At 38.5% G+C, this 72089-nt stretch overlaps 2 protein-coding genes and 1 non-coding gene across 3 annotated transcripts; 2 read left to right on the forward strand and 1 right to left on the reverse strand.

Annotated features, from left to right (window-relative positions):
* Nucleotides 1-338: 338 nt before the first annotated feature.
* DENND2C (DENN domain containing 2C) lies at nucleotides 339-34181 on the forward strand. Its single transcript, XM_069478944.1, has 17 exons — nucleotides 339-1160; nucleotides 2673-2809; nucleotides 3228-3340; nucleotides 7407-7506; nucleotides 13228-13272; nucleotides 15172-15359; nucleotides 19339-19448; nucleotides 21070-21139; nucleotides 21693-21770; nucleotides 22321-22461; nucleotides 22971-23119; nucleotides 23607-23784; nucleotides 26186-26227; nucleotides 27170-27275; nucleotides 31695-31931; nucleotides 32175-32261; nucleotides 33666-34181. Exons 1-17 carry the CDS (start codon nucleotides 352-354, stop codon nucleotides 33695-33697), a joined length of 2622 nt encoding a protein of 873 aa, XP_069335045.1. The 5' UTR covers nucleotides 339-351; the 3' UTR covers nucleotides 33698-34181.
* Nucleotides 9485-9625, reverse strand: LOC138390971 (U4 spliceosomal RNA). Its single transcript, XR_011234623.1, has one exon. It is a non-coding gene; the product is annotated as a U4 spliceosomal RNA (small nuclear RNA).
* Nucleotides 34182-36610: 2429 nt separating the features above from the next.
* Nucleotides 36611-46639, forward strand: LOC138390110 (pre-mRNA-splicing factor SPF27). Its single transcript, XM_069478946.1, has 7 exons — nucleotides 36611-36743; nucleotides 36851-36943; nucleotides 40697-40767; nucleotides 41387-41548; nucleotides 44311-44361; nucleotides 45190-45270; nucleotides 46324-46639. The coding sequence occupies exons 1-7, from the start codon at nucleotides 36651-36653 to the stop codon at nucleotides 46448-46450; spliced, it is 678 nt and encodes a 225-aa protein (XP_069335047.1). The 5' UTR covers nucleotides 36611-36650; the 3' UTR covers nucleotides 46451-46639.
* The last annotated feature ends 25450 nt before the right edge of the window (nucleotides 46640-72089 follow it).

The raw sequence follows: 72089 nt of genomic DNA on the forward strand, positions 1-72089 counted from the left end.
AGTTGAATTACTTAGTAGATGACAGGTACATTTTTATATATGCAGTGTGTATGAATTATTTAGGGATAAGTGGGCAATGTTTTAGTGGAGTTTTAAATTAAGAAATTATAAAACTGTGTTAACCTATTTTTGTCTCATTCTAATAGGATTATTCAAGGCAGAATTGTAGCCATTTTCAACAAGGATCAACGATCAAAATTGTTCTTTTTCAAAAGGGGTTTCCAAGTTAAACATGAAAGGAAAATACTGGAATCATGTGGATTCTGACAGGATAAAGAATACAGCATCTCACAGTTACTTGTAATGGAACCTTTGTAAGATTCATCACTTGTCATGCACCCAACTGGGAACATGGATGTTGGTTTTTCTCGTTCTGCTGCTCAGACACTGTCAAGAAGCCACTGCAAAAACATCAAACAAAAAATTTCTCAGTGGGAAGGAAGGGCTAATGGTGTATCTAATCCAGAAAAGTGGCATCCAAAGGACTTTGGAGTGAGATATAACAACTGTCACCAAGAGATTCTTCCTAAGAAAAATCCTCTTGCTGAGGGAAAGAGCAAAAAGTTGGATGTAACCAGCTCTCAAAATGTGAGTCTAGGTATAAATGAAAATGCCAAAAGCTGTGATCAAAATGAGGATGAGAGTGAGAAACATAAATATGATGATACATGCTTCTTTAAAAATGAATCAGAATCCAGTTGGGTGTGTTCTCAGGTCAAACAAATTGAAAGTTGTAAAGAAGTTATTTTAGATCCAGAGACTTCATTACCTCCAGGAAACTTCTATACCTCACAAATATTGTGGAAGAAAATAGAAGCACTTCCCCCAGATAAAGTCTTAAATTTGGCTTTAGAACATTGTGACTCTTCAGAAAAAGAACTGAATTTCAGAGTTCTGGATAGTTCATGTGGAATTACTAAGAGCTTAGAAAATATTTACTCTGAACCTGAGGGGCACGAATGTGGACTTTCTATAAATCCTTTGCCAAAACCTCGTAGGACGTTCAGATATTTATCTGAATCTGGTGTTATGCCATATAAAGAAAGAAACTGTGACAAAAGATACTGTGAAAATAATTTTTGTGCAGAATCTTCTTTGGCTTCTTCCCAGGAACCTGAACCAAAGAAATATGGTGGAAAAATTAGAGGAAGATCTAAGAGGTATGTTTTAGCTTTTAGATAATGATTTATAAGTATTTTCCTTACAAGATTATTGAGCTTCTGTTTCCTTTTCAAATCAACTTCCATTCCCCAGCTTAGGTTATGGCCCTAATTTGAACATACAGATATTGATTAATGTGGAAGGAAAATAAAAAGAGGAAAAAGTAGAAGTGTAGGTAATACCTAACACAATCTACTGACAAGAGCATCAGAAAATCTTCCATTTTATATCTTTAAGAACCTGTAGGGAAGCAAGTACATTCTTGCACTTCAATTAGGGCATGCTGGCATTAGCCCCACTTTTTTTTTTTTTTTTTTTTTTTTTTATAACCTGTAGGAGTCATGTATAAAAATTGCTTTTAAACAGTCCACTCACCTTGTTTATCAAGGAAACAAGGTGATATTCTTTTTTTTTTTTTTTTATTTCATCTTGTTATGGGGGATACAGAATTGCAGGTTACATACGTTGTTCCTGTACCGCCTTTCCCCCCAAGTCAGAGCTCCAGGCGTGTCTGTTCCCCAGGTCATGGGTTTTGCACCCATCATGTAGGTATATATGCCTCCCTTCCCCACCCCCCCCCTTCCCGAGTCAGCACCTTCAAGTGTTACCATTCCCCAAACGGTGCTCAATGCACTCATTGTGTAGGCATACCCCCATCCCCTCCCCCACCCCCCACCTCAGTCTGATATCCAATTGGTGTCGTTCCCAGATTTGTATTTAGGTGATGATCAGGGAAACCAATTTTCTGGTGAGTACATGTGATGCTTGTTTTTCCATTCTTGGGATACTTCACTTAATATAATGGGTTCCAACTCTCTCCAGGAGAACCATAGAGATGTCGTATCTTCATTATTCCTTATAGCTGAGTAATATTCCATGGTATACATATACCACAGCTTACTAATTAGCCCCACTTTTCATTAGGGAGTGCACTTAATAAAGGAACCCAGTGAAGAACATGAATGTGATTGGCTAAAAGTCTTGAATTTTCTCATGGTGTACACAGGGCATCAACCTAGTTTATTATTCTTTTTTTTTTTTTTTTTTTTTGACAGAGTCTCGCTCTGTTGCCCAGGCTAGAGTGAGTGCGGTGGCGTCAGCCTAACTCACAGCAACCTCAAACTCTTCAGCTTAAGCGATCCTACTGTCTCAGCTTCCCGAGTAGCTGGGACTACAGGCATGCACCACCATGCCCGGCTAATTTTTTCTATATATATTTTTAGTTGTCCAGCTGATTTCTTTCTATTTTTAGTAGAGACGGGGTCTCACTCTTGCTCAGGCTGGTCTAGAACTCCTGACCTTGAGCGATCCACCCGCCTCGGCCTCCCAGAGTGCTAGGATTACAGGCGTGAGCCACCGCACCCGGCCTAGTTTATTATTCTTACATCTCTGATAAAACACCTTTGTAATTTGCACACAAGTCCCTAACTTAGATTTCTGTCTGCCATACCAATTTAAAGAAGATTAGAATTTATAAAGATATAACTTTAAAGTATATCTCCTTTCTTAAGGAAATCCTTTGAGTTTGAGGATATTCAGCACTTTCGAAGTCGGAACTCACAGAAGATTCATGAAGAACTTGGAAGAAATTCTGGTTCAGCACTTTATTACACACAATCTGAGGACAACATCTATGAGGATATCATATGTAGGTGCCCACAACTTTGCAATTAAATTTAATGATTATGTATTGCTGAAGCCCTTAATTGTAGAATGACATTTTCTTTTACAATCAAGCATATCTTGCTGTTTTTTTCTTTTTAATTATGGAAACCTTTAGTATGTAAATTATTTTATTCTCTAAGGATTTTGCAACTAGTGTAATATCCGGCTCAGTTCAGAAGTAGATGTTTATAGTATAGTATTTTGCGAATTCATTTAGCTCAGTTAGATACCTAACTGAGTGGTTTAATAGCTTGAAGTGCTGTTGATCTTGAGACCCACATCCTTACAGTATTGTAGAATAAGAAAGGTGAACGCAATCAGTTTTTTATTTCTTTTGCTAGCTGTGGTTACTTTTCCATTTAATTATATTTCTCTAAACATTTTTAAAATTATTTTTCAAGATCCCACCAAAGAAAATCCATATGAAGATATTCCAGTGCAGCCTTTACCCATGTGGAGATCTCCTTCAGCATGGAAGTTACCACCCACTAAAAGTGCTTTCAAGGCACCCAAGGTATAACCAGAGAATCATTATAACTGAGGAAAACATTAGAATCTTGTTTATGATCTTTACAAAAAGGTTAAGATGGTTTAACTGACACCTAAACGTAGGAGGCACTGAAATGTAAGTTTTATTGTTGGTGGTGGGTTTTTTTTGGGAGCAGCACACAGCTTTTTGTTTTGTTTTATTTTGTTTTTGTTGTTTTAGCACTTCAAAAAATTTGAATATGAGTGCCTTTAGACAGCCATGAACTTTTCAGTTCACTATAGTTCCCACTAGTCCCTATTAGTTTCACATCAACCTATGACTTACATTACCTGCCTGGTTCCTGAAAGCATTCGAGACCCCTCAGAGCAAAGGCTTGATTAATGAAGACTCAGTGAGCTGTTGTTTCGGGGGAAATTGATTACATTGTAGTAGGAGAACTTTGGATTAGAAACCTGAGAAATTTCTTTAAAATTGGTGAGAAAGAAATTTTGGTCTCCTCATTTGAGACAACTTTAAAAGAAAGATAAATATTTTTCTGGGATAGCTTTGACTTTGTAGGCGAACACAGGCAGTAACTAGATAATCTTACCCTTACCAGTACATCTTCTCTTGTTTTAGCTTCCTCCCAAACCTCAGTTCCCTCACCGGAAGACTATGGAAGTGAAACACTCACAGGCTTATTTATGGTCAAAGCTCACGAAGGATACCACTTTGCCTGTCACTCTAACTGAATGGAAGCTTTTCCGAGCTGACGAAGTTGCAAACAGGAAAAGGAAAAATCTTCCTAGGGTAAGGATTCCAGTACACTTAAATGACTAATAAGTTAGAGGGACCTACTGGAATTAGAAGACATGGAGGGCAGCCTTAAGTTTTAAATTTTTACTTATGCAAGAAAAGCACCTGAATGGCTTTTGCCAGAGTTTCTTTATGGATTTGGAAAATTGATGTTATGTGGAGGACTTTGTTTCGGTTACCTTGGCTCTCATTAAAATCAGCTGCATGTTTCAAGGAAGCACCAGAATCTTTTATATAAAAAAGCATTCTATCAAGCTGGCTTCACTGTTGTTCTTATTCATTCATTTATGTAAAATTGCCAAAGTGAGTTCAGTTTTGTTCCTGAGTTAACAGATTTTCAGTAATGACAAAGTATGTCATTAATTTGGGGCAAAAATTTACATTCAGTTAAAGAAAAAGTGAAATCTGTTACTTGGGTATAGAAATTATCAGCAACCATACTACATAAATAACTTCTCCCTTAAGGGAGAAAAGGCAGTAAGTCTGTAAATCATCTCTACTAGAACCATTGTAACCAAAATGAAGAAACTGAGATTACTTGTAGACAGACATATTTTCTTTTAGGAGAGGCACTTAAGAAATTACATTAAAATATTTTTAAACTCTGTACGTTACTTTGTTCTTCTGTTAATGCAGGATGTTTTTAGCATTGGCAAAATAATGTGCCAATACTATGTAGTAATAAAGAAATCAGATCATTTAAATATTATTCCTTTCCTTAATCCCATCTGAATTAGCTATATATATTCATTTAACACACAATTTTTATACCTGATTTGAACATTAAACAAAAGTCACAGCTATTTCTTGGTTTAGTAACTGTTGATTGGTTCCTTGGGAAATACTCTGATCCACATTTACTTTAATTCTTATGATTTGTTTCCTGCCCACTTCCTCTTTAATATGTGAAAAGTTAAAGACACAGGTTTTAAAAAGCGCTAAGCTAAAAAAAAAAAAAAAAAAAAAAAAAAGATGAAATAAATAAATAAATAAATAGCACTAAGCTGATCTCTCTCGGTGAAAAATAATCTTTAACTGTTTATTCTCCTGTATATGGTGAGGAATATATAAAAAACAGAAGCTTAAAGAACTGCAGGCATCCTGCAGTAGCTCTCTCCTTGCGGGAGAGATCATGTTAGCACAACAAAGCAGCCTCCCACATGGCCCAGAAGCAACAAATCATGTGCTCATAGGGAGACGAATGCAGACACCTAAGGGACTGCATTTAAAATGTGGTTCTTGGAATAGCATTAACAAATATTTAGGAATTATGGATCGTAGAGTTTAATGAGACTGGAAGAAGTTTTACAGTGCTTTTGATTTCACACGTCAGTATTTCATGTACTGTGGATCTTGAGTACTCAAAGCTTGTTCTCTTTCTGATTATAGGTGATAGGATCCAGCTTTTCCTTTTCTAATATTTTCCTAAAGGTTTTTGGAGAATTGGGGAGAAAAAAATGATGATGAACTCTTGATTGTCAGGCAGGAGCAGGCTGTTAGTACTTCTACCTGTGATCCTCCTTGGATTAAATCTTTTTATGATATCCCATATGCAGTACAAATTTTGGCTTTAAACTATCTTCAGGAACAACATTCCATAAGAAAAGCAGTTTTCATTTCTTTTCCTTTTGATGGCTCCAGTTATCCCTGGAAGGGAAACTGCTTCAGTTCATAGTTTGAAAATCACTGATCTAGTCCATATGCCTCTTCTCCACCCTTCTTTTCCATCGTTGCTATGGAAGCTTGTTCGGCATTGTTTGCTAGAGTACATTTCCTAATATCTTTACTGTTTGTGTCAGGTGTATACAGCAGTATGGTTTCTATCATTTCTTTGTATGAATATCCTACAATATTTCCTGCAACTAGAAAATAAATATAGCTAGCTCATAACTGAAATTTAAATGTATCACTTTGCCTCATATTTTTAGAACCGTTCCCTCTCCTTTGTAATACATTTGATTATGCTTTTCAAATGCACATTAATAATTATGCTATTTTTGGTCATTATATACCCCAAATATATATTTATTCCCATACGTCTTTCCTATAACCGCTAACAATACCTTTTCATTTTGGATTCTCTTATTTGTTTTTTATAATGGTAATATTTAAGAACATTTGCAATTTTTCTCTTGAATGGCAGCTTCAAAAATCTTTAAGAGAACAAACTCATCCAAAAATATGGGAATAATCTGCATATTGGAAACACATGTTTCTCACTTTTTTTTTTTTTTTTTTTTTTGTACTGTACTGATTCACTGCCTATTGATTGCCAGGATTGCTGGAGAAACTGGGACAAAAAAGAAAACAAGAACATTTTTCTTAAGCTACTTCGTTGGTTGTTATCTTGTATAATGTTTTTAACATTTGTAATTCTAGTCATTAAGTATGTTAAATCAGGATTAATACTTACGAAAAACTTGGAATTTTAAGATAAAAAGAAAAGTATACATGGAAAAATTAATCAATTCCTTCTTTTAAACGTGTTGATCAGCTCTAATTCTTTCTTCTTTTTTACCCCAGTCTGTGTCTGTCTGTCTGTCTGTTAGTCTCCTTCTCTCTCTCTCTCACACACGCGCGCACACACACACACCCTGTCCCAGCAGGAAAGAAAAATTTCTAATGAGTAATGCTTATGAGATGGAGAGAAGCAATTGTGTAATAAGTTAAAAGCATATGGTCTGGATTTTACTTACTCAAGACATAGATTGATGATTGGTAGGAAAAAAAAAAACAGTTTTTGTATTTGAACATATTTGAGTATTCTATTTTTATGACATATTTCTAAAATAAATTGTAATGTTAGTACTCCCAGTAGCAAAGACAGTATTCCCTTTGACAAAAGCTAAGTGTGATTATCCTCCCTTTGGGAAAAATTCCTGGAAGCAAAAATAACTGAATCTCACCCTGTCTTCCAACTGAATGAGTGTTCTACTTCCTACTCTGGACAAATCAAAACTTGAGCTTAATAGTAAAGGCTTGGTCACTATATGAAGTAGTCACATTTTCTGCAGGTTGTGACACGGAGTGACAAGGAATCTAAGAACTTGTGCTGGGTTTATCTGGAAAGGAAATATCCTCTCCTACTTCCCTATGCTTATTAATATGGACTTTGTATTAGAACAACATATCATCTAACTAAAGATAAAAATTTTAGATTCAAAATTGAAAAATGTAAAGGTTTCTATTTATACAATGGATGTTTTCTCTGAATGAGAGTCACTAGTAAATGTCGTCAAGCTGTGAAACTTGTAGGTGTTGGTTTTAACTTGTATTTTTCTGGTCTTTTTTTCAGCTTGTATTGAAAATAGATGACATATTTGAATCTAAGAGAGGGAAGAAGAGGGTAAAGTTACACCCTTACACTGGAAAAGAAGTAGTACCTCCTGCAAAAGGTAAGACTTGCATTTTTTTTTTTTTTTTGAGACAGAGTCTTTTTTTGAGACAGAGTTTTTTGTTTTTTTTTTTTTTTTGAGACAGAGATTTTTAGTATCGATGGGGTTTCACTTTTGCTCAGGCTGGTTTCGAACTGCTGACCTCAAGCGATCCTCCCACCTTGATCTCCCAGAGTGCTAAGATTACAGGTGTGAGCCACCGCACCTGGCCTGTGTATTTTTTTTTTATTTCAAAATATTAAGGGGATACAAATGTTTTTGTTACATAGATACCTGGTATAATGCTTAAGTCAGGGCTTTTAGTGTACCCGTCACCAGAATAGTGTTTATTGTACCCCATAGGTAAGTTTTTATCCCTTACTCTCCTCCCACCCTCCCACCTTCTTGGTTCCCAATGTCCTTTACATCTCTTTGTGCCCATGTATGCCCATCATTTAACTCCCAATCATTAGTGAGAACATGTGGTGTTTGTTTTTCCAAAGAATTTGTATTCTGTTCCATCTATTTTTAGCTGTCAGTGTATGAGGGGAGAATCATTATATAACTTAATATTTGATGTGTATTATAATTTTTGGTTTACTTTCCTGTCTATCCCACTTAAGTATAAACTTCTTTAGGTTAAGGGACAATTTCTCAAATCCCTTTTATTTAATTCCATGCCAAGTAATAACTATTAGATGAATAAATAAATGAAAAAATAATTATAAACTAATGAGACTAATTTTCATAGGCAGATTGAATCATTATTTTGTAGTCCTGCTTTGACTTATAGTTACTTATCAGTATAGACTTTTTCAGTGGAGAAATAAAAACATTAGATATGTATAGACTGAACATATGTGGTACTCAACTTGTCGTCATTTAATAAGTTTAATAATTTTATCCTTCAGATGCCTAGATAAAGCATATTGTATTAAGTAAGAAACTTTCAACATTCATAATGAATTATTAGAATTTTCTTACAAATGCATGCAAGATTCTTAAGTTGGTTGTCTGACAAAGAATATGTAGAATTTAGCAATTTTATTTATAAGATTCATAACAACAGCCAAGTCATACCAAAGGAGAATATTTCTTCTTCTTACGGACTTCCAAAGACAGAAATGTCTTAATTTCCTTTAAAAATCTATTCAACATTGTGACAACTTACTACCTGAAAATAAAATCCTTTGTGTTACAACTTAAGACTCTTTTTTCTTACTCTGTGAGGATTAAAATCAACTGGTCACCATTTTTAATGTAAGTTTTCATATTTTCAAAGGCAATTATTAAAACATGTTTTAGTCTCTGGGGAAGAAATACTTTTGGTTATTGTTATTAATAATAGCTACTACTTATTGAGTGTAGTAATAGTTTCTTTACATATTACATCCCATATGTAACATATGATAATTAGGATAGGCAGGGACTATCCTAAGTTTACAAACAAAGAAGCTGAGCTAGAGGAGGAAACATAGATTTGAATCAAGGAGCATGGCTCTACAATGTCTTAATCTTTTCTATCATCAGCAGTCACTTTTTCTCATATACTTTGATTTTTAGTGGTCTATCTCTTGTCCATGTATTTCCTTATCCACAATAAGAGTATTGTCAAAGGTTTTTTATCTGTATAATTCAGAACTAGATACAGAAAATGAAAATGAAGACTGATGCCAGGTATTATGCTGGATCCTTTCCAATGCATTATTATTAATTCCCTAAATAACCCTGTGTCAGATATTATTGTCACTGTTTTATAGGTAAGGAAATAAATTATAAATTGCAAATTATGTAAAATAGTAAGACACTAGGGCCAGGACAAGTGCCTAGCATTTTCCCAGATTAACAGCAGTCTTTTGGTAACTACTGTCCAGGTATTTCACTCTAAGTAGGTTATTACTGATCCCTTATTTTATTTGTATGCTTTATGCCCTCTGGATCAAGGCCATTTTAATATATTTAGCTCTAAGACAAGTTTTTTTCCTTTTTTTTTTTTCAGTCTCAATAGAGGCTGTCAAAAATTGCCGATGCTGACTATATTTCAAGTCATCATGGTGGAGTATTGGGAAAAGTTTTCAATTAGCAATAATTATGCCTTGGATAAGCCTCATTGGCTATAATACTACCACTGTGCAAAGCTAAGACAAGTTTTTGAAGACCCAAATCCTTTTTATATACTATATCAATGTTGAAAAGAAAAAAATTCTTTAATAGCCTGAATTGCCAACTTCTAGTGCGCACACACACACAAAAAGGAGCATTCTCTACATTGTAATCCTTCTCTAAAAGTTTATTTTTCTAGGAGAAATAAGTTCTAGTGTTCTCTACCACTGGAAGATGACTATACTTAACAATAATATATAGTTTCAGATAGCTAGAAGGATATGAACGTTTTCAACACAAAGAAATCATAAGTGTTTGAGATGATGAATTTGCTAATTACCCTGATCTGATACTGTTCATTATACATATCAAAATATCACTATGTACCCCATGAATATGCAGTTATTATTTATCAACTAAAATATGGGAAAAAGGTTTTCTTTGCATGGCTCAAAGAAAACAACATTTACCCAGCTTCTGTGACCACTTCCTCCTGTGTATCAGAGAAGTTTCTCTCACATCTGAGGATCTCTTGGCTCCATCATTGCAGATTTTCATTTTTTTCCATAAGTTTTTGTCTGTATATCAACAATGCCTCATAAAACTAGATAATTATATTTACCTACTCTGTCAGTACATGCTAGGGTTTACTAATGTATTCTAACCTGAACATTTCTTAACTTTCAGTTTTCAGGTGTTATAAAATGACTTACCGCTTTTCTTCAATTCTGTCATTATAATTTTGTGTGTTGAACTCACATATTTAAAAAAGACAACCTGGTACTTTTTTGATCCCTACAGATTCTCAATAGATTTCCCTATTGGCTCATAATCCACTGAACCTTCATTCAGTGTCTTGGAATGTAGGTCATCAAAACCCATAGATGTGAATATACTAAAGCCACTTAAATGATCTTTTATAAGATCTTTTCCAGTTATATTGTCTTTTCTCCCTTTCCTCTTTCTTTTCTTTCTTTCCAGACACTTCATAAGCTCCTAAGAGGTGCCTGGTGCTAAGGATACAAATCGGACTCAGGAGCTATCAATGTTTGTTTCTTCCTCCTGAACAATATTTTATAGCCCCACTATAATTTCTGAATGGTGGCTAATTTGGAGTTATAAAGCATATAGTATGCAACAAATAAATAGGTAACTTCTTTTGTAACATCTCTTATGTACCTTTCCCATCTATCTTATAAAGAGGTACCATTTCTTTTAATGTTCTCTTAGTTCTTATTATAAAATGAAAAGCCAGAGTTTACCAAACCTCCTTCCACCACTCCTAAAAATTGTATGCATATGCACATACTTTTTCTACACAAATAATGTTATACTATTCATATTTTGCCTACCTTACTTTTTTAAAAAGCTTAACTAATGTATTTCAGAGCTCTTTCGGTATCAACACATAGAGATCCACATAGCTGAACTGTATTTCATTGTATAGACATAAAATAATTTTATTAAGTTGGTAGACATTTTGGTTGTTTCTACCATTTTATTTAACCTGTGGATATTTAAGGGGAGTATGTGTGTGTGTGTATACATATATATCTTTAAACAATGCTACAATATGCATCCTTTTACTTATATTTCTGTATATTTGTAAGACTATATCTATAGAGTAAGTTTCTAGCAGTGGATGGAATTACTTGATCAAAGAATTTGATTTAAAATTTTTTTTTTTTTTTTTTTTTTTTTTTGTTGAGACAGAGTCTCACTTTGTTGCCCAGGCTAGAGTGAGTGCCGTGGCGTCAGCTTAGCTCACAGCAACCTCAGACTCCTCGGCTTAAGCAATCCTACTGCCTCAGCCTCCCGAGTAGCTGGGACTACAGGCATGCGCCACTATGCCCGGCTAATTTTTTCTATATAGATTTTTAGTTGTCCATATAATGTCTTTCTATTTTTAGTAGAGACGGGGTCTCGCTCAGGCTGGTCTCGAACTCCTGACCTTGAGCAATCCACCCGCCTCGGCCTCCCAGAGTGCTAGGATTACAGGCGTGAGCCACCGCGCCCGGCCTTGATTTAAAATTTTTATAGCTGTGGCCAAATTGTCTCACAAAGAGATTGTAACAGCTTATGTCTCTACAAACAGCGTTTGAAAATGCCTCTTTCCCCATAATCTTCACCAATATTATGTTTTATTAAAGCTTTTTATTTTTTTGCCAATATCATGGTTGAAAACTTATATCTTATTTGTTTTAATATGCATTTCTTTCATTTTTAACTTGGGCAATTTTCATGCTTATCAATAATTTATAAATCTTTTTCTATGAATTGCCTATTCCTACCCTTCATTCCTTTTTCTGTTGTGCTGTATTTTCTTCTTGATTTATAACAGTTATTTGAATATTAAGAAACTTAGCCTTGTATCTGCAATGTGTTTAAAAATATTTTCCCAGTTTATTGTTCACTTTTGAATTTACTAATGACTTTTTATTAGATACAATTTTATATAATCAAACTTACATATATTTTGATTTATGACTTCTAGGCTTTTGTTTTTCCTGATACATTTAAAGATTTTCCCTTTCTTTGTACTTTTCTTATTTTGCTTTAACTTTTCAGACAATCTAGATATCTTTCATTCATTTATTCAGGAAGCTTTTTTTTTTAATTTTATAAATTGTGTGCCCAAAACTGTAGTACAAAAACTCCCTTGTGAAAACAACATAGCCCCTTATCCTCAAGATACTTAAAATGTGATTGGGGAAAATAAGAACAATTCAAAGCAGTATGAATACTATATGAATTCAGAGTAAAAGAAAGATCAATATGGGCCGGGGTGCAGTGGCTCATGCCTGTAATCTTAGCACTCTGGGAGGCCAAGGTGGGTGGATCGCTCAAGGTCCAGCCTGAGCAAGAGTGAGACCCCCGTCTCTACTAAAAAATAGAAACAAATTATCTGGCCAACTAAAAACACATATAGAAAAAACTAGCTGGGCATGGTGGCGCATGCCTGTAGTCCCAGCTACTCGGAAGGCTGAGGCAGTAGGATCGCTTAAGCCCAGGAGTTTGAGGTTGCTGTGAGCTAGGCTGACGTCACGGCACTCACTCTAGCCCAGGCAACAAAGTGAGATTCTGTCTCAAAAAAAAAAAACAAAAAAAAAAAACACAAGATCAATATGGGTTTAGAGGTAGCTTAGAGGCATTATAGACAAGGTAGACTTAATTACTTGGTAATTTCTCCTAGCTCCCACATTTTCTTGTTATTCTAAATTCATAGTCTGCCCGGTGTTTGATTTTTGTTTAGCCTGCTTAGTGTTCTACCTTTGATACTTTATTTGGGAATATAAATGCAGACAAGGATGCAGATGTAGAAATAGAATCCACTCTGAATCAGACTTCTTAAAACTAGTCCAAAATTCTGTTAACTCTAGAATCAGGGATGAAAGAGGAGCTGAGGAGTGAGGTAAGTTTTAGGAAGAAGATGTAATAGAGTAGTTTCTTTGTTGCGCCTTTTATTCTCTTTCAGTAATTGTCCTAACTTGATATAACTAACTGGTTTGGAGAAAGGCTCAGCATCTTCATTATTCCTTACTCCAAGTACCCAGGTCCGTGGAGGTTTTACATTGTTCTCATCCTCGTATACTTCCTACTGTTGGACAATACAGATGGAAACTCTTCCTCTCTTTTCAGGTGAAACCAGTGGGAACGAAAGTGATGCCGAGTATCTGCCAAAGAGTGAGTGAGTCATTGGGGCTGCTCCCGTTCTTGTGATGATCATGGTTATAGGTGGAGTGGCACCTACCTTTGTGATTAAGCATGTTTTTTCTCACATGATGTTTCATTTTGTAGGTGATTTCTTTATTTTCAGAACCTGAGAGATTTGGGGAACTAAAAAGTACACTGTCAGATCTTTGACAGCATTAAAAATTTCCCATAGTAGAGTGAGACAAACCAGTATGGTTCTTAGAATGGAATGTTTTTAGGGGAGCGGCGCAGAGCTACGTGTCCAGACGTATATGCGGTAGTTTCCCAGCAGCCAAAATAGTGTGTGAATCATCCTCTGAGACAAATACTTAGCATTAAATATCTGATTTTTCACCGTCACTCAAGTGTAATTTAAGTTACTTAAATAAGTAACTTTGATATCTCCGATATTGAAAAAGGAAACATTTATCTGTTTCTCCTTCATGGGCATTTATATTCCAAATTATTGTGCTGTTTACTTTCTACTAGAATATATTACAGAATGCACCATGTATTTCTGGCTATATTTGTCCAAGCACTTCACGGTGCCCTGTATCCTTTATTTAATGAATTGTGAAAGCAAGTTATCTAGTTCCTGTTTAACTGACTAACATACTAAGTCATGGAAAAAAGTAGGAGACATGAATTTTCAAAGCTGAGTACAGGGCAATTCCAAGTCTGATACTCTAATCTTATGATTAAGAGTCTTGTGCTCCCTCCACTGGCCTGAATTGCTTCAAGTCGGATGTTTGATTCTGTAGCCTGACTGAAGGTGAAACTTAAATCATCATCAGGTTCAGCCTAGATATGTAAAGATGACTAATTTAGTGCTATTGCTACTGAGACACAGGACCTAAAATTTTTTGGACTTAAACTCAGCCCTTTGAGTAAGTAAAGCTTTGTCTAGAGCACTAAATGTAATTCTGGGGAGCCACTCCTACATGTATTTTCTTAAGTGCTCTTAATATTTTGATCAATAGTATAACTTCTTTGGGGCCAGAATGCTTCGTATCTCACAAAGAAGAGAAAAATAATCAGAGGATGAGTCTTTCTATTCAGTGGCTCAGAATGACACATAAACAAATCTCTGGGACACTTAGACTCATTTTTTCTGCAAGTACACCATTTCCTCTAGTGGAGACTCCCGCCCACCCTGCCACATTTTCACATTTTCAGAATTTAGAGATAAATGGGAATAGAGGATAGATGCTATCCAGTCTTGAGTGGCATTGTTATGACTGTTTAAATAGTATGCTTCCATAATTTTATTCTTTTGAAGAATAGTCTGCAAATAGATACCTTCTTCCGCTTCATTTTTTTCCTCACGTGTTAGTACTATTTATTGATATAAGCATATATTCATTATTAGTAATATATATCAAGGAGAGAAGGAAAAAGGACAGTTTCTTTACTGTGAGAATAATTTTTGTTTTAATTTTTCAGATTCATCCCTTTCTGTACTTACTCTCTGTAGGATGCAATTCTTTTATTAGATCCTGCCCACCCCACCCCTTTGATTTCATGGCATTCCAGGCAGTGGCATCTATTATCTGTCAATCCAGTGCTTTTTCCTGACATTTTCCATGTGTCCTGGTATGATGCCGTGAAAGATGTGTTGGGACACACATAGAGTGTTGGTTGGGACATGAAATGTTAGTCTCACTGCTGCCCAGAGGTAGAGTGGGGACCCTGGGCACTTGTGACGGTCTGTACTTATCCCGTAGCTATGTCATAGCCCTAACAGGTATGTCTGCGTGGCAGATATTGGTTAGTCAATATTCATTCAGCAATGACTATGTGAACATTAGTCCTATATGGGTCATGACCTCAAGATGCTAGAGGGAAGATAGGGCTACAGAGAGAAAACATAGCTTCCTGATTCCATTCCAGATCGCCACAAGCGCTTAGCACAGCTGCAGCTGTCTTCCAAGAGGAATCCTCACTACCAGACCTTGGAGCGGGATCTTATTGAATTACAAGAGCAGCAGCTGTTTGAACTCTTTGTGGTGGTATCTCTACAGAAGAAACCATCAGGAATAAGCTATATTCCCCAAATCATACAACAATTCCCTGGCAAGGTAAGTATACGGAGGCCAAGGGCATTCAGGAATGTTCCTGTGTCTCTATTTATTTCCTATCTTTCTGTTTATTGTTATCTCAACCAGATTTTACCAATACTGTACTTGTGATAGGATCTGATAAGTGACTTTAATGACATCTTATGTTAGGCATGAGCTACAGCCATAGGAAAAAACAAAACAAGCTCATTCTCCAAGTCAGTTTTTTATTTTTGGCTCTACCATTTAATAATCTTTAACAAGTTACAAAGCTACAATTTTCTCATCCTTGAGGAGGAGAGTAATAAATGTGGCAGACCAGACATGGTGGCTCATGCCTGTAATCCCAGCACATTGAGAGGCCAAGGTGGGAGGATCACTTGAGGACAGGAATTTGAGACCAGCCTGGGCAATATAGCAAGACCCCTCTAAAATATATATATTTTTTCTCTCAAAAAATAATAAATAAATAAATAAAATTAACTGGGCATAGTGGCGCATGCCTGTAGTCCTAGCTACTCAGGAGGCTGAGACAGGAGGCTCACTGGAGCCCAGGAGCTCAAGGCTGCAGTGAGCTATGCTCACACCACTGCATTCCAGCCTGCATGACAAAGCAAGAGCCTGTCTCAAGAAAAAGAAAAAAGAAAGAAATGTATTAATTCTGGCTTCAGGACTAGGTCTAAAAAAGTAAAAAATAAATGTGGCAGAATAGGGTGGTAATGGTTTAGAACATAGACTCTGAGCCAGCATGCTGCATTTACTACTTACTAGCTCTGTGACTTTGAGCAGTTACTTAACCTCTTGGTGCCTCAATTTCTCCATTTGTAAAATGGGGTTAATCACAATAGTATCTACCCCTTTGAGTTGTAGTGAGGATTAAATGAGCTAATTTGTATAAAGCACTTAGAACAGTGTCTGGCATATATAGTAAGCACCATATAATGTTACCCATTGTTAGTAATAATTTAATAAGATTATGTAAATTACTTAATGCAGTTTCTGGCATAGTATACACTTGATAAATGGTAGCTGTTATAATTAACAATATTATTTCGTTTGTTCTACCTTTTTAAAAAATCATTCATTCATTCAATCAAATATTTTAAAAATACCCACTGTTTTCCAGGATTAGATGATGATAGTACAACTGAAAAAGGTCTTCTTAGTCCCTGTTCTCATAAAGCTTATTGAGCCTATGAGCAAACTGAGCCCACAGGCATTTGTTTGGGTTGTTTTTTTTTTTTTTTTTTTGCATTGCATTCATATTTTTATAAAAGTAACAACAAGTTTTGTTGCTAACTTTTAAAAATCAAATTTCACTTACAAATCTGTATAGCTGCCTTTTCCTGAGGAACTGGAAAGACTTCCAACACTTAGCCTACATTCCTAAGGGTCAGGAATTGGCTGAAGCTGAGCAAGGAACAGGACTTCTTGGCAAGTGACCAGTGCAGTTGCACAAGGCCCCTTCCCTCCACTGCTCAGAGGGACCCTATGCTTAGGGTTTAATGCTTTGCAGTCACCATCTTGAAAATGCTTAATAATTTTATCTTTGAATTTGTGTCCTACAAGAGAAATTCAAAGGGAAAATTGATGGGAAAATTGGACGTGTGCCAAGGTCTTAAAGCCACAGTTCATGCATCGAGTCACCTCCTGCCGCCTACCTGGGATGGATTCTCTAGTTATCCTGTTCCCTACAGCCTGGTTCCAGGGCCCTATCTGGCTTCCTTTATACTCTCACTCAGTGACTGCTGCCACCTTCTCTCCCTTGCTGGGGCTTGGGCACGGGCACAGGCTAGGGAGAGTTGGACCAAGCAGGCATTGCCCTGCAGCATATGGGAGCAGCCCACCCTGCCCTGGGCCAGTAGTACCACTCATGTCCAGTGGGTGACTTGGTAGGGACAAACCTTTCCACCATCCCAATCTCAGTACCCCTCTGTGTGGAGGCTGCAAATCCTTCAGGGCTACCCAACTGCTATGGGTTAGAATGTTATGTTACACACATAGGAAGGGAAATTGATGCCTGGCTCAATTTCCTTACCCCCATTCAGGACAGAGACTCAGTTCTGCAGCTGCCTGGCAAGGAAACCCAGCAGCTGGTGGGCTACTTGTGTACCAGATTGCAGGCCGGGGCCCCTAGGCACTTGTAAGGGTTTGCACTCGTCCCCCAGGATCCTCATGCCTGCGGGAATGTGACACTAAATAGCAAATAAAAACTCCATTGCAGGTTGGGAGACCACAGAAAAAAGGAAAGTTTTATATTTTATTTTATATTTAATTTTTCTTGCTTTTTGAACCAGGGGACCCACATTTTCATTTTATGCTGTGCCCTGCAAATTTTGTACCTTATTCTAGTAAGGAGCGATCCCTTTAAATAGGGACATTCACTCAGTCACTTTCAAACTTATTACTTGGGCCACTTCTCTAATTTAAGTCGTTTGCTCTGCCACTTTAGGATTTTGGGTTTATAATGCTTAGGTATATGTTTCACTAAAAAAGCTAGTAAAGCACAATTGTACTAGAATCTAAGAATCACTTCTTGCATGGATTCTCATTTTTTAAAAAAGTCCCCAATAACATCCCTACAGTAAACAAATCAATAAGTTTAATTTCTCATAAAATTCCTCAGTGTAGCCTAAGAGCACAACATCACAGCACTTACATTATTTTAGACTATAATATTAAATCTAAGTAGTCATGAGTAATCAAATTTCTCAAGAGGAGCTGAATATTTTCCTGGTTTTGATCAGTCTTACAATTGTAGAGGAATATCTAAGCCTGAATTAATGGTCTCAGAACCAGATAAGGACGCAGTTGACTCTGGCAGCGATTTAGGGATGTCTGTAAGTAAAAAAGCATCTTTGTGCCTAAAGCACCCATAAGTTAGAGAGGAAAAGAGCTGATTGAGCCCTTTTTTGATTCTGTTGTGGAAACCTTGAATGGAGATGATTGTGCCTCACTTAACAATATAAAAATAATAGACTATATTACAACTAAAAATTTGCTAGGATGCTTTTCCATTTTTTAAGAGGTTAATATCCAAGTGACCCAGAATGGCTGTTTTGGTTTTTTTTTTAAGAAAATAAAGGAGGCAGGGTACAGTGGTCCATGCCTGTAGTCCTAGCTAGCTACTCTAAGAGTCTGAGGTAGGAGGATCACTTGTGTCCAGAAGTTCAAAGCCAGCCTGGGCAACATAACAACACTCCTTCTCAAAAAAAAAAAAAAAAAAGAAAAGAAAAGAAAAGAAAAGAAAAGAAAGAAAGAAATTAAAAGGTCATTTTTATTATTTGTCTCAAATCAATATGGTAATTAGGCTTATGTGCTTGTTTTTATAGACAGGTGATACTAATTTCTAAATGTCTGGTTTCATTAAATTTAGACTGTCTTTTAAAGTATAATATCAGACTTATGAAAGAGGGTCTTCCATGCCAAAATTTTATAGGAAGTTGCAAACTAGTAATTAGGTAGCAGAGATTATATGCTTAGGGAAATGATTATATATAAGTTAGATTCTAAAAATAGTATCTTTTCTAAATAACATCCATCTGCCATTTTAAAGCATCTTTGATTATTGATCAGAGAGTGCCTTGAGCTGACTAGGTTTTTGCTCCCAGTATATTGTAGAATGGAGTTTTATTTATCTTATATCCCATGATTCATTAAAAAAATACTGGGTTTTCCACTAGTATGTGAATCCTGACTTAAGATTTTACCTCTAGATAAGAAACTATTTTCAATCATCTCTCTTAGACTGTATTATAATGGATACCCACAGGTGCCATTTCTATGTAAAAATAGGATTCTTTATTCTTAGGAACTCTTTTCAGTGCATCTTCAGTGATTTCCAGTCTTGGCCTTCCTGTTTTGATAGACAGTACAAAATCATGCTGAGACAACTGCTCAGGCTTATCAGAGACTTCTTTTCCTGAGACCAAGCTGAGTTTTTTATTTCTCTTCTCCACTTACATAGAATAATAATCACCTATGGTGTTATCTTTTTCAGGGTGATCATGGCTATAAGCAATCCAAAGACACTGAAGAGAGGCTCAAAGTTATCCCAAAATTTTGTTTTCCTGACTCAAAGGACTGGGTGCCAACCTCAGAACTCAAGAGGTAAATGGGTACTTTATCTGATTTCTACTTGTTAGAACTGCAAAAATTAAATCAGAGTTTTTGAGAAATGGCTAGAGCCAGGAGTGAAGCTGCGTGAACACTGGCAGGTCAAGGATGCAGTGGGAGGAAAGGAAGAAGCAGAACTAGAACATTTCCTATATGGGGCTTGTAAAAAAAGAAAAGAAAATACGGAATAATTTCTGTGTCAGAGAGAAAACAACTTTGAGAGTCTCTTCAGTTTGCCAATTCTGCAGAAAAAATAGTTCCACTTTCATAAAATTAGAAATGTCCCCAAGTGGACAGAAAAGGAAAAAGGACTTGGATTTTGGGATGCAATCTAGAAACAGGGATAAAACAAGCAATGTCTTCATCTTGTTTCTTTTTCAAGTTGATATAACAAGCCACAGCCCAGATTATATGTTCCCCTGTGGAACTTGTACAAAGGAAGACATCAGTTTGGGAACTATGGGTATAATGAGAAGGGAATTATTAAAGAATTTATGCCAGGTGTCTAGAGGAAATTACTGTTTTTAATTAATAAACCATTATCACCTGAATCCTGCTTGTAAATCAATAACTGCTTTGTTCAACACTATAATTATTGATGATGCTGTTGAGGTTGAAAAGCTTGATTTAGTTGAACCATATCACATGCCAATGACCTGCTGGGTGACAGCCTCAGCTGTTGCTTAAGTAGCTCTGCATGACTTCAAAGGGAAGTCGAAGGGGAAAAAAAATAGCTCTGCATTTCCACCTCACATTGCCTCCAGGCTAAGCTGCCATCTCTCATAACCAGTTTAGCCTGATCAACACTCTCAGCCATCAGCATTGAAGCTCTTGTGTTGTCAGTTGTACTGCTAACCACGTAGGCAGCTTCTTTCATGTTGGCTTGGTAGCTCCATGGTTGGCTTTTTCCCCCAAGTTATGTATGTTTATTCTAGAATATTTGGAAAATATAGAAGAGTAAATAAAAAGCGAAATTAAACTCACTGGCAATCTGGGTTACTCAAAGAGAGTCACTGTAAATATTTTAACATTCTCTCCCAATCTATATTTTTGGCCACATATGGACATATATATTTATTATTCAAATTTGGATTTCTTTGATTCTTAATGAGTTTCTTTCTTGGGCATCTTTAGGTCTTCTTTTTGTAAATTATCTATGCATATCTTTTGCCCATGTTGATGTTTTCCCTATTGATTTTTATAAATTGGTGATATAATCCTTTGCCTATCACTGTTCCATATGACTTCTCATAACTAAATAGAATTTGGGAATTTGGAATGGGGAAATGGCATATCAAAATCTTTCATAGCTTACCTATATGTTTGACCATATTAGGCATTCAACAAAAGGAAAATGGGCTTGATTAATAGCTAGAGTGTATAAATAAGAAAGTAAAAGGAGGCAACAGCATCAATAGCGTATCCAATACCTTATTCCCTCACTCTAGTACAAGGCAAGATATTCTTAAGGCAAAAGGCAATAAATGTAATTTTAGTATCTCCTCTTAGATCACAAAATGACTGCTGTTGGACCCTAATTTTCAATTGTTTGTTCCATGAGGAATGCTATAAGCAGTTGTTTGGCTCTCAGAAAAACTACTGGCTATTTTTACAGTGAAACGTTCTCCTTTGTCTTGACTGGTGAAGATGGAAGCCGGTGGTTTGGTTACTGTAAGAAGCTCTTGGTAAGTACCACACCTGTGCTATAGACTGGGTTGCTCAAGGAACAATAGAGTCAAGCTAGGGACTTCAGAAATACTGTCTCTAGATGAGTTTGAGGGCTACTTAATGATCTGTGTATTAAAGAAGCTTTGTTAGCTTTAAACAGCAAGAGCAACATGGGGGTTAGCCACAGAGTGTTCCAAACCATGGAGTGTTCCAAAATAAAAGGGGTATGTATTTATTTTATTTATTTGTTTGTTTATAATAGAAGAAATAACCACTGATGTACTGGCTGAATATCAGTCTGGGTATATTTGAGGAATGAAGAACAATGAACCAGTCAAAGGAGCTCTGAGTTACTTACTAACCATACTAGGGCTTTCGTCTTACTTAGAATACCTTCACTAAATCTAGACTAAATTGTGCTATCACTTTTAGCACTTTTCCCATCTTTCAGTGTTCATTGAGAGAGAGAGCCCTGGTTCCTGCTCTGTACTGAAGAGTATTAATAGTCCAAATTAGTAAAAACTTGTGCTGGTTAGTTGTTTTGTTGTTTTGTTTTGTTTTTTCTTTTAGCCAGAAGGCAAAGGAAAGCGACTCCCTGAGGTATACTGCATGGTTAGTCGCCTAGGCTGCTTCAATCTTTTTTCAAAGGTGAGTGGAGAATGGGCTCTATGAAAAGTGGTATTCTTTCTGAATTCTCAATGTCAAGTGATATAGACTTTAACATCTTACTGTAGAAACGTTCCCTATTAGTAAATTAGAAACCACAAGGCTTGAAGGTTTAAATTCATATGCCTAACCCAGCTGCTGGTGTTACATCATCCTCATTTTGGTTTGCTGAAACTCCAGCTTAAGGGAGAACATAACCTAAAGCTTATCTTGTCTCATGTCTCTCCTAGATGCCAAATTGCAGGATATCATTGTCAGTGTCACCTTCTTTGCCCCTCTCTTAGTAAAATGAAAAGGGGCTCCTTGTCTAAAAATAAGTTGATTTATGTTAGTAACTTTTTTTGGAAGGTATAAAGATACCCCCTAAGAGATCTGATGCTTATGGAACTATTATTGGCTACAGAAGCTTATCTGTCTTAAATTCTATTGGTGTTATTTTCAAGTTTGTACACCAAGTTTGGCAGTTCCTGTAATAGGATTCTTTTATGTATTTTAACTGAGTCCATAATAAAGTAACATTTTGTGTGTATAGATTCTGGATGAAGTAGAGAAGAGAAGAGAAATGTCTCCAGCTCTTGTTTACCCATTCATGCAAAGTGTCATGGAAGCTCCCTTCCCAGCTCCTGGACGCACCATCACAGTTAAGAGCTACCTTCCTGGGGCTGGAGATGGGGTAAGTTAGCTTGTTTTGGAAAGGTTTGATTGCAAGCAAAAAGCAGGCCTTATACTAACGGGCAGAGTTTCCAGAAGCCCAAGGGCATAGTTTTCTCTTTTTCATAAACTGTGAAGAGTATGTTTTAGCCTCATAAAACACTGGAGAAATATCCAATTGATCTGTGACATAGTTGTTCCTAGACTCAGGACCCAGAGATTTCCTATCATACATAGATTGAACCCCTTCATAATGACAATTTCAGTGTGATAAATGAAGATTATACATACTGTTCTCAGATGGAATAAACGATTTTACCATCAGTTTACAGCACAAAATAAACTGTGGGCTTTGGGATGGCACAACCTGGAACTCCTGGGCTCAAGCACCACATCCAGCTAATTTGCTATTCACAAACTGTAGAGCAAACCCTCTTTCTTGCACTTGCATAAGAATGGCAGGATCCATAGTGTCATCATTGAGATTGTTTTCCAACATCAGCTTCCCTGATTCAAATTCTTGCATTTCAGTCAATTGAACTCTGCCGACCACTAGATTCCCGATTGGAACATGTTGATTTTGAATGTCTCTTTAAGTGCCTGAGTGTGTGTCACCTCATCCGAGTCTGTGCTTCTCTCCTCTTAGAGCGGAGGGTAATCTTTGTTGCCAACAGCTTAAGGTAAGAAATAAATGAAATATGTCACTTCATACTGGTGTTTTACTTATTCTTACTATTTTAAAATTTGGGCATGTTAAAAAAATGTAAGATCAGTCTCTCATTTAACTAAAGGTATAGTGACATGGATAATTCCAAATAATCAAAAAGCCATTTGCATTAGGCTATACCAGTGACTTTTTTTTTTGAGTTGTAATGAATTAACCTTTTAAATGCACCTTAAACTGCTGTTAAAAATCAGTAATGCATTTCTAAGTATACACTAATTTTTAGCATGATAAATTATGGGGAAGAGCTAGATTGAGATTAAACATTGTCAATAATTAAGTTTAAGTTTTAAGTAAAATGTTAAAAATTACTGAGTATTCACAGAATTGTTAATCTATGATCATTAACCAGCATCAGTTTTGTAATTCTTTAACATAGTATCTGAAATGCCCTCTACATTGCTGCTCTATTTGTGACACTGTTTGCTTTCTCCTCTGGCTAGTACTCTGTCAAAGTGTGGCCATGCCGTGGTAGCCACACTGTATCCATTCACCTGGCAGCATACCTACATCCCAGTCCTGCCAGCATCTATGATCGACATTGTGTGCTCACCTACTCCATTCCTTATTGGAATCCTATCTTGCTCCTTACCACAGCTCCAGGACCTGCCCATTGAAGAGGTGAGATGGAAGAAATAGTACCTATGGAAAATATTGGAACCTTGACAAATGAAAATAAGTGATCTTTAAGAGCAGTAGAATTGTTATTTATTAATATTAAAATAATAATATGTTATGCTATCATATTTTGGTATCTTTTATTAAAGTAAGAAAAATTCTATAGTACACATGAATCCAAAGTTGTATCTTACTTCCAGTAGTAAACCATGAGCTCATTCTTGTGTTATTCTGAAAGGTAGGTCTTTTAGTTTTAAAGTCAAACACAAAAACTACTCTAGCTTAACTTAAGAAATCATTTTCAAGCCAGGTGTGGTGTCTCACTCATGTAATCCTAGCACTTTGGGAGGCCAAGGCAGGAGGATTGCTTAAGGCCAGGAGTTCGAGACCAGCATAAGCAAGAGCAAGACCGCATCTCTACAAAAAATAGAAAAATTAGCTGGGCATGGTGCTTGAGCCCAGGAGTTCGAGGTTGTAGTGAGCTATGATAATGCCACTGTACTCTAGCCTGGGCAACAGAGTGAGACCCTGTCTCAAAAAAAAAAAATTTTGTTTCAATTATAACACATATATAGATAAGTGCCCAAAACAAAATATACAGTGCAGCAAATTATCAGAAATTGAACACTTACGTAGCCAGCATCGGAATGAAATGGAAACATTACTGCAATGGAATCAGTACCAGCATCCTAGAAGTCCCCATCATGCCGCCTCCTGATCTCTGCTCCCTTCCCCATCTCCTACAAAAGGCATTCATTATCTTGACTTTTATGATATTCATTTACTTGTTTTTCTTTATAGTTTTACCCCCTAGGCATGTATCCCTAAATGATGTACTTCAGCTTTCCCTGGTTTTCAACTTGATATAAATGGACTCATACAGTATATATATTTTTTCCTGGATTCTTTTGCTTAACATTATGTGTGTAAGATTCATCCGTGTTGATGAGTTTAATAGGAGTTTGATCATTCTAATTGTATGTAAGATTCCACTGTGTGAACATACCACAATTTTTTTATCCATTCTATATTTGATGAACATCTGAGTTGTTTCCAGCCTGGGATTATCATGAATAATGTTGCTATAAATATTCTTGTACTTGACCCTTGGTACATACATGCATGCAGTTCTATGCATATATACTTAGAAATTGAAGTGCCTGGGTCATAGGGTAAGCATATCTCCAACTTTAATAAATAAAGTCAAACTTTTTAAAAGCATTTGAACCAATTTAAACTTCCTCCAACAGTGTATGAGAATTCTTATTGTTTCATATCATCGTCAACACTTACTATCATCAGTTTGTGTAATTTAGCCTATCTGGTGGGTGGGTAGTGGTATTCTAGTTGCGGTTTAATTTGCATTCCTTCATTACCGTTGAAGTTGGGCACCCTTCTATGTGTTTATTGGCCATGTGAATATTATCTTTTGTAAAATCCATTGTCTTTTTTTAAAAAACTTTATTATGGAAAATTTCAAACATATATAAAAGTAAACAGAAGGTAAAATTAATTCTCATGTGCCAGTCACTGTATTTCAGTACTTATCAAGTCATGTCCAGTCTTTACCCTGACACATTCCTCTCTCCCATTTTTTTTTTTTTTTTAAAGACTGGGGTCTGTCTCTGTTGCTCAAGTTGGAGTGCATGATCATAGCTTACTAATTCCTTGAACTGCTGGGCTCAAGCAATTCTGCTGTCTTAGCCTCCTGAGAAGCTGGAACTATAGGCACACACCACCCCAGCTGACTAATATTTCTTACTTTTTTAGAGATGGAGTCTTGCTATATTGCCCAGGCTTGTCTCAAACTGCTGACCTTAAGCAATACTCCTGCCTCAGCCTCCTGAGTCGCTGGGATTACAGAAATGAGCCACATTGCCTGGCTTGTCCCATAATATTTTGAATTGTATCCTGGCATAATTTCATCTGTAATATTATAGTATGCATCTCTGTAACATAAAGGCATTTTTAAACATAACCTCAATACCATTATAACTGAAGTATTTAACAGTTCCTTATTATCAACAAAATCCAGTATTCAGATCTCCAGTTGTCTCATAAATTTTTAATAATTTGTTTGAATCAGGTTTCAAATAAAATCCATACGTTGTATTTGATTGGTATGTTTTTTTAAGTCTCTTTTAATTTATAGGTATGCACATCAATGTGTTTTTTACTTGCAATTTATTTGTTGTGTTCATAGGTTAACTTTTTTTTTCATTAGATTTTTGCAGTCATTTGGAAATGGGTTAACTTTTAAACGTGCTACAACTTGGAGTTAATTTTGTTTAAAACTATTCCCATTGCCTGAAATAATCAAAACACCATTCCTGATCTGGCAGTGCCTAATGTATTTGTCTATGAATGTCTCTGGTTGAACTCGCCTGGCTCCTTTATTTCATAGGTGCTGATAGTTGATCTCTGTGCAGACAAGTTCTTACAGGAGGTGAGTGCCAAAGGAGGTGATTACATAATGTTTTAGGATAAAGGTCTATCTTAGATAATTGGACAGACAATATGTGAAAGTACTTAGAGACGATGACTCAGGCAAGACTTTTAGTTTCTACACATACTTGAATTGACATTATGGGCCAATCGTACAAGATTGACCTGAAAAATTTGGCTTGGATTTATAGCTGTTTATCACAAAGAAGGAAAGAGGAAACAGAATTAATGTCATTCTCAAAAGAGGTAACCCTCCCTTCTACTCCAGATGGGTTGACATATAAGCCTCTAATTTAATCAAATTTAAAAAGCGTTTATTAAACACCAGTATTTTCTAGATACTCTGTCAGGCAGTTGTGATCTAAAGATGAGTAAGACACAGTTTGATCCCTGAGGGGAAGTAGACGTATACATAAAATTTTAGAAATGATATAACAGAAATTTGTACCAGGTACAGTAGGGAGAAAAAAGAAGTGGTCATTTATTCTGGATATTAAAGTAGAAAGGAAGAGTTAGGAAAGCCTTCTCAGAGTAGCCCTTTGGATGTAACTTGTACGTAGGTTTGTATGCACTAAAACACAGGGGGAAAAGAATAAGAATGTTTCCTAGGACTTTGTCTTTTTTCAAAATCAATTAGCTCCTCACATTTGAAACACCATTTATTTGGGGATAATCTTTGTAATATAGCATAAGACTTATAGATAAGAGATATTTGGTGGAAAAGTACCAGAAATTTTTATAAAGTATATTATTTATTTTTTAATAGTTAAATGTAGTTAAAATATATACACCATAAGCATCATAGAGTCTATTTCATGTACAGAAGGAAACTTTAGGCTACTTAACCAAAATACATACAAAGTCACCCATGGCTAGTCACGTCACTAGTGCGTGTTTGAGACTTTCTCAAAGCTCATACAAAATCTCAATTTTTTTTCTTAAGGTATCTGATGAGGATGAAATTTTACCACCTAAACTACAAGCCGCCCTAGTGCAGATTTTGGAAGAACGAAATGAAATCTTGGCTCAGGAGCAGAATTTTTCACAAGGTATGAGACAAGTGGGCCAAAGACTTAAGGTTAAGGCAGTAAAGACTTACTGAATGCCCAGCACTCTGTTAAAGGATATACAAAAGTAGTATTAGGCTGCCTGTACCTTGAAAATCTTCTAATCAGCTTCCTTGCTGATCCTCAATATGTCAGGTGCTCTTCTATTTCAGGACCTTTGCACTTGCTCAGTTACATCTACAGAATGGTATTCCCCCAGATACCACGTGACTCCTACCCTTTCTTCCTGTAGGTCCATGCTCAAATGTTGCTTTCTTGCTGAGGCCTTTCCTGATGTCCTGTTTAAAACTGTACCTATTCCTCAAGCACTCCCTATCTGTCCTCTTTCCATTGACTTATTTTTCTCCATGGCTTTTATCCCCATCTCATGTGCTAGAATGTAAGTTCCATAAGAGCAGTGACTTTGTTTTGTTCTCTATCTCTAATAGTTTAAACAGTATTCAATAAGTAGGTACTCAATAAGTATTGTTGCATAAATGGTAGAATATTTATTGGTTGCTTACACTGTATCAAGCATTATGTTAAGCCTTAGCATATATTAATATTTTATTTCATCCTTGTAATATCCTTATGAAGTAGGTGTTATAATTTAATTACCATTTTACATATGAGAAAACTAAAGCTATTTACTAATGGGGAACTTTAGCGAAGGAGCAGATTTAAAGGAGTAATAAAAAGTTGAGTTTTAGGTATTAAGTTTGAGATACCTTTTGGACGTCTAATACCTAGCAGATATACAACTAGAGATGGGTTTTGTTTGTGGGTTTGTTTCTTTGTTTGTTTGTTTGAGACAGAGGCTCACTCTGTCACCCAGGTAGAGTACAGTGGCATCATCATAGCTCACTGCAACCTTAAACTTCTGGGCTCAAGCAATCCTCCTGCCTCAGCCTCCCCAGTAACTAGGCCTACAGGTGCACACCACCACACCTGGATGATTTTTTCTATTTTTAGTAGAGATGGGTCTGACGCTTGCTCAGGCTGTCCTTGAACTTCTGAGCTCAAGCAATCCTCCTGCCTTGGCCTCCCAAAGTTCTAGGATTACAGGCATGAGCCACCGAGCCCCAGCTAGAGATGTTAAGTAGGCATTTTTATATATCAGTTTGGGATTCAGGGGACAGATTTGGGCTAAAGACATACATTTAGAAATTGCCATTTTAAAGTTGTGGGACCAGATGAGATGACCCTATAGGGTGAGTATAGTTAGAAAGTAACAAAGGCTTAAGAATTGAGCCCTTGGGAATGGTGTGGTTAGATTTCCAACATTTGGTGGTTGGGAAGAAAAGAAGGATCCTGAAAAAGAGACTAAACGGAGCAGCTAGTAAAGTAAGAAAAAAACTAGGAAAGTATATGTGTAAAAAACCAGGAATATGACATTTCAGAAGCTGAGTGAAGAAGTATTTCACAAAGGAAAGAGTAAACAGTTACGCTTAAGGCTGCAAAGAGATCAAGTAAGATGAGGACTAAGAATTGACTGGTGGATGTGACAATAGGAAAGGCTCTGGAGACCTTGATACTAGTAGATTCACTGGCATGGTGGGAAGAAAGTGAGATTGGAGAGGGTTCAAGAGGGATCTGGAATGCCATTAAGCTGATCATAAAATTTAATTGGATGTACAAAGGGCCAAGAATAGCCAAGACACACTTGAAAAAGAACAAGATTGGAGGGCTTGCATTACTAGACATCAAGATCTATTGTAATGTCATAGTAATTAAGATAGTTTGGTTTTGGTGCAGAAATAAAGCAATGGAAAGAATAGAGAGTGCACATGTGTAAGGAAACTTCATTTGTGTCAGCGCCAGCATTTGCATATCAGTGGAGAAAGAATGAACCATTCAATAAATGATACTAGGACAATTGGCCTTCCATATGAAAAGAAATGAATATGGATATATACCTCACACTATACACAAAATTAATTCCAGTGAATATAAATACTTAAATGTTAAAAGCAAAGCTTTTAAAAATGTTTTTAAAAGAATAGAAGAAAATATTTTTATGTCCTTAAAACAATGATAGAGTTCTTTAAAATATGGCACAAAGACCAGAGACCATAAAGAAAAAGATCAATTGACGATGTTAAGTCTTTAAAATTTCTTTTCACCGAGGGACACCATGGAAAAGAAAAAAACAAGCTGCAAACTAGGTGAAGACATTTTCAACAAATAACAAAGAAATATTGTCTAGAATTTGTTTTTTAAAAAAACTCCTACAAATCAATAAGAAAAGGATAATCCAATAGAAAAATGGGGAAACAATAGGAACAAACATTCATAGAAAAAACATGAAAGGTGCCTAAACATATGAAGAAATGTGCAATCTCCCAAAATCAAGGAAATGTGATCCCATTTTTTATACTCACCATATTGGCAAAAATTTAAAACTCTGACAATATCAAGTATTGGTGAGAATGTGTAAATTAGTAAACTACTTTGGAAAAACAGGTTGGCAGTATCTAATAAAGTAAAAGGTATACCTATGCTACAGCCCAGCAATTCAGTTTTTAGATATATACCCTAGACTGAATCTCTTGCACATGACCACTAGGAAACAAGTACAATAATTTTCATAGTGGCATTGTAGATGCTAGCCAAAACTAAAAACAACCAAAATATCCATTGATAGAATAAGGCATTAAAAATGAATGTTAAAAACACATATTGAACAAAAAAACTGGAAGGGATGGGAGAACAAGGCAAAAGTGTTAAAGATAAATGCAGTGATGGACCATGGATTCTCAACTGCAGAAGGAAAGAGATGAGCAGGAAATCTGTTATACAAAATATAACAAAAACCTAGATTAGAATCAAAATGTAATATAGGAAGACACCTTGGAAATCTCTTTATCAGCTCCCCTCACTACATGGTTACGGATAGGCCAAGAGAGGTAAAGTGAGCTACCCACTATTATATAGCTGCTCTATGGTAGAACTCCAATTAAACCTAGGTCCCTGATTCCCAGTCCTGAGTGGAGCCCATGGAAAAGAGCAAGATACATTGTTCAAGGGGAAAAAAAGACTATTTGGATACGAAAGAAGAAGGAGTCTAAGTTGAATCTGAGGTTTAAGCCTGGGACCTGGAAGACAGTATAGTAGTATATTATAGGAACTAAGAATCACCTGACTTGGGAGTCTAGCATCTCCACTTACTAGATGGGATGACCCTGGAGAATTTCTTTAATAATTTGGAGCCGCAGTTTCCTCTGTAAAAGAGTAATAATAATACCTACCTCATTGGATTATTATGTTTGTTAAAGCACTTAATATGCTACCTGACATATCTTAAGCACTCAATAAACTATTATTTTTTATAGAGTAATCAGGTACAATATGAAATGGGAAAGTTGGTTGGGCACAGTGGATCATGCCTGAAATCCCAGGACTTTGGGAGACTGAGGCAGGAGAATTGCTTGAGGCCAGGAGTTCGAGACTAGCCCGGGCAATATAGCGAGACCCACGTCTCTACAAAAAATAAAATTAGCCAGCTGTGGTGATACATGCCTGTAGTCCTAGCTACTTGGGAGGCTGAGGTGGGAGGATCACTTGAGCCCAGGAGTTTGAGCCTGCAGTGAGCTATGATTGCACCACTGCTCTCCAGCCTGAGTGACAGAGTGAGACCTTGTCTCTAAAGAAAAATAAGTTGAGAGGGAAACTGATTTGATGGGGAAATATAATGAATTTGATTTTAGGCATGTATTACTTAATTTATTCATAGTCTTCAAAGTTCCAAAAAGGACCTGATAAAATGACTTTTAGACAAGTGGAATTTATGTGCTGACGGAGTGCCAGATGATGGTCTCCCATAGGTAGGCTGAAAATTTAGAAGGTGAAATATCAAGACTGCAGACCTAAGGTTGGGAATTATCATCTTAGCCAGCTCTATCTCTATGCCAATTAGCTCTTAAAAGAAGGGAATGTTGAAGTTACCTGTGGTCCATGCTCAGAAAAAGGAAGACAAGGCAAGAAAAAAACAAATGCTTGGTCATAAAGGCAAGAAAGGAATCAGTAGAGCATTAAGTTGTGGGGAACAAGAGAAGTGAGAAGGCAGTCAGCACAAATGCAGCATAGAGTTTAAAGAGGAATAAAAATAGAAGAGCAGATTAAATTTAGCTGGTTCTCACCAGTGGCTTTGAAAGAGCAATTACAGTGAAATCACAGATGTGCAAGCCAGGCTACAAGATATACTAAGAGCATGTGTGGGAAGAAAGGTAAGGATATAAGCCATTAACTTTTTGCAGGTCATGGAAAAAGAAAGCTAAGAATGAGCATTCCTGGGTTTATTCTCAGCCCTTTAATCTATGATTTCTTAGGTATGACTTCTATAACCAGAGCCAGTGTTCCCAGATACACAAAACTTAGGGGATTTTTTTCTTTTCTTTCTCTTTTTTTTTCATTTTGCAGCAGATGTGACACTCAACTCTCTGGTGTCTGAAGCATTTGTCAGGTTTTTTGTAGAGCTCGTGGGACATTATTCTTTAAATATGACTGTCACTGAGCGTGGGGAGCGTGTATTCCAAAGAGAGCCATTCCGTAAGTCCCACACCTCCCGAAGTGTACGCCATTTCCTAAATCTCTTCATGGAGACTCAGATGTTTGCAGGATTCATCCAGGACCGAGAGCTTCGGAAAAGTGGGGTTAAAGGTCAGTTTCCATCATAAAGTTCTCCCTCTCTATTTAGTGAGTACTTGAAAAGTTTGAATATAATATAAACAAAAAATAGTGCAAAGCTAAAGGGTTCAAAAGCTAAGTTGTATGTTATTAGAATTATTTATTTTGTAATATTGTTTTATCCATGGAATAAGGTAGTAATGACCACAGAGTTTTATTTAGTTAATTTCTAGTCTTAAGTATTGGACAGTTTCACCAACATGAGTTTCCTCATAGGTTTGTTTGAGGTCCGGGCCCTCCAATATTTGGAAACAATTCCTGAGTCTGAGCCCAGTGGGGTGAATAGAATTTTGCGGAGTCTTGGTGAGTTGCTCTGTTTTCCTTTTAGATAAATGTGGCTGAGAAAGGTTTGCAGTAGTGGGCCTCATCACAAAGGCTTTATAATCAGATCAGCAATAGAACATCACATCAAGTAGACTGATCAGAAACCATGACCCTAGTTCCAAAGTGTTCTAAAGAAAGGTTTTGGTTTTGTTTTGTTTTGTTTTGTTTTGTTTTTTTGAGACTGAGTCTTACTCTGTCATCCCAAGCAGACTATAGTGGCGTCATTGTAACTCACTGCGACCTCAAACTCCTGCGCTCAAGCGGTCTCCTGCCTCAGCCTCCTGGGTAGCTGGGACTACAGGCTCACACCATGATGCCTGGCTAATATTTCTATTTTTAGTAGAGACGGGGTCTTGCTCTTGCTCAGGCTGGTCTTGAACTCCTGAGCTCAAGCGATCCTCCCACCTTGGCCTCCCAGAGTGCTAGAATTACAGGTGTGAGTCACTGCGCCCAGCCAGAAAGGTCTTTTTCTCAAAGGTGGGGATTCTCCATCAAAGTGATCTATGGGGCTGTTTCCCTCAGATGAAGCTCCCTGAACTGCCCTTCATGATATGTTTGCATATCGTGATTATCAGTATTTTCTAGGTCAGGTCACATTCCTTGGACACATTCCTTATAAATTCTTATAAAAACTGTTGTCCTTTTTCCCAGAAAAATGTACTTAGAGCATACAAATAAATTTTGCATATAATTTTAGGGTGTTCATGAACCCCATGAAACCTATCCCTAGAACTCCAGATTAAAAACACCTGGTTTAGAGGGAGTCTGAGGCAAAAGAGGATTTCCTACAAGTCTCTAATTTTGCACTTCATACAGAAACACAGTTGTTTATGATTTTTCAATTGTAGTTAATTATCCATATGATATAAGGGAACAGTGGTGTGGTTAGCCTAAAACAATAAAGAACCTATATTCTATGGTATTTATATTGGTCTTTGAAATATATGCCCGCTAATTAGGCCCTGTCCTTCACTAGCTGAGAGACCATGGACAAATTATACCTTAGGCTGTTATTTCATCTTTATAACACAGGATTAGATCAGTGGTTCTCAGCTGTGACTACATATTGTAATCTCTGGGGAGCTTAAAAAAATTTTTTCCCTGGGCTTCAGGAAATCGCTGAGGGGCAAGCCAGGTGATTTTAACCTACATTCAGGGTTGAAACCCACTAGATTACATGATGTCTGAGTTCTTTTCTACCTCTACAATTAGACACTTGGGGCAGGGTGGGGTAGGGGAGGTGATCAAACACATCAACTCATAGCTTGAGATGTCAGCTTAACTTTTGGGCTGTTCTGAATAACTAGGTTGTTGATCACTTGACTCAAATCTACAGTAAATAAAAATGAATTGAGAGTTCACTCTACCTTTTTCTCCCTTTAGGAAGTAAAATGAAATTTCTGCAGAAGAAATGAAATCTTTGATTGACTGTCCTCATCCTAATTAGAAAAGAAAGTGCCAAAGAAAATATTTTTCTGAGGGTCAGGATACCCTGAAGTATTCTACAAAGTTCTTGAAATTTTAAAAGGTCAAAGATCGAGTCAGGCTGTTGGAGGAGGATTCTCCTGTTGCTGCTGTAGTAATCACTGGAGAATTGTTGGGAGTAGTCTGGAACCAATGCTCTCTTTACTCTGCCTCCAATTTTTTATAGTGGTCTTTTCTCTTTGATTCTTTAGCTCATTCTTTGTGTTTTGTGCTTAGTCTGTGATGGAAGTTGTCTTTTACAAGAGAAATGATTGTTGGTGTTAACATTGAAGAAACAGCTCAAAGAGGAGATGAGAGAAATGCTGAGTTTAAGGTACTGGAGAGGCACTATATACAAGTGGAGAACACTAGCCTTACCCACATAATTCTCATCACTGAAATATAATGGCAGCTTTAAACTCATGGGCTGCTTGACCTGGGCTAAGGAATATACTCATCAATATATCTCCATTTTTTTGTCTAATATTCTATCTAGGGGAATCTCACTTGTGGAAGTCCTACTTGTTAACACTGTTATTGAGTACCTTATGCAAGTAGGCATCTTGCAGCTTCTTCTCCACATCGTGTGGCACTCAGGTAGCTTGTCCCTCACATGTCAACATTAAACTTTGTGGAATTATAGCTAATAGGATAATGTCCTTTCAAGGGCATGGGAACTACCTTTTTTTTTTTTTTTTTTAGTATCCACCATGTGCCATACCTCTGGTACATGTATGTGTATCATCTTATTCAATCCTTAAGTCAACTTTATGAGGCAGACATTTGCATCTCCATTTTACTAATGAAGAAACTGGAATTCAAAGAGGCTAAATAACTTGCCCGTAGTTGTACAACAGACATAGAACTGAAGCTAGGACTTCTCTTTTATGAACACAGATAAAGTTCGTTAGTCCCACAGATGGAAATTTGATCTCTGTAGAATTACAGCTATTTAAAATTTTTTCTATTAAGTGTACCAGAGCCCTTTTCAGCTCTGAGGATAAGGGACTTTAAACTATAGGTGCCTAGATAAGACTTTTTATTCCCCTAGAATTGTTGGACTTTTTGCTCTAATTAAATTGAACTCAGAATATGAACATTTCTGAGCATACACAGCGTAAGAACCCAGATCCTTAATATCTAAAGTAGTAGTAGTGATTGGAAAGAGGAATTTGTCAGTGATGGTGTAATTTTCATTGATAAATGTTGTAGTAAATAGCAGTTTGTTTTCTTCATCTTCTGCTGCTGGTTTTAACTGGCATAAAAAATATTTATTCGAACTTACAAAACATTGTAAATTGTATTGTGATACAATTTATTGACGTACAGTATTGCATTACAACCCATTAAGGTATGCATGAATCTGAAGCAGACACCATTTAACACTGGTGCTGTGTAATATAATTCCTACAGATGTGGGTCCAGGTAATAGAACTGAGCCTATGTCTTTTTTTAAATGTTGATTAAGCAGCTTACCCCAGTGAGACTCCTATCAGACATTTCCCAATTTGGTCTCGTCTTACCCTGGAACCCTGAGGGAACAATTAATAATTAGGTGTTTATTAAATGGGGGTAGGAGGGTTTACTGTGGTGGATCCTGGCCATCCCCATGTGAAGAGACCTTTGCTTTAGGGATGGGAGTCTTACTTTACCTACAATCCGAAGCTGTATCCTTTCCTTGGGTCTATTGTGTTTTGTTTTTGTAAAGTATTATTAATTCTGGACATGTTTGTAAAAGAATTGCTCAAGATTTGTATAAAATGTTGTTTACAGAGCTTTTAATGAATAAACACATAAAAATCCACAAATCTTTTGGAGAATTCTTAAAATGTAAAGATCTTTTACCCCACTTAAATCGAGCCAGCACATTTACCTAATGTTAAATCGGTCTTTGCCTGCTTAATCAAAGAGAGGCTGTTTTGTCCAGGAGCCACGTAGCAGAGGTGCCCTGGCAGCAGTTTGAGTGGTTGGGAGGTGGTGAGGAACGCTATTACCCTAAGTCCTAAAGGAAAAATGACTGAATTTTATACATGCCATAAAGGCAAAATAACAGGATTTTTAAATGTTGGGGGTGGTGGACAGTTATCAACCTCGCCCTGGAGGGAGGTTAAGGTTAGTTGGGGGGGCTGGGGGAGGGGATGGGTGTATACCTACATTATGAGTGCGATGCGCACTGTCTGGGGAATGGACACTCTTGAAGCTCTGACTCGGGGGGATGGGGGGGCATGGGCAATATACATAACCTAAACTTTTGTACCCCCATAATAAGCTGAAATTAAAAAAAAAAAAAAAAAAGGTTACTTTTGTTACGCAGGCCCTAAAGATTCACAATTTTACTTGGAGACTGGCGCCCACTCTTAGGGTCTGTGAAAAAAACTGTACCGATCCAATGCAAAGATTTTCAGGGCGCCGAGAGCGAAGGACAGTGAGGCTACGGCAAGAACAGCCTGGCACAAAGGGAGAGAAGTTTAAGGGGAGAAAGTGGAAGGGGAATAACCCGGGAAACCAGTTTCTCTTTCCCCGCCAAGTTCTGCAACCAGTTCCCTGCAAAAGTTCTAAAGAGTTTCCCTTCCAGATACCAACATTCTGGAGGAAACGAAAAGTTCCAAATCCACCAAATCGCCACCACTCGCAGGCAAAAAAACCGGACAAACCGAGGACAGAAAGTTGAGGTCCTCAGCAGACGCTGGAAATACAGGTTGTGACGTCACGGCACGGCCGCCCAAAACAAAATAGCCCCGCAATTTCTAGCTGCCGGGCACATACGCCTTCAGAATTAGCAACTGGGCATGCGCCTACGTCAGTGCGCAGGCGACGTGGATTACGACAGTGTTGAACGCGGGCGTAATTAAATAGGACTGAGCCTGCGCAAACAGAGAACGCAAGCGAACCTAAGCTGTTGTGATGGCGGGCACGGGCTTGGTGGCTGGAGAAGTTGTGGTGGATGCGCTGCCGTATTTTGATCAAGGTTATGAAGCGCCTGGTGTGAGGGAAGCGGTGAGTGCGGGGTGTCGATGTGGGTGACTCAGCGCTCGCTGGCCTAGTACTGAAAGAAGCACTTGACGATTCGCCGCTTCTCCCCTGACCCTGGTTCTCGTTCTTAGGCTGCCGCGCTCGTGGAGGAGGAAACCCGCAGATACCGACCAACTAAAAACTACCTGAGCTACCTGACAGCCCCGGATTATTCTGCTTTTGAAGTAAGTGTGATGTCTATGAGCCCGAGGATTCCCGTGAACTTTTATTTTGGATTGAGAGCTTTAGTTACGTAAAAGTGAATTTTAAATTCCAGCTGTAACTGGTGTTTGTTTAGATGTTACTTACCTGTAACAGATAAGATAGGTAAGCTTTCTCTGGGGTTCTTATTCTGAAACACGTAAAAAGACTTTCTGAGGCTCCGCGAATTCTCTATCTTAATGCAAAAATTTATGTGTATACTTTTTTGAGATCGAGTCCATGCGTAAATTCTCACAGGAATTCTCTGCTCCCTAAGGTTTGCCTTACAGTAAGTGATGTAGGGTTTTATGATATGCATAAGCCCAATTACCTCAGGTCTTTTAGAACCACTGGAGAGAGCAGCCCTTGTATCAAAGCCTGAGTATTTACCAAATGCGTGTAAAGACTGAATGGACAAACCTATCTAAGTATATACTATTTTAAATGTTTAACCTAGAACTGCACCCAAGATACTAGTTAGGTCTAATTAGCTCAATGAAATTTAAAATGTCATTTCTAAATTATTGGATTCAGGCTGGATGTTGTGGCTCACACCTGTAATCCTAGCACTTTGGGAGGCCAAGGTGCTAGGAACACTTGAGGTCAGGAGTTCAAGACCAGCCTGTGCAATGCAGGGAGACCACCTTCTATACAAAAAATTAAAAAATTAACCAGGCCTGTAGTCCCAGCTACTTTGGGGTGAGGGTGCTGAGGCAGGAGGATCACTTGAGCCCAGCCTGGGCAATACAGCAAGATCCTGTCTCTTGAAAATATGTGTATTATTTGGCTGGATGTGATGGCTCACACCTGTAATCCTACCACTCTGGGAGGCCAAGGCAGGAGGATTGTGGTGGCACACACCTGTAGCCCCAGCTTCTCAGGAGGCTGAGGCAGGAAAGATCACTTGAGCCCAGGAGTTTGAGGTTGCAGTGAGCTATCATGACACCACTGCACTCTAGCCTGAGCAACAGAGCAAGACCCTATCTCAAAATAAATAAATAAATTACTGGATTCAGGCATTTCAGGATGTACATATTTGGGATTTCCCCCCATTTTATGTAATCATTTATTTATGAAAGGATTGTTATTAAAAGACAGTGTTTATGTTGAAGTAACATGAAAAAATGTTGGCAAAGTTTTAAGTAGAAGAAAGTTGTTTTCTTATACTTTTTCTAAATGTTGTTACTTAATTGTAGATGTTAACCACATTAAGAACTAAGTACAGGCAGGCATGGTGGCTCATCCCTATTATCCCAGCACTTTGGGAGGCCAAGGTGGAGGATCGCTTGAGGCGAGGAGTTCGAGACCACTCTGAGCAACATATGGAGAGTCCTGTGTCCACAAAAAAAGTTTAAAAATTAGTCAAGCATAGTGTTGCAAACCTATAGTCCCAGCTACTTGGGAGGCTGAGGTAGAAGGATCCCCAGAGCCTAGGAGTTTGAGGCTACGGTGAGCTATTTTCGTGCCACTGCATTCCAGCAAGTAGCAGAGCAAGACCACATCTCTAATTAATTAGTTAAACTATATAACAACATATGTTTATTATCCCCATTTTTTTTAGGTGGGAAACTTGTGGCTTAGAGAGGGTAATTGATTAAGACTTTAACCACTCTTCACATTGCCTTTGAAACTGTTCCATTAATTCATTTAACAACTATTTGCTGGATATTAGAGATAGGCAAGGTCCATACTTTCATGTTCATTCTAGAGTGTTGAGACAGACAAATCAGAAAATATCAGATTATTGTTAAATGCTATAGAGAGGAAGTAGTGATATGATGCAGTGACTAGGACTACTATGGATGGTCGAGGAAGACCTGTCTAAGCTGAGATAACGCTGCTTCATGAGCAGGGAAATTTTTTGTCTTCTTCATTGCCTAGAACAGTGCTTGGCACACAACAGGCACCCGAATACTTAATGAACACTTAATATGTGCCCAACATACCTGGAGCTTTTTCCTGACTTGGCTCCATGAACACTGGCTTGGCCTATGTTACATACTCAAGACAACTTACACTGCTTTGTGGGTTTGGTTTTGTTTGGTTTTGTTTTGTTTTTTTGAGATAAGGTCTTACTTTGATGCCTAAGCTGGAGTGCAGTGGCATGATCATAGCTCACTGCAACCTCAAACTCCTGGGCTTAAGCAATCTCCCCACCTCAGCCTCCTGAGTAGCCGGGACTATAGGTACACACCACCATTCCCAGCTAGGTTTTTTTTTGTATGGATGAGGTCTTGATATTGCCCAGGCTTATACTTCATTTTTGTAGTTTCTCTTACCTAATTCTTAGTTATTACTCCTTGTCTGTTACTGTGCAGAACCTTCTAGTTAGAATGCCTTGGTTTTCTTGTAGGTAACTAGATAACCACATTTTCTTAGAATTGTGTGTAATTCAGCAATAGCTCCCCAAAACAGACTTTCTCCAATAAGAAATGCTTAATGCAAAACTTTTAAATGTGAATGGGGCTTCTGGATGGCCTTTTTTTTTTTTTTTTTGCAAACTCTTTAGTGTAATTGTTAGGATAGTTAAAGCCCTCAGAAAATTGAAAATTACATGGGATAACTGAAGTATTACTATGAATGAATATTTTACTCAAGCAGTTCTTTATATTAATACTTAGGGTAGGAAATATGCAGAACAGAAATGGGATAAGATATTGACCAAAATTGCTAAAGCAGATAGCAGAACTGGTTACTTTTGCCCTTTCCCCTCTTCTCCATTCCTTGCAAAGAGCAAAGTGTGAAAACAGCCACCAGGACCAAAAAGAAAGTGTAAATTTAGGCTCATAGCCCTAAAGCAGATTATTTTGTTAAAGTCCTCTTCTTCCCTCATAACCATTGAGTACTTAGATCCATGGTTCCCAACACTGACTTCACTTTATAATCAACTGGTGGGTTAAAAACAAAAATTATAATCCCAGGATCTGCTTCAGGACCAATTAAATAGGAATGTTGGAGAAGAGTGAGATGTGGCTGGGATTAGAATTGTTTTTCAAGCTCTCTGTCTTAGTTTGGTTTTTTGTTGTTGTTGTTGTTGTTGTTGTTGATATAACTGGATACCTGAGTCTGGGTAATTTATAAAGAAAAGAAATTTATTTATTAAACAGTTCTGGAGACTGGGCAGTGCAAGGTCATGGGGCCACATCTTGTGAGGGCCTTCTTGCTGGGGAGGACTCTCTGTAAGAGAGTCCCCAGTCAGCACAAGGCATCACATGGAGAGGTGGAAGCACACGAGAGAGAGCCAAACTGGGTTTTATAACAGACCCTTTCCCATGATAACCCATTAATCCATTCATGATGGTTCTGCCTCATTGCCTCTTAAAGGCCCCACCTCTTAATACTGTTATGTTGGGGAATAAGTTCCAACGTGAGTTTCAGAGGGCACAAATATTCAAACCATAGCGCTCATCAACTGATCTCTTACGTGTTGCTGGGATTGAAAACCACTGATTTAAGATTAATCCTTCTCTCTGTGGGCTTTATATATACTGCCTTTTCTGCCCGAGTATGGAATATGGAATTAAAATGGGGGGCGGTGGTGGGGAGGGGAGTTCTTCTCCAGATCCCAGCGAGCATTTTTAACCCAGAAAAGAATTAAGGGAAGGGAAATGATCCATTATAATGGGTACTACAAAGAATAAATAACCTACATAGGTTAAATCCATTATTCAGTGATTGTTAATTTCAGTTTGTCAGTATGATCTTGGAAATAATTCTTCCTTTTATTTATATATCAGACGGACATAATGAGAAATGAGTTTGAAAGACTGGCTGCTCGACAACCAATTGAATTGCTCAGTATGAAGCGGTAAGAGAATTGAAATTAAAATTTAGTTTGTAGTAACTCAATGAGCTGAAATTTATAAAGAATGTATTTGCTGGCTGTGTTGGCAGTACTGAAAGACTGGGTAGTATGGAGAGAGAGAATGGAGTGTGGGGTCTAAATGTGAAGAACTATTATATCCCTTCCCATTTTTTTCTCTACAGGGGGCATGGCTGCATTGGTGGATAGGTGGGTGCGGGTGTTTTACAAAAATGGTAGCCAAATTTTTTATATCCTACTTCTTTCCTTTAATATTTGTTAATATTATTAGATATTCTTTACATGATGTAAAGATGATATTCTTAACATCATGTAATAGCTAACATAACTATCCTTTATGTGAATGTAATATAGCTTATTTAACCAGTTCACACTAAAGTGAACAATTCTTTGATTCTATATATAATAGTGCTAAATCTTGTTTGTAAATTGATTCTTAGGATATATAGGGTTTTTTTTTTTTTTTTTATTGCAAGGTTTGTATCACATCTTCCGTCTTCTGTGGTTTTTACAATGTGCATAGACCTATGGGGCATTCTGTTGGGAGGAGGTATAAAGATTTGGCAGTATATATTGTTTTATTTATTTTGTTGTTTAATTTCAGATATGAGCTTCCAGCCCCTTCCTCAGGTCAGAAGAATGACATTACTGCATGGCAAGAATGTGTAAACAATTCTATGGCCCAGTTAGAGCATCAAGCAGTTCGAATTGAGAATCTGGAACTAATGTCACAGCATGGATGTAATGCCTGGAAAGTGTATAATGAGTAAGAAGCTTTTTTTCTTTTGGTAAAACCCATCCCATTCAAAGTTTTAGTATTTTTTAAAAGTTCGGGAGGTAGGGTAGGGGAAGTGGGATAAAAATAACATAACTAGACTTTGATTTGGGATCATGTCCTAGCACTACAACTCATATGAAAAGGCCACTACTTTGAGACCCACCTCAAAGCTCAGAGCACTAAGAGGACCTAAACCTAACTGCCACAATTTTTATATAATACTTAACGTTCAAAAGGGTAAAGCAACTTACTTGAGACTACCCCACTAACCAATGCCAGACTTGGAACTTGAACTCCATCCTCTGGTTATTTCTGTTTGAGAGCTGAAGCAAGAATGCAAAGCATCTCCTTGTTCAACTTCAGCTGGGGATGTGCATGCCACGCAACCCAGAGTTTTCACTGCTGTGCACATGCCCAATAATGACTGCAAAATACTGCAGGTAGTGATTTTAGGACTACAAATAAATTCTAGTAGGCAGATTCATAAATACAGAATCTGTGAATAGTGAGACTCAAAACTGTAAGAAAAGAATTAACACTGGATTTTGCTGCCAAAATAAGCCACTGATAACGCTGTTTCTGTTTCATGTAACTAGTTTTAGCTTTAGTATTTATTGTCTATCCAGAGTTCATTTTCCTTGTTTGTAAAATTCAGTGCTTAGATTATCTCTAGCCCCTTTGAGCCCTAAACTTTCCTGAGTGTCTATTAACAATTTAAGTGGAAAAGGCCACTGAACCTCATGACTGTATGGAAAACTTTTGTTAATTATGTTTTTCTGAAACATAACTATATAAAGCAAAACCACAAAATGATAAATACATTTTCTGAGATCTTCAGAATGTTTTAAATTTCTGTAGCCACATGAGAATCCAGTAGGCAAAATCCAGAATTTGGGAAACTGTACAAAACGGGCAACTCACTTGCTTTTGTGAATTTATTGCAAGGGGTAAAAAAAAAAGAATGGGATTAGGGTGATTAAGGAGTTTAAGAGATCAATTGAAAATGTATTTCACAAGGTGGCAAAAATGTCTTCCTTGTCCTCCAGAAGCTTTATCTAGTGGAGAAAACAAGTTCTATGCCAGGTAACCAGTAGTCCATTTTTGGCAGTACAGGGGCAAGTACTACATTAGTACTGACTCCCTCTTCTGAGTGAGTATTCTCATTACTGTGCACATCTCTTGTTTTCCGTTTACTGACACGGTACTCTATAGTGTTAATCACTCCCCTGAGCATATTTTGTCTCCTCCAAATCCAATGGGTACTTCTGCAGAGGAGAGGTATGCTGTATTGTTTATCAAAGTAAATTTAAGAGGGAGGACGGGAGAAGGGAGAGGACAACAAATAAACATTCAGGGAGCAGTAATTTAAAGGAAAGCTTGTCAATGGTCAGAGGTCAGGAATAGAGCACTAAAAGTAATAGTCCTCAGCATGGAGTAATTGTTGAAGCCAAGGAAACTAGGATGAGCTGAGGGAAAGCTTAGAAAGGCACAGCTGTTTGAAGACTGAATTGTGAGAGAACAGCAGATAGTGCAAAGAGACCAGTCAGTAGAGATAGGAAAGTAACTCAGGTGAGCAGCAGACAATTTGAGTCACAAAAGCCAGGAAACATTAGATCTAGAGCAAGAACACAGTAGGGCCAAGTGTGGTTGAAATAGATTCTAAAGATAATTCATCCATTGCCTTAAGAGGAAATTGATAGGATATGGAATTATATCTCAATAAAACTTATTTAAATTTTAAAGAGAGAGATTGAAATCTACTGTTGAATTACTTCTCTAATGATAATAAACACATAGTGCTATGTGTTATTGAACTTTTTGCCTGTGCTATTTAGAGCTGACTTGGACTCCAGCCTTCTACAATGGTTTTCTTTTCTTCTCCTCTCTCTAGTTAGCAGTAGACAGGAGGAGATAATGACAAGATAAATGTAGATACAGAAATAAAGAAATGAAAAGGAGTTGAGAAATACAAAGAAAGCGAGTGTACTCAGATATATTCTATCTTTTCTGTGAAAGGAAGTCATGACTATTTAAGAAGTGGCGGCCGGGCGCGGTGGCTCACGCCTGTAATCCTAGCACTCTGGGAGGCCAAGGTGGGCGGATCGTTTGAGCTCAGGAGTTCGAGACCAGCCTGAGCAAGAGCGAGACCCCACCTCTACTAAAAATAGAAAGAAATTATATGGACAGCTAAAAATATATATAGAAAAAAAATTAGCCGGGCGTGGTGGCGCATGCCTGTAGTCCCAGCTACTCGGGAGGCTGAGACAGGAGGATCGCTTGAGCTCAGGAGTTTGAAGTTGCTGTGAGCTAGGCTGACGCCACGGCACTCACTCTAGCCTGGGCAACAGAGTGAGACTCTGTCTCAAAAAAAAAAAAAAAAAAAAAAAGAAGTGACATAAGTACTCAAAATCAAAATATCAGTAAACAGCTTGGCTCTAGAGTTTAAAAGACCTGAAATAGAGCCTAGCTCAGATGCTTGACCTCTCTTAGCTCGAACAAGTTATTTCATCTTTCTGTTAGTTTCCCCACATGTGAAATTGGGATAATAAATTATACGTATCTCAGAGAATTCCTGTGAGAATTGAATTAGCTAGTATATATGAAGTGCCTAACATAGTAGTTGGCACATATAGCTCAATATTTACTATTTTAGCAGAAGAACTTGACTTTGTATGAACTAGATAGTTCACTTTTACTTGATACTCTTAGATTTGAATGTACGTCAATGTACTTTTTCTCTTTTCGTTTAGAAATCTAGTCCATATGATTGAACATGCACAGAAAGAGCTTCAGAAGTTAAGGTAAATTGAAATTGTTTTTTCTATTATTTTAGAATTAAATTTTTCGTGTTGTGGTTTTTTGTTTTGAGAAAGGATCTTACTCTGGTGCCTAGGTTAGAGAACAGTGGCACCATCATAGCTCACTGCAACCTCAAACTCCTGGGTTAAAGTATCCGCCTGCCTGCCTTAGCCTCCCATATAGCTGAGACTACTGGCACATGCCACTGCGCCCAGATTTTTTTTTTTTTTTTTTGTAGAAATGGGGTCTGGCTGTGTTGCTCAGGCTGATCTTGAACTCCCGGCCTCAAGTAGTCCTCCCAAAGTGCTGGGATTAGAGGCATGAGCCACTGCACCCAGCCAAAGTTTAAGTGAACCCTTAATAAATAGAAAGTGGGAGGAAGAAGAAACCATTGAGACTATGGTCATATGAAAGTAAACAATTGATCTACTCTCTCTGTCCACTGTCTGGCACTGGATTTGCACTACCTGAGTGGAGGAGAAATAGGGGATTGAGATCCAAAAACCATCTCTGTCAGGCCCTTTGCACTTGTTAAGTCTACAGACATAAAAAAGTCATTCTTAGAAGGAGAAGAAGTTGAAGCATAACACACATAATCTGATTTTATAAACTGATTTCTACACATACATGTAGGAAAGGATCTGGAATGACCCACAGAAACGCAGCAGCAGTTAGCAGGAAGGAGGACACATGCATGGGAGGAGGCACTTGATTTGTAATCTGTATTTGTGTGTGTTTTTGATTTTTCATAATGAGCATGTTTTATGAAATTTGTGATTAAAATATAATTCAATAAAATGTATTTGAGTAACATAAATAATTTTTTACAGAAAACATATTCAAGATTTAAACTGGCAGCGAAAGAACATGCAACTCACAGCTGGATCAAAATTGAGGGAAATGGAGTCAAAGTGAGTATTGCTAATTCCATCAGCTTTCACATTGCTATTCAAACACTATTCGAATGGGATGCCGCAGGTGTCAAAGAAATGCCACTTTCTGAATCTACCCTTCACTGTCTCTGCCCCTTTCTAGGTGTAGGCTTGGAAAGCAATGAGAGAGTTACAAACAAGAATTGAACCAACGCCAGGTGATCATGGTCTCAGAGTGCCATTTTTAGTCCTGTATTTCTGGCTCCGAAAATTTTGTAGGAAGGGAGATTCCATACTACTTTTTTTTTCTTTTTTCTTTTTTTCCTGACTACAAAGACCCAGAAGAATACTTTGTTTGATAATTTGTCCCTCAGTTTTTTCCCTTTTGTTTATACTTCTTAAAAATATTCTTCATATATATACATTTATACAAATCCCTAAATATACCCATGAATTTTGTGTCAGTTCTCTTTTCTTTTTTGCTTTGCTCTTCCCTACTCTTCCTCCCTTCATCACCCACATCATTCTTGTTCCACCCTCCCCTACGTAAACCCTGTGTTATCAATCTCTTATGCATCCCTTCACATTTTTCTTCAGGTTACTATAATCTTATGAATACAGATGTGTATTTCCTTTTATTTTTCCTAGAGTTTTTTTTAGGGGAAAGGGAAGCCTCTTTGAATCATGTTTGTCAGTTCTAGACTTTTCGCCACTATTTTTCTATGACTATTGCCTCTGCCCTATTTTCCCTTTTTTTGTTAATCCAATTAAATATTATCTTCCATCTCTCTTTCCTGTCTCTTCTATCTCACTAATTCTCTCTCTGGGTATTCCTGATTTACTCTTTTATAAATTAAACTTTTTATTTTGAGATTATTGTGGATTCAAATGCAGTTTGTAAGAAATAATACAGAGATCGCCTGTGTCCCCTTTACCTACTTTCCCACAATTGTGCCTCAGTTTTTAATATGGAAAGTTGAAAGTGAAGATTAGTGTTACAGCCCTGGTGAACAGTATATGTACATTTAAAATAAAATCTTTTAAGATAGATTTCATATTGAGTAATTTTTCCTCTTTTTTTTTCTTTTCTAGTTGGGTATCCTTGGTCAGTAAGAATTATGAGATTGAACGGACTATTGTGCAACTAGAAAATGAAATCTATCAAATCAAGCAGCAACATGGAGAGGCAAACAAAGAAAACATCCGTCAAGACTTCTGAAAAGACAAATTAATTTTGAGAGTAGAAAGGAAGAAAAGTTGGGCTTTCACAGAAGGCATCTGAACTGTCTCTGAACTATGAAGGACAACAACAGCATTTCACAGGGACAGTTGATGGCTAAATGTTTAGAAATTATAGAATATGTGAACTGTTGTGTTAATTCTATTTGCATATCTTAGGAAAAATAAAAATTTCTAACTTGGTGGTATTTTTATAGCCATAAAGAAAACTTTAGGCTTTTAAGATAAATATAACTTTAGAATAAAATTATGTCATAGAATTAATTTTTGAGCTACTTGGACCATATTTATATCCAAGGACTTTATTTAAAGCTTTCAGACTGAGCATGGTGGCTTCCACCTGTAATCTCAGCACTTTGGGAGGCTGAGGCAGAAGGATTATTTGAGTCTGGAGTTCGAGACCAGCCTGGGCAACAAAGCCAGACCCCATCCCTACCAAAAATAGAAAAACTAGCCAGTTGTCGTGGCACATGCCTGTAGTCCCAGCTACTCAGGAGGCTGAGGCAGGAGGATCACTTGAGCCCTGGAGTTTGAGGCTGCAGTAAGCTCTGATCATGCCACTGTACTCTACCCAGGGCAATAGAGTGAGACTCTGTCAAAATAAAAAATAAATGTCTTCAAGCTTCTTAACAGCATCTCTGGAAACCTGGAAAGAAGGTAATGGAGAAGAACCTTTAGAATTCTTATGAAAAATTATTTCCAACTTGGGACTCTATACATAGCCAAATTATCAGTCAAGTGTGTGAGGGTAGAATAACGACATTTGCAACCATATGAGATCTCAAAATCACTTCCTAAATATCATTTCTCAATGACTACATTGTAGAACATGTGCTTGATAACACTATGTTAGGTAGAAAAGCTTTTCTACCTAACATAGGGAAAAAGTAAAGGGACTTTTCCAAGGAGATTGGTGAAAGGGATCTCAAGTTTACATCTCACCTGTACCCTGCATAGAAGGCAACCAGTTTAGATTGTACCATCTTTATACAGTAAGAAACAAAGTCCAGGTGAGCCCCTGCCACTTTTTTTTTTTTTGGTTACAGAGTCTTGCTCTGTCACCCTGGCTAGAGTGCAGTGGAGTCATTGTAGCTCACTGCAACCTCAAATTCCTGGGTAGCTGGGACTACAGGCGTGCAACACAATGCCCAGCTAATTTTTCTTTTTTTAGTTAGAGGCAGAGTCTCATTCTTGCTTGGGCTGGTCTCGCACTCCTGACCTCAGTACCTCCCACTTCAGCCTCCTAGAGTGTTAGGATTACAGGTGAGAGATACCATACCCAGCTGGCCTGCTACATTCTGACCTACACTTGGCTTGCTCTAACGTCATCCTGGTGAAGTTCCTGTTTTCCCCTGCCAGACCTGCTGGAAGTGTTCTATTATATCCTACTCTTGGAGAGCTTAGAAGTAGGGAATTCATAGCTCATTTCTGACTGGATTCCTGCCAAATGTGAGAACACTTTGGGGCAAGGTTTGTTTCCTTGCCTTTTCCAGGTTCTAGACACCACCTGCATTCCTTGGCTTCTTTCCTTCCTCTTCAAAGCCAGCAGGATTAGCACCCTCTCTCCTCTAATCGCCAACTTCCCTCTAATAAACGCCCTTGTGATTGCGTTGGGTCTACCCTGATAATGAAGGATAATCTCCCCATCTCAAGAACCTTAACATAATCAGTGTGCAAGCTCTTTGTGCCATCAAAAGGAACACATTCACAGATTTCAGGGATTAGGATCTGGACATTTTAGGGGGGCATTTTTCAGCCCACCGTGGCTATCTACATGTAAGTGAATATGAAAGATAATATAGAAAATGCCAAGCAAGTGCAGCCTAGCTATGTAAAGAAAAGGCATAATGTCAATGGTTAGACAAAGGCCCTGGGGAAAAATGAAACTGAACAAGAGGTCATGGTCTGGCTTCAGCTTCTCTGACAGTTACAAAGCCTATTCTGACAAAGGGAACAAAGCTTTAAGTGATTTCTGGGAAACAAATGGCTAACTATTGTTGGGGTTTTTGGCAAGGCTGGAATGCAAGCTAGGTACTGCACGTTTGGCGGGAATAACTATTATAATTACGCTATTGATGTGCGTACTTTAGTCTTTTTTTTTTTTTAATTTTATTTTATTTATTTTTTTTTTTTTTGAGACAGAGTCTCACTCTGTTGCCCAGGCTAGAGTGAGTGCCGTGGCGTCAGCCTAGCTCACAGCAACCTCAAACTCCTGGGCTCAAGCGATCCTCCTGTCTCAGCCTCCCGAGTAGCTGGGACTACAGGCATGCACCACCATGCCCGGCTAATTTTTTCTATATATATATTTTAGCTGTCCATATAATTTCTTTCTATTTTTAGTAGAGATGGGGTCTCGCTCTTGCTCAGGCTGGTCTCGAACTCCTGAGCTCAAACGATCCACCCACCTCGGCCTCCCAGAGTGCTAGGATTACAGGCGTGAGCCACCGTGCCCGGCCAACTTTAGTCTTGAATTGTGTTAGTGGACATGTATGTTAGGCTTTTGCTTGTAATTAAATTTTAACCAGTCACTAAAAACTGGCCCTGAGAACATCTCCTTAGTCACACTTAAAAGTTCTTTGGCTTATTTTATATCTTGTACTTTTCATTAAGTTTGGAGGTCTTTTCAACAACATACTCTTTTGCACTCCTACTTTTTTTTTTTTGAGCTGGGGTCTCACCCAGTCACCCAGGGTGGGATGCAGTGGTGCGATCACAGCTCACTGCAGCCTCAGATTCCTGGGCTCGAGCAATCCTCCTGCCTTAGCCTCCCCAGTAACTGGGCTGCAGGCGTGCACCACCACGCCTGGCTAATTCCTCCTACTTTTAGAAGAGGAACTGCTTATTTGTTGTAATATTCTTATTTGACCATAGAGGGCACAAGTCATTAAAAAGTTAAATAAATTACCATGCAGCAGCCATTCTTATGTTTGCTCTCCATTCCATGACTTGAGAAAATGGAGATAATTAAATTTACTCTGGTGTTTCATATGTTGAAGGATCCTTCTGTTTTTCTCAGAGTTTAATTTTAATCCTACATAGACTTGACTTTCATTGTTGAAAATATAAAGGATGTCCAACTCACCAGAAAAGTCTAAGATTACTACTTGTCCTGCTAACCTGCTTTATACAGAGTAGCAGATAACCTTGCCACCTTTAATCTCAATCTCTAACAAACAGTAAACAACAGTGGATATAGATGCATTCCAGTTATTACAGTTCTTCTGGATTACTTTGTTCTGTTTTTTAAAGTGCAGTGGTAGTATTCCAATAACACAGGAAAAATAGATTAGAAACTATAGTAGTATAAAGCAATGAAAATAATAGCATAACTAAATAAAATTTTATGAGTAATTATACAAATTCCCGGTATCCTTCCAAATCCACTAAATTTAATCAATCATAGAAAGGGATTTTACAGAGGAGTCAAATATCTTAATATATCAGAGCCTTTTTGTGGCATAATAGAGTATAATACAATGAGCACATCTTTTTATGTTAATACCAACTAATCAATTGTAATTGGTATAATTGCTACTTTGCTATTTTCTCCTAGTATTCATTATTGTTGAATACTCAATTACAGCACAGGATATAATTTGTTCTTTGGCAATCTGTCAATTGCAGACCCAGCACTTTCAATACGTTTCCCTTTCCAGCATTTATATGTATTATAAAGAATGCAAAATAAACCCATCTACTTCAGTGTTAACATTGCGCTGAATGCTATTTGTTTCAAAAACTGCATTTATTAGTCTTGTTGAGGAAAGGACATTTTTAAAAAGAAGACATAAGAACAAAAAAAGTGACATAGGCCTTTGGCAATACAAATGGCCAATTTTTCCTTTTCCACCCTTCTTAAAAGCTATCGGCCCAATCATTTTAGCAAGGTATTTTGCATACAGTTTGATGCTGTAGACACTTTGAGGTAACCATTCTAACAACACTGATATCACTTTTCTACCACCAGCTTTAGAATGACAATGGTTTGTTGCCCATTTTTATTCGAAGTTTTAAATTTATGAACCTTGTGGGGCTTGTAAACTAGAGGAGAATAATGTGCCTAACTAAGAGTCACCTGATAGTGTTATCAGATGGTGCTTTAAAAAAAAAACTCGTGCTAAGTACAAAGTATATATAAAGATATTTTTGGACAATTGCATAAAAACAAATCAAATGCTATCACAATTTCTTTGTGACCCAATACAGCACTCTATAAAATTTCCAGCTGTGGACTACCTCTGTAGAGTACCTGGGACTCCAACAGTGTTCCTACACAAGGCAATGAGCAATGCACTCCATTAACCAACGGTATATCCTGCTAAGACAGAGTTACCACCAACTCATTATTTCCTTTTGATTGGTGTTTATTAATATTATGTATGCTTAGCTGTTTGTGGCTACTAGTCTCTTCACAAATTGAACTAATGTATAGCACCAAAAGGGGTATGTGATCTTAGATAGTGCCAAGATTTTTTTCTTTTTCAGCTCATCCAGAACACAGAAAAGATATTGCAGGTTTTTATGAAAGGTAGATTTTGTTATTCTAAACTGTAAATGTCAAAATTGAATAACATTGCTGAAACCAAAATCTGGGCTCACAAAATTTTTCTACAGTTAAATTGTTAAGTAGCATAGATGAATAGTTGGGTGAAAACTATAATTATCATGTGTGTTGTACTTCGATTTCCCAGGAAACAAACTCTGAGATGGAAATTAGAATGCAGGAAGTTTATCAGGGAGTGTTCTTGGGATCAACACCTGCGTGAGAGCAGGACAGAGCAGGAGATGTTGAACTGTGCTGCATTTGAGACAAAGGCCACAGCCAAACCCTACAGGAGGCCCTGACGCTGGGGTGACACCTGAAGGTTTTTCTGAACTGGGGAGAGGAGGCTGAGCCTTTGCAAAGCCCATCAAGCTGTCGAGGCAGGCTGCCCCTGGTAAGGTGGCGGGACACTGGGCAAGGTGGTTCTCTTTAGCTGCGGGCAAGTCCAAAAGAGGGTCTTAGCTGAGAGATGTCAGCTGTCTATTCCCCCAGAAGCCGGGGGTATACATGAGTGCTTCGGACTTGGAGGGAGGGGAGTAAGCTGGGCAGCACGCCATAGCAGCCACTATACTGTGAAACTGACAGTGGGGAAAAGTATAGTAGCAGTAGACATTTTGTGCAGTGAAAATGGCTACATCCTGTACCATAAACATATCACAGCCCTGCCCAACAATCTACAGTAGCTCTCTGCTGCCCCCAAGTCTACTCTCAACACTATTTTCTGGTTTGTAAGGTAGTTATAAATTGGTTAGTAATGTAGGCCTTACTCTACCTATCTAAAACTTTACTCCCTATGAATTTCCAACTGAGATCTTCAAGTTCAATCAGCTAAGTGAACTCACACCTTTATTTCTGCCCACATTCTTCTTCTCTCTCTAAACCTAGCGCATATCCACTCTTTTCCTCCCTGAGGCTTCTATACACATATTACTACATTCTCTTCCTTCTCTGCATTTGCAGCCCACAGGCTATGCCACAAAATTCACTCCTTAATTATAAGTGATCTTCATCTCCAGTGGGTTTGTTTGTTTGCTTAGTGTGTGTGTAGACAAGGCTCCCCAGGAAGTTGAAAGCTCTTTTAGAACAGAGGTTATGCCCTGTATCTCTCCATATCAACTACCATGTTAATGGGCACATGATAGACATTGAATAGATTAAAGGATTTAGAGACAAAAGTGACTTCAGAGACCATTTAGTCTAACCTAATTTTACAGATGAGTTAACAGAGACTCAGAAAGATTAAGTGGTAATCTTCCTCTGAACTCCCACATTACTTTGTTCCTCTTTTATGGTATTTATTGGTTTCTATTTTGTATTTTAATTATCTTCCTACCTGTTCTACTGGTCTTTCTCTATATTTTTATGGGCTATTTCTCTTCTGCCCACTGCTTGAATGCTGGTGTTCCCTAAGGCCCTGGCTTGGGTCAGCTAACCTGAGCAAGCCATTCCCACAGGTCTATTACCACCTATACAGTGGATGACTCACCAATCTCTATCTTTAGCCGTATGTCTTCACAGCAGTATTACAACTGATGGCTCGACCTGGATGTCCTGCAAGATTCTCAGACTCAACTTCTTGTCCTTGACTCCTCTATAATCCTTATATCCAACTGCTCACCAAATCATGTTCATTTACTTTGGAAATGTTACACTAATCCCTCTACATTCACTGCTACCTATCATGAATTCAGGTCCTCCTCATCTCTGAATAACAGAAATAGCCTCTTCTCTGTTCTCCTTGCAACCATTCTTTTCCTACTAGTTCACCCTCAAAGCTGCTACCCAAAGAGATATTCCCCAAAAATTAATCTAGGAAGTCCACTTTTTTGTTTAAAAATCTTCATTGGCTCTTTGTTATCTACAGTTGAAATCTAAACTTCTTACCATGTCATACAAAGCTTTTAAGAAAAAGTCAGATAGCGAACCTACTGGTTAAGTCAAACTGCCAGGAGATAAATTTGGGCTTTCACTTAATAGCTATGTGACCTCATACGAGTTTATTTACTTTTCCGTTCTGTTTCCCATGTGAAAAATGAGCACAATAATTCTACCCCATCTGATAGGGTTGCTGTAAGGATTACATGAATTAATACACATAAAGTACAAAGGATAGTGCCTGGCACATATTAAGTGCTGCTATTATTTCCAAATCTAGGACAAGTTATCTTTTAAATCTCTTTGCCAATTCATCATTACCTGAACCTCATTTTCAAGCCATACTTAAATTTTCATATTTCTCCAAACCCACCATGACATACCCTTACATTATTTTGTTCCTTTTCATATGCCTTCTCTCCTCCTTGGAATACCCTCCCCACTTTGCTGCTTGATGAATTTATGTTTATCCTTCAAGGAAGAGGTTAAGGAAGTTGGTCTCTTTGTAGCCTTCTCTATGAGGCTGAGTTACATTCTTCTTTATATGTGTCCTTTAAGTTGCAGGCATTTATTTCAAAATGAGAGTAACTATTACCAAAAAAAGAAAAGAATAAAGTTGAGATATATACTGATAACAGAAAGATATTAGTGGTGAGCAGTTTCTAAAATGCCTACCACTCCCAATAATTCCTGCCGCCCGATATTCATACCCCAAGTCAGAGTTTTATTGGGACTTCACTACATAGGCATGACTGATCCATTGTCCAGTGGTTGATCTCCGTCTCCAGGTGAACTGATACCACATGACCCAAAGCCCCCACCCTAACTAACATTGTTGGTCTTACTGGTGTGGCCAGCTCCTGCCCTAAATCACATTTTTAGACTATCCGGTAGGACACAAGGCCCCCAAAGACTCCCCTATCAGGCATAACATTCCAAGTGCCTAGAGATTACCTTCATGAAGCCTAGGGCAAAGGCCAGACCTTCTGCTGGGGCAAGGCCAAATTCTTTACTACATAGTGTTTGTGTAAGAGAACACCCTCATTATTAGGAGAAGCGTGCTAAAGTTTTTTCAGGTGAAGTGTCATAGTGTCTACAGCTAACTTCCAAATGCTTGAGCAAAAACTCCTGTGTGTGTGTATCTATGCTCGTGCATGAGTTGACAAGGAGAGAAAGAAAATGTGTTAAAATGTTACCTGAAGGATCTAGGACAAGGGTATATGGGTATTCATTGTACTATTGCAACTTTTCTATAGGCTTGAAATTTTTCAAAATGAAATGTTGGGGAGGGATTTTAGTAGGCTTTTCAACAGAGGGTACCTTTAATCTATGAGAATAAGAGGTAGGAAGTCCTCACCTCTAAGCTGATCTCTGCTCTGAGGGCTTTATCCAAAGGACAGGTTTTACTGGGTACAATACCTTTAATCTGAATTTTGCCCTGAGGCACTTTAAAGCACTACAGAGTTTTAATCACAAGTGTGAAGGCCATCCCCTTAATCTTTGCCTGGATTCATTTTAACCAAGTGATACGTTTTAGGGTATTTTTCACTCAAAGTCTTTTAAATCTCATCTCTTTCTTTTTAAGGTCTAAAAGCTTTTTCCTACTCATTTGGTAGCACCAAATGCTGGTGAGGATGTGGAGCAAAAGGAACTCTCATTCGTTGCTGGTGGGAGTGCAAAATGGTACAGCCACTGTGGAAGACAGTTTCTTACAAAACTAAACACACTCTTACCATACAATCCAGCAATTACACTCTTTGGTATTACCTAAATAAGTTGAAAACTTTTGTCTGCACAAAAACCTGCATATAGACGTTTATAGCAGCTTTATTTATGATTGCCAGAATTTGAAAGCAACCAAGATGTCTTTCAGTAGATGAATGTATAAATAACTCTGATACATCCGAAAAGCAGAATATTATTCAGTGCTAAAAAGAAATGAACAGTGGGGCACAGTGGCTCTCACTTATCCCAGCACTTTGGTAGGCCGAGGCAGGAGGAGAGCTTGAGGCCAGGAGTTCTAGACCAGCCTGGACAAGATAGCAAGACCCCCATCTATACAAAAGTTGTTTTTTTTTTAATTGGCCAGGTGTGGTGGTGAACACTTGGAGTCCCAGCTGCTCAGGAGGCTGAGGCGGGAGGATCACTGGAGCTCAGGAGTTTGAGGTTACAATGAGCTATGATCAAGCCACTGCACTCCAGTCTGGGCCACAGAGCTATCAAGTTGTGAAAAGATATGAAGGAAACTTAAATATATATTACTAAGTGAAAGAAGCCAATCTGTAAAGGTTACATATATATATCATACTGTGCGATTCCAACTATATCACATTCTGGAAAAGGAAAAACTATGGAAGCAGTAAAACAATCAGTAATTTCCAGGGGGTGGGGGGAGGAAGAGATGAATAAGCAGAGCACAGAGGATTTCTAGGGCAGCGAAACTACTGTGTACGATGCTGTAATGGTGGACACACGTCCTTATATACTTGTCAAAGCCCATGGGATGTACTGCACCAAAAGTGAGCCCTAATGCAAACTGTGGACTTTAGGTGACAATGATGTGTCAGCGTAGGTGGGTTCATTGACACAGCAGTTGTCCCACTCTGGGGTGGGATGTCCACAGTGGGGAATGCTGTTCACACTTGGGGGTAGGGAGTATAAGGGAACTTCCTGTACTTTCCACTCAATTTTCCTGTGAAACTAAAACTGCTCTAAAAAATAAGGTCTATTTAAGAAAAATTTCTCTGAATGTTAAACCCTTGAAAGGGGAAGTATGCTGTGCCCTGTTCCAAGGCAAATTGAGGGGGGGAAAGACAAGGGATTTTTACTTTCTCACCCTGGGCGACAATCCGGAACTTTTAGGAGTGGTGTCTTGTGTTAACGGCAGAAGCTCTAATAATTAAGTCTGTGCTGTCCGTCACCGTAGCCACCAGTCCTATGTGGCCACTGAGTACCTGAAATGCAGCTAGTCTGAATTCAATTGTGCCATAAGTGTAATACACACTGGATTTTGATGTAAAATACCTCATTAACACATTTTTTGTTAATTACATATCGGAATGACAATATTTTGAGTATATTAGATTGAATATACCCAGACGAAATAAGCACATAATCCAAAGTAATTAACTGATCTCATGTATCTTTTTTTTACTTTTTCAGTGTGGCAACTAGAAAATTTTAAATTACAGATGTAGCTTGTGTTATATTCTATGGGACAGGGTTAGTCTAAGCAGTGAATTCCTGGTGATTACGTCAGCAAGAGCTATTCACTAATAAACTTGGGCAGCTAAAAATGTGTTACTAAAAATAAAAAAAAAAATGTTACTGGTCTTGGCTGAGCAAAAGTTCTAGAGGGACATCCAGTGTCTGGCACCCTATGTACATTTTGGCAAAACAGCATCACGCCCGTGGAAACCGCACTGGGCCGGCTCCCGCCAGTAATTCAGAAGAAGGCATCACCGGGCTTCTCTTTAGTGACAGTGTAGCTTCCCCAGATACTAAGATTGGGGGTGCAGGCAAAGCATATATTTAATCCATGCCAAAATTTGGATATGTAGACATTATTTTCTGTAGTTTAATTTCTCTATTTTTGTTTTATAAGGAAATAAAAACCTGTATGTGAGCTGTGATGATGCCACTGCACTCTAGCCTGGGCAACAGAGTGAGATCCTGTCTCAAAAAAAAAAAAAAAGAATCTACGTGCAGTTTTAAAGGACTATGATGATTCTTTTATCATGGTGGTAAATTATATTTTCTAAATTTTCAAAGAGCCTTTCAAATGTTGGAGTATCCAATAATTAAATAATAAATAATATGTGTATTAATAATAACTATATGTATATTTGAGACAGAGTCTCACTCTGTCCCCCCAGGTAGAGTGCAGTGGTGTCATCATAGCTCACAGTAACCTCAAACTCCTGGGCTCAAACAATTCTCCTGCCACAGCCTTCTGAGTAGCTGGGACTACAAGCGCGAGTCACTATGCCCGGCTAATTTCTTCTATTTTTTGGTAGAGACAGGATCTCACTCTGGCTCAGGCTGGTCCTGAACTCCTGGCCTCAAGTGATCCTCCTGCCTTGGCCTCCCAGAGCACTAGGATTATAGGCATAAGCCACTGCACCCCACCAATAACTGTATGTTCTTTATCCAAAAATTTTTTATTTCAGCATATTACGGGGGTACAAATGTTTAGGTTATGTATATTGCCTTTGCCCCACCCGAGTCAGAGCTTCAAGTGTGTCCATTCCCCAGACGGTGCCCACTGCACCCATTAGGTGTGTGTATACCCCTCCCCCTCTCCCTCCACCATCTGCCCGACACCTGATGAATGTTACTACTATATGTGCACATAAGTGTTGATCAGTTAATACCAATTAGAAGGTGAGCACATGCGGTGCTTGTTTTTCCATTCTTGGGATACTTCACTTAGTAGAATGGGCTCCAGCTCTATCCAGGATAATACAAGAGATGCTAGATCACCATTGTTTTTTGTGGCTGAGTAGAACTCCATGGTATACATACACCACATTTTGTTAATCCACTCATGTATTGATGGGCACTTGGGTTGTTTCCACATCTTTGCAGTTGTGAATTGTGCTGCTTTAAACATTCTAGTTAAGATGTCTTTTTGAGAGATCATCTTTTGTTCTTTTGTGTAGATGCCCAGTAATGGGATTGCTGGATCAAATGGTAGTTCTATTTGTATCTCTTTGAGGTATCTCCATATTGCTTTCCACAGAGGTTGTGCTAGTTCGCAGTGCCACCAGCAGTGTATGAGTGTTCCTATCTCCCCACATCCATATCAACATTAATTGTTTTGGTACTTTTTGGTAAAGGCCATTCTCACTGGAGACAAGTGATACTTCGTTGTGGGTTTGGTTGCATTTTCCTGATGATTAGAGATGTTGAGCATTTTTTCATGTTTGTTGGCCATTAGTCTATCTTCTTATCCAAACACTTTTAAGAAAGAAATTAGATTACAAAAGAAAGGTGTTTGGGATAAAATATAAGTAGAGACACTAGTGCCAATAAAAATGAAGGCTTTAAGCAAAGTTTTGGCAAAACTCCAGACTTGCATTTCGGGGATTTTAGCTGAGCTACTGGCCATGATGTTGTGTGCATTCCTATTTTTTTTCACTCTAGCTACTGTTTTCGTCTGTCCCAATTTGTCCTACTGTTGTGTGTATTGTTTAGTTTGCCTTTGAAGGAAGGTTGGAAGTCCATTTTCTTCTCAGAGAATTAGTGATTGAATGACTGCCAAGGGGGATTGTCTTAGTGCGTTAGTGCTGCTATAAAATATCTGAGTTGAATAATTTATAAAGAATAGCAACTTATTTTCTCACAGCTCTGGAGGCCAGAACGTCCAAGATCAAGTTACTGGCAGGTTTGGTGTCTGGTGAGGGCCCAATTGCTGCGTCTAAGATGGTGCCTTGAATGCTGTGCCCTCCGGAGGGAAACTGTGTCCTCACATGGTGGAAGGACACAAGGGCAAAAAGGAGCCTTGCTTGTTTCTTCCAGTCCTTTTATAAGGCACTAATCTCTTTCCTGAGGGCAAAGTCAGCATAACCTAATCACTTCCTAAAGGCCCCACCTCTTGATACTCTCAGGGATTAAGTTTAAGATTCAACATGATGCAAGTGAGGTGGCGGTGTGCCTGTAATCCCAGCTACTTACACCAGCCTGGACAACATAGCAAGACCCCAACTCTAAAAAAATAAAACTCAATAAATAAATAAATAAGAAAGACACTGATGCAAAGATTATTTTTTATTCAGACCGTCTTTCAAACATAAAGGTAATAGACAGTATTAAGCCAGAAAGAACCCAGAGAATGCTGACTATATGAACAATTCTTTTTTTTTTTTTTTTTTTTTGTTGTTGAGACAGAGTCTCACTTTGTTGCCCAGGCTAGAGTGAGTGCCGTGGCGTCAGCTTAGCTCACAGCAACCTCAGACTCCTCGGCTTAAGCGATCCTACTGCCTCAGCCTCCCGAGTAGCTGGGACTACAGGCATGCGCCACCATGCCCGGCTAATTTTTTCTATATAGATTTTTAGTTGTCCATATAATGTCTTTCTATTTTTAGTAGAGACGGGGTCTCGCTCAGGCTGGTCTCGAACTCCTGACCTTGAGCGATCCACCCGCCTCGGCCTCCCAGAGTGCTAGGATTACAGGCGTGAGCCACCGCGCCCGGCCAATATGAACAATTCTTGAGGAAACTACTAGTGAACTAACTATAGTCAGCTGAGAGAAAAAGGGCACACTTTAGCTAAAGGACTGACAGTGAGAATCAAATGTTTTTAACTCCATATCTAAAACAAATAAAAATAAAGCTAGGGTTAAGAAAAATAAAAGTGAGAATGAGGATGACATAATGTTACATACTCTGACAATGTAGGAAAACTTGAACTACCAAAACATGAGAGAAAGGAGAGATAATTTGAAAGTAGAATAAAAGTCTTAAAAGCTTTATCTGTAAAAGCCCAGAATCAAAAGGTATCTTTTAAGGGTGATAAATCAAGTAGGAGAAAGATAAGCATACTTAATGGCACAAAGGTAAGCTCTGAGTCAGGTAATGTTATCTATTAAAAGTGAAGGGAGAGAGAGAAGGAGGTGAGACAGAAGGAAAAAGACACAAGTTCATGTTGCACATGGCAGGGAAGCAATACATATTGCTTAAAGAAAGGGAAGAAGAGTATTATATAAAAGTATAATTATAAAAATAACCATGAGAAAGATAAAACAGGGCATTTAAATAGCAGAACTACAATAACAAAAACAGAGAAGACAAAAACATAAATAAAATTCTTAATTATTAAATATAAAAGATATACAAAAATATACATAAAATATGAATCACAGAATAATCAATAATTATAAAGCACATACTCATTAAGCACTACACTAGTTAGGAAATGCTTCCTTTTAAAGTATGTTTAACATGTAAATAAAAAAAAAGAAAGAAAAAAAAGGAAATGCAACATTGCTAGCATTCCTTACTGATCATAATCTCTCCTTTTATACAGATAATCACTATCCTGACTTTTATAATAACTACATGCTCATTTTTTCAATTTATAGTTTTAAGATCTGTATATGCATTTCTAGTTTTATCTATTTTGGGATTTTATATAAGTAGAATAATACTATACTTATGCTTTTGTTACTTCTTTTATTTCAAAATGCATTTCAAGATTTATTCACTATGTTGCATGCATCTTTAGTTTGTCCATTTTCTTGGAAGGGTAGTATTCTGTTGTCTGAACATAACAACAGTTTACTTACCATGCTTCTGCTGATGGACATTTGCATTGTATCGAATGGAGATACTGTAGCTCATTTAGGTTTTCATATGCATTTCACTGATTAACAAAAATATGAAGTAGTCCTTCATATGTTTATTACCCATTTGAATGTCTTTGTTTGTGAATTTCCTGTTCAGGGCTTTTTGCTCATTTTTTCCCAGTAGTTGCCTTTGTTTTTTACTGATTTTTAAGATACTTTTATATGGTTAGATTATGAACCCTTTGTGACGTACATGTTGTAAATGCCTATGTCTTGTCTTTTTACTCTTTTTTATGATGCTTTCGGATGAACAAAAGTCCATTTATTTATTTAAGAAAGGGTCTCTCTCTCTCTCTGTCACCTGGGCTAGAGTGAAATGGCATCATCATAGCTCACTGCAACCTCAAACTCCTGGGCTCAAGCTATCTTCCTGCCTCAGCCTCCCAAGTAGCTGGGACTATAGGCACCCACCACCACACTCAGCTAATTTTACTTTTTGTGGAGACGAGGTCTCGCTTTATTTCCCAGGCTGTTCTCAAACTTCTGGCCTCAAGCAATCCTCCCTCCTTGGTCTCCCCAAGTGCTAGGATTTCAGGTGTGAGCGACCTGGCCAAAAGTTCTTATATTTAATGCAGACCAATTTAACTTTTCTTTCTTTATAACTGATGCTTTTTGAAACTAGATTAAGAAATCTTTCACAATCCTGAGGTTATGAGGTACTTTTCCAGATTATCTCCTAAATGTGTTATAGTTTTATCTTTAAAAAATCATGGTAGTTTCATAGCCCCTGGAGTTGATTTTTGTGATTGGCACTAATTACTTTAAAAGGTAAAAACAAGCATGTAGACTAAAACAAGGAAAGCTGTGGAAAGTCTACATACAGCGTTGTTAGACTTATCAAGTCCCTTCTCCACCTGGGCGTAGCCAGCCAATAACCTCTCCAGATAAATAATCTGAGAGGGGCTCCAGACTTAGGCGCACCAGGTACACCAGAAGATAAGGCTTTGTTTGGGGGCTAAAAATGGAGGGAATAAATGAAAGTTTGGTTCTCTCTCCAGCTCTGGCCCCTGAACTCAGGCAGCCAGACACATGCTCTCTGGGAGACTGGAGAATTCTTCTCTGAAAAAATTGAATGACCCTAGAAAAAAGACCTCCAGATAAAAATATTCATGGACATTAATACATAGGCCTACTAGATTACCTTATATTGTAGTCCTGTGTGTAACAAATTACCCAAAAATGTAGTGTCCTAAAACAATAAATATTTATTATCTTACGGTTTCTCTGGGTCAAGAATCAGGGATGGCTTTGCTGGGTGCCTCTGGCTCAAGGTCTCTCATGAGATTACAGTCAAGCTATGGGCGAGGGCTGCAGTCTCATTTGAAGACTCAGCGAGGGTCAGGATCCACTTCCAAGCTCAAGTATGTGACTGTTGGTCCCTAACAAGTCTCCGCAGCGCTGCCTCAGGACATGACAGCTGTCATTTCCCTGGGCATGCAACACAAGAGAGAATACCCGAGATGGAAGCCTCAATTTATTTACAATCTAATCTCAAAATTAATATCCTATTGCTTCTGCCATATTTAATTTGTTAAAAGCAAGTCAATAAGGCCAGCCCATACTCAAGGGGAGACGATTACACAAAGTTGTTGCAAAGTTTGGGACTCCCCAAGACCACCCTCATTTCTTTTTCTTTTCTTTCTGTTTTTTTTTTTTTTTTTTTGAGATAGACTATCCCTCTGTTGCCCAGGCTAGAGTGCTGTGGAGTCAGTCTAGCTCACAGCAACCTCAAACTGCTGGGCTCAAGCAATCCTCCTGCCTCAGCCTCCCAGGTAGCTGAGATTACAGGGGCGGACCAGACCACTCTCATTTCTAACACCCAACTGCAAGTTTGGGGATCCCATAAGATACTCTCGGATTTGTCAATTTGCTAGAAGGACTCACAGAACTCACTGAAAGCTGTTATATTCACAGTTATGGCTTACTATAGTGGAAGGATACAGATTAAAATCACCCAAGAGAAGAGGCATACAAGGCGCTGTCCAGGAGAGCTTTCCGTGCAGAGCATCTAGCTGTCCGAGCTCCCTGTGGAGTTGTGCAGATAATCCTTACTTCTCGCAGTAATGACGTGCGATCATACACATGAAGCATTGCCAACTAGGGAAGCTCACCCAAGCCTTGGTGTCCAGAATTTTTACTGGTCATGTAGGCATGTAGCCCAATCTCCAGCCCCTCCAGATTTGAGCTGTTACTGCGTAGTTCAAAGCTCCCACGCCCACCATAAATTACACTGTAAGCATGGACTATCTGCCATGGCCCAAGGCCCGAAGCTAAACAAAGAACATTCCAAGAGTTTAGAGATTACCTCCTAGGAGGTGAGGGCAAAGACCAGAAGTCTCTTGGGACAAGGTTAGTCCTATACTGCATAGGCATGAAGGCCAGGAGGTGAGGATCATTGACAGGCATCTTTGAGGCTGCCTACCACATCCACCATTTAGAAAACTCCCCCACGCATGGCCGCGCGCGGTGACTCACGTCTGTAACCCTAGCACTCTGGGAGGCCAAGGCAGGCTGATCATTTGAGCTCGAGAGTTCGAGACCAGCCTGAGCAAGAGCAAGACCCTGTCTCTACTAAAAATAGAAAAAAAATTAACCCCTAAAAATAGAAACAAAAAATTAGCCAGGCGTGGTGGCACATGCCTGTAGTCCCAGCTACTCTGGAGGCTGAGAGGCAGGAGGATCACTTGAGCCCAGGAGTTTGAGGTTGCTGTGAGCTAGGCTGACGCCACGGCACTCTAGCCTGGGCAACAGAGTGAGACTCTGTCTAAAAAAAAGAAAAAAGAAAACTCCCCTGCCCGAACTTCTGATCAGCTTTTAAATGCCTCATTCATAAACATGATTGGATTACCACTCATTTTAGGAAAGTCTCCAATAAAAGAGAGAGGCAAAAACAAATTACGAGAAAAAAGAAACATAGAGGAAACAGAGGCAATTCAGGGAATAAAACTAAACTAAACTAAACCAAACCAAGCAACAGAGAAAATAAGACAAACCCTGCAAAATTATTAAGAGAGATCAAATATTGCATCTATAAGACAAAAACAGAATAATGTAGAAAAGATAACCAGAAAGCGCACTTAAAAGTTAAAACATGACAGATGTTCAAGTTGGATGATGAGCCAAAGAAAAGAATAAAACAAACAAACAAACAAACAAACCATGACAGATGAGCTAAAATTAAAAAGCTTAATAACATTTCAGGAGATTGGGAGGGGGAAGTGTTTGTGTGTGTTGGTGTGTGTTTAGGGGCTGGGATATAAATTAGCCAAGTCCATCATCCAAAGTAGTTAGTAAATTAGAGGTGAATTCAGGTTTTGTAGGGCTAGAAACATCAAAGTAACACAGGCCAGGCGAGGTGGCTCACTCCTGTAATCCTAGAACTTTGGGAGGCTGAGACTGGAGGATCTCTTGAGGTCAGGATTTCAAGACCAGCCTGAGCAAGAGTGAGACCCCTTCTCTACTAAAAATACAAAAATTAGTCGGACATCGTGGCACACGCCTGAAGTCCCAGCTACTTGGGAGGCTGAGGCAGAAGGAGCACTTTAGCCCAGGAATATGAGGTTGCTGTGAGCTATGATGATGCCACTGCATTCTAGCCAGGACAATAGAGCAAGACTCTGTTTCAAAAAAAAAAAAAAGTAATACAAAATCACAAGTTCAAAGTTTAAGAATAGGGCTTTGGAGAGGGCCTGTGAAAGTGAAGGACTCTAAGATTTATTAGCTTCACAATAAATCTCCCTCTGTAGCCAAAAGAAAACATCTAAAATTGAAAAATTAAGAAGTAAGACTTTAAAACCTTTATTTAGAAATACAAGGAAATCAGGGTAGTGTATGATAAGCCAAGGAATTGCCCTTTTTTATAATAAGCCCTGAATGCTCTCCAAGTTTTTGCCCCACGCAAGCCGTCCTCTGTTTAATTCACTTATTCGTTCATGCCCTTTTAACCCCATACCCCAGTTCCTACTCCCCTCCTGTGTTTAACGGCATCTTTTGACGAATACCGTGAAGAAGGTAGGCTGCTGACTCTTTCCCCTGAGATCAAACTTGGAGAAATTACAGGTTTCCTGGAAATAACAAGCAAACCATAAGAACCTTCTGGGCAGATAAAGGATTGTTTTGGACTGGTGTGTGTGTGGATATCGGGGGAATCGAGGTGGCAGTGCTGGTGGTGGTTGCACTAGGACAGAGAACATCGCCTTGGCTGTGAGAGTAACATGGACAGAAACAGTTTACTTTCCTCTTTCCTGCCCAGCTCCCTGGCTTGGCACAATCATTGCCAGACTTTAATACAGAAATCTCTGCTGTCCAGTACCTCTGGTCCAGGGGTGAATTCATCATAGCACCAAACCCTGCTGGAGTAAAGAGTTAGGAAAACAGGGAGATGGACTAGCCATGGGCATTACTCCTCCTCTCTTACCCTACAGAGCCCCAAGGATGGTGGATGGCAATGGAGGGAGTGCTGATGGTCTTTCTCCCAGGGGGTTTGATGGTGAAATTCCAATGCTGAGTTGCTGCTCAGAGCAAGGGGAGGTGGTGTGTGATTAACAAGTTTAACAACCTGGGGTTCTCTGTCCTAGGACTCCTCCCCTCCTCTCTACTTAAATTTTTTCTGGGTTAACAAACACTGTGGTCTGGCTTTTCACCCTTTCCCAAAAGGCGTTGCCAGAAAGAGTAGCCATCGCACCCAAAGAAAGATGTGCTCACAGGCCAAAATAAAGGGATAGAACTAGCTCAAAAGGCAAAAAAGGTGGGAGGGAACACATCAGGTGAAGCAGGGAAATTAGAACAGATGATAAATAATTTAAATAAGTACTTTTAAAAGCGTATCTTTTTTAAAGATTTATTTATTTATTTATTTATTTAGTTTTGAGACAGAATCTTGCTCCGTCGCCCTGGCTAGAGTGCTGTGGCATCAGCCTAGCTCACAGTAACCTCAAACTCCTGGGCTTAAGTGATCCTCCTGCCTCAGCCTCCTGAGTAGCTGGGACTACAGGCACCCACCACCACACTCAGCTAATTTTACACACCACCATGCCTGGCTAATTTTTTCTATTTTTAGTAGAGACAGGGTCTCGCTCTTGCTCAGGCTAGTCTTGAACTCTTGAGCTCAACCTATCCTCCTGCCTCAGCCTCCCAGGGGGTTAGGATTACAGGCATGAGTCACCTCACCCAGTCAAAAGTGGATCTTTTTATTTGTATTTATCTTACAAAATATATACTGCCATTTTTATATATTATTTTTAATATACAAGATGGAAAATGGTGTTTTGTTATATCTTTCATTGTTTTAAAAAAATTGTGGTTATATAACATAAAATGTATCATCTTAACCTTTTTTTTCTTTTTTATTTCAGCATACTATGGGGGTACAAATGTTTAGGTTACGTATATTGCCTTTGCCCCACCCGAGTCAGAGCTTCACGCATGTCCATCCCCCAGACGGTGCGCACTGCACCCATTAGGTGTGTGTATACCCATCCCCTCCTCCCCCCCCCACATCTGCCCGACACCCGATGAATGTTATTACTATATGCACACATAAGTGTTGATCAGTTAATACGAATTAGATGGTGAGCACATGTGGTGCTTGTTTTTCCATTCTTGCGATACTGCACTTGATGGAATGGGTTCCAGCTCTATCCAGGATAATACAAAATGTGCTATATCACCATTGTTTTTTGTGGCTGAGTAGCACTCCATGGTATATATATATACCACCTTTTCTTAATCCACTCATGTATTGATGGGCACTTGGGTTGTTTCCACATCTTTGCAATTGTGAATTGTGCTGCTCATCTTAACTATTTTTTAAGTGTACAGTATTATTTATTTCTTACTATATTTTTACTTAAAACCATGTTTTTAAGAACCATCCATGTTGCTAGCTATGCATCTCATCTGTTCCAAGTAATTTCTGCATGGAGCTCCATGGTAAACTCCTTCTTCCCCAGCCAGGGGCACCCAGATAGTCTCCAATTACTCATGATGAAAAATAACACTGCAATGAATATCCTTGTGTATTTCCTCTCATGGGCCCCTGTGAAAGTTTCTTTGATATATGCACTCAGGAGGGAAATTGTTGGATGCAGGAGATGAATGCCCTTAGTTTGACTAACTTGAACAAGAGTGTGCTCCAGAAGGCTGCACAGGCTACACTCCCCAGTAGCAATGCATGAAGGTCCCCTTAGGCCCACAGACCCACCATCTCTTGGCAGTACCCAGCTTCTAAGTTTTAACTGTATAATAACTGTAAAGTGGCATATCATTTTCGTTTGTTTCAAATTATCAGTGAATTTTTTCATATGTTTGATAGTTTTTTTAGTTTCTTCTCTAAATTATCCATTCACGTCCTTTGCTCATTTTTCTATTGGGGTTGCTGATTTTGTCTTGTTGATTTCCCAGAGTTATCGTATTCTAGACGGTATCCCCTTATTGAGTTCAGAAACTGCAAATATCTCTTTCAGTCATTTATTAGACTTTGTGGAGGATTCCTTTGAACAGAAATACTCATTCTTTTTTAAAAATTATTTTATTTTGAAATAATTTAAAGCTTGTAAAAAATTAGCAAGAATAGTACAAAGAACTTTTATTTTTTCTGACCTATTCGAGCATATGTTGCTGACATGATGCCCAATTCTCCTGAATACATAATTCCTACAAACATGGCAGGCTCCTGTAGAACTACAATTCGTTTTTTAATTTTTTATTTCTTTTTTTTTTTAGTTTTTATAACTACAATTGAATCATCAAGATCAGGAAACTAACACTAACACATTACTACCATGCAAACCTCACGTCCCAATCAAATTTCACCAACTGTCCCCAAAATATACTTTATAACAAAATAATCCAATTCATGATCACACAATGCGAATGGAGGGGAATTTCCTCAACCTATAAAGGGCATTTATAAAAAAATGACACCTAACATCATACTCAAAGATGAAAGATTGAAAGGTTTTCCCTCTGAGATCAGAAACAAGACAAGGATGCCCACTTTTGCCACTTCTATTCAACATACTACTAGAAGTTCTAGCCAGGGAAATTAAACAAGAAAAGAAAATAATGAAAGTCATCCAAATTGGAAAGGAAGAAGTAAAACTATCCCCATGTTCGGATGACATGATATTTTATATAGAAAATCCTAAAGTATACACACAAAAAAAAGGTGAATGCAGTCAAGTTGCACAATACAAGATCAATACACAAATCAGTTTTATTTCTTCTTTTTTTTTTTAGTTTTATATATTTTTCTGGTTTTTGTTTTTTTTTTTTTTTTTTTTGGTTCTTTTTGTATTGTCTTGTCTGAAAAAAATCAGTTAACCAGCAATGAACAATCCGAAAAGGAAATGTTGGATTTGGCAATCTCGTTCTGTGTTCTCGGTTCTTAGTGTACTCTTGACCAAAGAATGACCAGACACACCAAAGTAAAGCAAGCACGAGGTGAAATTTATTGAGGGGGAGCAAGATAGGACTATAGAGCAAGAGCAAGATATAGATATCTATACAGAGCAAGATAGATACACACAGATGATGACCGGACCCACTGTCATAGCAAAAGAGACCTTGGTTATGGTCTTGGTCTTATTTTACAGCGTCTGGATTGAACCCTCCTCATGGCTCAAACGTCACCATGGAACCATTTTGATGGACAGTTGGGAGTTATATGACCTGAGTCTTACTACATACGCGGATCTCCCAGGAGCCTCTCTGAAAGCCGGTTGTCCTAGGTCACTTTCCAATCTCTATGGTACCTATGCTGCTTGGCCCGTGGGCTAGAGAGTCCTCTGCATTCTTTTGCAGCTAAGTTCTGATTGACAGATTCGTGGGGTGTTCTCTCCTTCCCCAAGTGTGGCAGTCTCCCATTTTGTCCTTAGGAGGGTCTGCAGGTCCCTAGCTGTCTACATAATAGAAATTAAGAAAACAATTTCACTTACAATAACATGCAAAAGAATAAAATTCCTAGAAATAAATTTAGCCAAGGAGGTGAAAAATTTGTTCACTGAAAACCACAAAACATTGCATAAAACAGTCTCCTCCACAGTTCCTATTTCCCTTCCCTGTTTTATTTTTCTCTATAGTTCTCATAACAATCTTACATATTATTTATTTTAAATATTTTTTTTGTCTGTCTACCCCTCATTACCATGTAAATTCCAAAGGGCAAGGATTTTTGTCTGTTTTATTTACTACTAGAATAGTGCCCAGCATAGATAAGCACTCAGTAAGTATTTATTGAATGAAGAAATGAATGGTCATAAGCCATTTTAACTTGTAATGTTTCAACTTTTTATAAGGATAACATGTTCATGTGTTACCTGTCAATAAATATAATTTTAGGAAGAAGAGGCATGATCATGTCATGAGGGCTTAAGGAATTAATGTCTCAAGAAGATATATTGGCCGGGCGCAGTGGCTCACGCCTGTAATCCTAGCACTCTGGGAGACCGAGGCGGGCCGATCATTTGAGCTCAGGAGTTGGAGACCAGCCTGAGCAAGAGCGAGACCCCGTCTCTACTAAAAAATAGAAAGAAATTAGCTGGACAACTAAAAATATATAGAAAAAATTAGCCAGGCATGGTGGCGCATGCCTGTAGTCCCAGCTACTTGGGAGGCTGAGGCAGGAGGATTGCTTGAGCCCAGGAGTTTGAGGTTGCTGTGAGCTAGGCTGATGCCACGGCACTCTAGCCCAGGCAACAGAGTGAGACCCTGTCTCTAAAAAAAAAAGAAAGAAAGGAAAAAGGAGAAAAAGAAGAAGAAGATGACTAGAGGACTCCTGGATAGCAGAGAAAGTGAAATTGAAGTTGGACAACATGAATCTGCCCAGAAACAGGACGAAGAAGGAATGATGGGTAACCACAAAATCACAGTATTGATTATCTTATGAAGTAGAAATCATTATTTAGCTAAAAAGTCCACACAAAGCATTTTTAGAATTAATTACAAATATTCAAATATTCTAAATAAATAAGGATATATAGGAAATAAAAACATAAAATATATTCATAAAAATGAAATATTAGAAATGACCCAATGTCTTTTAGGGGTAATGGTTAATAGACAGAACAAACTTTGAAGAGCGCAATGTCAGCAACACAGCCTGTTAGAAACCCCTAGCACCTGTCCACCTATAAAGACAGCTAGAACAACAAATAACTACAGTTTAACAAAAATAACTGAGGATGGGTGCTGGAGTGCAAGAGAGGAATAACAGAAACCCTGCTGAGCACAGGAACTCTGGATGGTCACATACAGGAGAGAAAGAAATGCTGGGGCTCCGCCGCCACCACAGCACCCAGCTGGGATCAGCGGGGAACCAGGAGGAACTTCTCCCTACGGGGAGGGGGTAAGCAGGAGGATCCCAGCAACCCCCACCGACAGCTGCCTGTCAACAGACCTCACCACCAGGGTTCCCTGCAGTCCTCACAGGCACTAAGCCCAGCTGAGGGAGTCTACATAGCTATGTTCCCCTGAGAGAAGGAGCTGGCCACAGTGCCCCACCCCCTACAGCCCCTGCGGCTACTGTGCTAAGCCATCATGGAATTGGAACTATGGCTGGAGTGTGTCTTGCTTGCGGGCAAGTAGCCATGGCTCCCTTTCAACCCTGAGGCTAAGCCACGGAACCACTCCTGCTTGTGACTCCATATCCCTAACCCCAGCTGAGAGCAGCTGTTACACCCTTCCCTGCGGGGCCCAGCAGAGGTAGAACCTCTCCATCTACCCCTCCCCTGTCCCCTGGTCCAGAGTTGAAGCCATACCCTGTCTCCTGGGAAAACAGTACCTTGACCACTCAGAGCAGTCCCACCTCCTGGGTGCCTAAGTTCAAGCAGAGCTCTGCTTCCCAGGAAATGATGCCTTGGCCGTCCACAGAGGTCACATACCCCAGGCTGAAGCAGCCCCTTGCATCCCAGGGAAATGGTGCCTGGGCCACCCAAACAGTTGTGCCCCCTAGATCTGAGCCCAGGCAATACATCACCTCCTGGGGCAATCGGTGCCCTGGCTGACCTGAGCAGCTGCATACCCCAGGGTTGAACTGACATAGTATCCTGTATCCCAGGGAAACAGAGCAGTGGCTGAACTGAGACACCTTGCCCTACAGGCCAAACAACTCCAGTACCCAGCTTCCCTGGAGCTGGACTAGCTCCCTGGAGTCTGAGCTGCTGAAAACCCCTCTCCCTGGGAGTAGAGTCATGGCTGTACTGCAACCTGCCCCTCCAGAGCCCAAACAACAGCTACGCTCTGCTACTCTGGGGTACTTGCTGCTGATGCACCTGGACTCACAGAGTCTGGGATACAGCTGAGCCCCAGTATCACAGGGTCTTGAGTCACTACTACATGGTGCCTCATCCCCTGGGACCCAAGTGCCACTGAGCCCTATTGGCTCAGGTTCCTGAATTGCAGCCATACCCTGCTCCCTGGACCCAAGACTCCAGAATGCATCTTTATCCCCAGAATTGAGCCAGTGCTTTGCCCTGCCCTCCTATGGATAGACTCAGAGCTACAACCTTACCCCCTGGGCCTGAGCTGCTATGGGGCACCTCAGAGTCACAGATCCTGGCTCTGTGGACAACCTGTGTTCAACCCTGCCGCAGAGAGTGAACCTGCACCCCAAGACCCAGGTGCAACAATAGCTTTGTGAGACTCTAAACCTAGGACCCCCGACCCACAGCCACTCTGAGCACCTGCAACCCAGCACCTCCGCAGCTAATGGTAGGACATGTCAGACCTGACACCAAAAGGGATCCCCTTGGCTGTCTTCCCATTGTGGGGAAAACAGTATGGGAGGACACCAAAAGCCTTTGACACCAGGGACATTAACAAACTAGGCCACCACCACTGCTGCCACAAACTCCCACAGCCTAGGCCACTAAAGTGATCAGAATTATTGCAGATGGTGAACACAGCTGAAGAAGCTGCACGTACCCATCCAGAAACACAGTTACCACACCCTTCCCAACTGGCACACTAAAACCCAGCTGCAGGTGAAAGTCTTTCTCTACAAAAGCCACTCCAGAAAGTTTGGAGGAAGAAGCCATTGTTCCACCATATGCACAAACATGAAGAAACATGAAAAAGCAAGAAAACGTGACACCACCAAAAGAACATAATAAGTCTCTAGTAACAGATCCCAATGAAAAGGAAATATACAAATTGCCAGGAAAGAAATTAAAAATAATGATCTTAGGGAAACTCAACAAGGTACAACAAAATACAGATAGATAATTCAACAAAATCAGAAAAAAATTCATCATATGAACAAGCAATTCGACAAAGAGATAGAAATCATAAAAAGAACCAAACAGAAATCCTGCAGTTAAAGAATTCAATGAATGAAATAAAAAAAAAATACAATAGAGAGCTTCAAAAGTAGATTTGATCAAGAAAAAAAGAAATAAGAATAAAAAAGAGTGAAGAAATTCTACAAGATTTATGGGACACGATTAAGCAAACAAATATTTGTATTGTGGGATTTTCAGAAAAAGAAGAGAAGGAAAAAGGTATAGAAAATCTATTTAATGCAATAATGGCTGAAAACTTCCCAAATCTAGGGAGAGATGTAGATATCCAGATCCAGGAAGCTCAAAGTTTCCCAAATAGATTCAACTTAAAAAGGTCTTCCCTTCCTGAGGCACATTGTAGTCAAATTGTCAAAAGTCAAAAACAAAGTGAGAAATCTAAAACCAGCAAGAGAAAAATGTCAATTCACTATCATGAAGACACAAAAGTATTTTTTTTGGTAGAGCAGATACACAAAGAAGAAAGAGAAAAGAAACAGAAGTTATCACAGTAGAAAACAAGCTGCAATGATAAAAAAAAAAAAGAGAGAGAGAGAAGAAGAGACAAAGGATATACAAA

The sequence above is a fragment of the Eulemur rufifrons genome, chromosome 8 (genome assembly GCF_041146395.1).
Source record: "Eulemur rufifrons isolate Redbay chromosome 8, OSU_ERuf_1, whole genome shotgun sequence".
NCBI classification, from domain to species: domain Eukaryota; kingdom Metazoa; phylum Chordata; class Mammalia; order Primates; family Lemuridae; genus Eulemur; species Eulemur rufifrons.

Excerpts from the sequence above, each read along its gene's own strand:
- LOC138390110 (XM_069478946.1), top strand. The coding sequence starts at position 36,651 with ATGGCGGGCACGGGCTTGGTGGCTGGAGAAGTTGTGGTGGATGCGCTG. Across the intron at positions 36,744-36,850 it reads CGCCTGGTGTGAGGGAAGCG|GCTGCCGCGCTCGTGGAGGA; the intron begins GTGAGTGCGGGG and ends TCTCGTTCTTAG. Across the intron at positions 45,271-46,323 it reads TTGAGGGAAATGGAGTCAAA|TTGGGTATCCTTGGTCAGTA; the intron begins GTGAGTATTGCT and ends TTTCTTTTCTAG.
- DENND2C (XM_069478944.1), top strand. The coding sequence starts at position 352 with ATGGATGTTGGTTTTTCTCGTTCTGCTGCTCAGACACTGTCAAGAAGC. Across the intron at positions 1,161-2,672 it reads ATTAGAGGAAGATCTAAGAG|GAAATCCTTTGAGTTTGAGG; the intron begins GTATGTTTTAGC and ends TCCTTTCTTAAG. Across the intron at positions 21,140-21,692 it reads GTTACTGTAAGAAGCTCTTG|CCAGAAGGCAAAGGAAAGCG; the intron begins GTAAGTACCACA and ends TTTTTCTTTTAG.